At 43.3% G+C, this 71,546-nt stretch overlaps 3 protein-coding genes across 7 annotated transcripts in view; 2 read left to right on the top strand and 1 right to left on the bottom strand.

Moving 5' to 3' along the window:
* The window catches only part of DDX18 (DEAD-box helicase 18), a 21,471-nt gene extending 20,742 nt beyond the window's left edge, over positions 1–729 (top strand). For both annotated transcript variants that reach the window (XM_079993663.1, XM_079993662.1), the window contains exon 14: positions 57–729. In XM_079993663.1, coding sequence (XP_079849789.1) covers positions 57–202 — 146 coding nt within the window. In that variant the 3' untranslated portion in view covers positions 203–729. The remainder of the gene's footprint in view (positions 1–56) is intronic.
* An 11,147-nt stretch (positions 730–11,876) lies between these two features.
* LOC307226119 (5-hydroxytryptamine receptor 5B-like) lies at positions 11,877–26,208 on the top strand. 3 transcript variants are annotated; one of them, XR_013843319.1, is made up of 3 exons: positions 11,877–12,783; positions 20,984–21,816; positions 25,879–26,208. XR_013843319.1 is itself a non-coding variant. In XM_079994601.1 (3 exons), exons 1-3 carry the CDS (start codon positions 12,073–12,075, stop codon positions 25,891–25,893), a joined length of 843 nt encoding a protein of 280 aa, XP_079850727.1. In that variant the 5' UTR covers positions 11,877–12,072; the 3' UTR covers positions 25,894–26,208. The 3 variants fall into 3 exon arrangements, 2 of the variants coding, with proteins under 2 accessions (XP_079850727.1, XP_079850726.1); XM_079994601.1 differs by having other exon boundaries at positions 20,984–21,100; XM_079994600.1 differs by lacking the exon at positions 25,879–26,208 and having other exon boundaries at positions 20,984–23,303.
* Positions 23,453–65,005, bottom strand: CCDC93 (CCC complex scaffolding subunit CCDC93). 2 transcript variants are annotated; one of them, XM_079993681.1, is made up of 24 exons: positions 64,846–65,005; positions 61,736–61,849; positions 61,036–61,130; positions 59,496–59,607; positions 57,340–57,438; positions 54,120–54,176; positions 52,091–52,191; positions 51,202–51,219; positions 49,667–49,703; positions 48,163–48,255; positions 47,286–47,336; positions 45,013–45,099; positions 42,053–42,169; positions 39,004–39,066; positions 38,035–38,108; positions 36,839–36,920; positions 35,450–35,521; positions 33,072–33,143; positions 32,639–32,747; positions 29,775–29,857; positions 27,107–27,144; positions 26,199–26,283; positions 24,431–24,544; positions 23,453–23,771 (listed from the first exon to the last, which is right to left on the bottom strand). In XM_079993681.1, the coding sequence occupies exons 1-24, from the start codon at positions 64,885–64,887 to the stop codon at positions 23,718–23,720; spliced, it is 1,869 nt and encodes a 622-aa protein (XP_079849807.1). In that variant the 5' UTR covers positions 64,888–65,005; the 3' UTR covers positions 23,453–23,717. The 2 variants fall into 2 exon arrangements, with proteins under 2 accessions (XP_079849807.1, XP_079849808.1); XM_079993682.1 differs by lacking the exon at positions 51,202–51,219.
* Positions 65,006–71,546: the final 6,541 nt, after the last annotated feature.

Below are 71,546 nucleotides of genomic sequence, written 5' to 3'. Positions count from 1 at the left end.
TAGCTTAAGCTAATTACATATTTATGAACTTGCATTCCTTGACACCATTTTCTCAGATGTAAACAGCAGCCACGGGAAGAGATTGCAAAAAAGAGGTGGCGGTGGAGGGTTTGGCTATCAGAAATCAAAGAACGTCCAGAAATCCAAGATCTTCAAGCACATTAACAAGAAACAATCAGATAGCAGGCAGTTTTCCCGCTGAGATGCTTGTTCCGTGTTCACAGAAATGGCTTTTGATCCTTCACTTAATTACTCTGTTCTCTGCAAAGCAAGGTGCATTCAGTATAGAATTTGGTATAGACTTTGAAGCACACACTTTTAGGACACAGTCCAGTCCTCTGTGATCATTGTACCTATGCATGGAAGATTCCTTTTAGCTTTTCCCACTTCTTCCAGCCTATGCTCACATGAATTGGCTGCAGTTCTCTTACCCGGGAAAATAGAATGCCTCTTCCTGTGTCCCCTATTCCCCTCTGCAGTGCAGGATATTAGTATTCTTGATATACGTCTTGGCTGACCCTTTGCGGGCCCTCCGGGAGCTAACACTGTGGCTACAATGGATTGGAGCTCAAGTCTCTATCCACTGATACTATGTGGCACTTTTAAAAGGGTGCTCTATTTTCTTCCATGGACTCCCAAGTGATTTGGCATCTCTCGGAATTTTTAGGCTGTATGTACACAGATTTTGCAAGAGGTGATTAATACAATTCTTTTTTATGTACTCTTTAAGTTTTTGTACTCAGAGACTCTTCCTTGTGTTTTCTTACAAAGTAAACGTAGGTTGTCTGCCTGCTATGACACATGGCTGTTCAGAAGCTCTTTAGAGGTTTGACAGCCCACTGAGGCCATGCTTAGAAATTGTAGGTGATTATTCCCCCCACCCCACCCGGTCCCAAGTGGCAATTCCTTTTTCCTCCAAAGCTTCAAAAGCTTTTTTGTAACTTTTGGAAGTATAAAGGATGTTTGAAGAAGAGAGAACCTTTATCCGAGACGTGTATAAAGTGATACCTTACCTTGAATTGAAAGCTTTGAAGAAGTTTAGGGATATTGCGCTCTGTATGAATTTTTGAATTGAGTTTAAATGGTTAGAATTCAAAAGGTCAACCAAAATTATATATCATTGTGTCACACGAATAAACCCCTTTAGAGTTCTGGGCGCATAGTGCACTTCTCAGGCTATTGGTTAGGCTTCAGGCTCCGCAGCCATGTTCCATTAGGGCATCCAGCTTGTGCATTTTAACTGCATGAACTGCCTTTTTCACATGGCAGCAGGAGAGCAACATCAGAAGCAGCGAGGTACTTGTGAATCCCAAGTGGTTGCGTTTGCAGTAACATTGAAAGCCAGGTTTCCTACTGATGAGTTGCTTATATAGTAATATATATTGTGTTGGAACAAGCAAGTGGGAGTTGTCCTAACCACACTCTCGCAACTGGAATGTCAGTTTTGAAGGCTCACCCAAATGCTCTGGAGAGTTGTGGGAACCCCTGATCTGGAGTTGTGATGAACATTCCATTGTGCAAGGAGAAATCCTTGGACCAAGAAGACATTTGCTGTAGAGCTATGTTGAATTCCACCCTTGGGATGGAATTCAACAAAGCGCTAAGTGGAGGAACAAGGTCTTGTCATGCAAGAAGACTTCCACCTTCTCTTTCCCCCTGTGCCCTCAAATCTATTCTGGTGGCTCCCCCAACCCAGTTTTAAGTTGGGATGGGGGGAGAATCCTGCTGAGTAAGTGAATCTCATTCCAGTCACACAACCGTTGAGTCTTCTGAGGGATGCTCAGTTGTTAGAGGTCTAATACAACCATAGCTACCTGTGTGGGAGATGGCCAGAATAGCAACAGAGGGTGTATGGCTGCTCAGAGAGCTTGTTCCAGGTAAGAAAACTTGGAGAGTATCTCCAGGCAAACTAGCAGAGCAGTTCTGCAGAATTAGGGTGTTCCCCCTCTCAACACCTCTTCCTGCCTCAAACAAATAGGCTAGAAATACTCGAGGGTTTAATTTGCAAGGCTGAGCTACTGTAAAAGTGTCTTCCTATTTGGAAGACTTGACTCCATAAATTCACTAGATTCACAGATGCCTCTTGCTTGATTGTGCAGTTGCATTTGACTTCACCTCTGCTTTTTACTTACGGGACGATTTACAAAATTCTGAAAACAGTTTCATGAGTTTCAAGGGACTTTTAGCTTTTATTGAACGGCTTCTTTCCTCGTGCTGCATGGCAAGCTGCTTTTGAAATGGAAACCCTTACATTGAGGGTTTCTGCTGCGATTCAGTTGTTTGAAGAAGAAAAGGAAAGGGGTCCACTGGGCAATTGTAAGTCTTAAGCAGCTCTTTGAATCCCACTTAATGTATACAGTAGCTTGCAGATAGGATAACAGCTTAGTCTGTTGAGCTCTGGCTCTCTTATGAGAGCTCTGGCTCTCACAGGAAGTTGTAAATACTATAAAAATGGACTGGAAATGTAAGGTTTCCTGTGCACTTTTCCCATAATCAATCTTATGGGTATTTAATAGACCTCGGCCATCGCGCACTCAAGGCTTGTCTCATAAAGGTGACTGATGGTTTGCACACTAATACTGTATTTCTTGAGGAATTGCCTCCCACTCAGAAAACCTTGACGAGGAAATTGGACTTTGTACGCCGGTTAAAGGGAGGTTATCAAAATGGCTGTGGGGAGATTTTAAATACAACCCCACTATAGACCCATAAAAGAAAACACAGTTGCTTTGCTGAAGCTTCCCATAATAGGAATTGAATAAGCCAGGCATGATGCAGGCACATCTTATAGAATGCTACAGTCCTGTGCTGCTTTGTGCAGATATAGAATAGCAATTACTTTCAAAATCATTCAAGATGAAGTGATACAGATGGGAGATTAATTGACCATGCAGCCAGAGTTTATCAAGCTGGATACTCTATGCCTCTCTATGGTTTCACAATAGTAACTGGGGGGGAGGGGGGGCTTTAAGGCCATTGCAGATTACCATGACACACAGATTGATAGTTCACTTTTCCAGATGAGCTAAGTTACCATATTGGGAGGTCTGATTATGTCGATGGCTTGCACCATCTGAAACATTTCTTTAACCGCTCCCCACCAAAAAACCCTATTGAAATGTACTTCTTATGGGTGCATCCAAACAAACAAGAATTTGAAAAGATCTACCACTCACTTGTTGGGTTAGTGCAGTTTTCAGCATATTCTGTAATGTGAAATTCGTTCTTAAATTCTACTTGCACGCTCTCATGTGAAAAAAAGGCATGTTATTAGAATGGTAGAGTTGGGAAATTCTATTGAACCATAGAATTGTGAAGTTGGAATGGACCCTGAGGGTCATCTAACCCAATCCTTTGCAATGCAAAAATATCAATATTTGGGCCCCCATCCAATTTGAAACCGTATCAGACCTTGCTTAGCTTTTCAAATGTGCTAGCAGTTTTTATTGCTGTGCCACTAAAGGAATACAAACCTTTGTGACAAATTTGGTTTGAAATGTCAGGCTCATCCCTTTTCCTCCTGTTCTACTTGGTTGTTCCACTTGATTATTGGAGCCTGTTCCCTATTCTCTTCACTGCTATTTTTGTAGCTGCACGTCCACTTATTAAGCAGAGGTGTATTTTTAATGACTTTCAGGGGAAGCTAAACTTCATCCCAGAAGTTAGTTATCCTATGAAGAATTCTTGGGTTTCCTCATCCCTCCAGTTAGAAAAGTTACATCTTGAAATTTCTGTTAGCAATGACTCACAAAAAAATACTTCCCTCTCATGTCACATGTGAGAGTGAGCCATTCACTTGAGTAGTTAGTTGTGACGTGAACTGGAGCTGACTCAAAGAGTGTAAGAACTGGCTCTGTTTTCACAGTGGAATACAAGATATCACAATAACTTGGTGGAAGCGGCCAAGTTCAACAGGCCCTTTATCATGCTGTCTAGCTTATCTGATTGTATTTTGCAGAGGCACTACCAACAGGAGAGATTTCTGGTCATATTCAATGTGCTAAGGAGATGGTTTGGTCAGCAGAAGCATTTCTGCTTGTCCAACAGAAAGGTCTCCCCCCTCCGTCCTCCACCCATTGTGCTGTGGTTTCTCCCAGTGTTTCCCTCTATCGCCTCCTCATGCTTCAGTCACTGGACGACTCCTAACCATAGTGGCAAAACAGCAGGAGTCAGCATTATTCTTCCTACTGATTTGATTACATTTCTGTCATTTTGAATGAAATGTGTTGCAATAGTTTCTATAACCATATACTGCTGCATGTGCTGGTCAGTTACACACCTCTAATACACATATGCACTCTGTGCCGGTTGTAGTTCTTCATTAAGCTGAATTCTGTGATGTATGCAGTGTGCAAATTGGCATAAATGCATTACAGGCTTGTTAATATTTAGAGAGGCAAAAACTCAGAAACCCACCTAAAGCTTTATTGAGCCACCTTTCTGGGATTTCAGCAGCTGTTGCCTAAGTAGATTTTTTTTTTAGCCATAAGAGCTGGTGGCTTTCTGTTGCTTTTTGCCTTAAAAGAAATCTGAGGTTCTCATGAAGCAGAATTATGTGCCTACTACCTCAGTCTTGAGGAATATGCAGCACATACACAGATTCTGACAGTGGGCAAGAGATTCTGACATGAGGCTGAGGAGCTGACAACATGTTGAGATGCTCTGGAAGGCTATGCTTTGAGGATCAGCACAACCTTCAAAGGCAATTTTGGCTAAGAACTCTGCTTAGCAGAAAGTGCTTAGAACACTGTTTCAAGGCTGGAACACAAGGAAACACTTTGCCTGTTGTACAAGTAGGATACTTCCTATTGGCTAATACAGGGGTGGTCAACCTTTTTATAGGTAAAGGTAAAGGTACCCCTGCCCGTACGGGCCAGTCTTGACAGACTCTGGGGTTGTGCGCCCATCTCACTTAAGAGGCCAGGGGCCAGCGCTGTCCGGAGACACTTCCGGGTCACGTGGCCAGCGTGACATCGCTGCTCTGGCGAGCCAGAGCCGCACACGGAAACGCCGTTTACCTTCCCGCTGGTAAGTGGTCCCTATTTATCTACTTGCACCCGGAGGTGCTTTCGAACTGCTAGGTTGGCAGGCGCTGGGACCGAGCAGCGGGAGCGCACCCCGCCGCAGGGATTCGAACCGCCGACCTTTCGATCGGCAAGCCCTAGGCGCTGAGGCTTTAACCCACAGCGCCACCTGCGTCCCACAACCTTTTTATACCCACCACCCAATAATGCATCTTTCTTGATGGTAAAATTCCCTTACCGCCCACCAGTACTCGATGGAAGGAGGATTCAGCTTGTGCCGTAGAACCCCCTACCGCCCACCTAGAATCCTGAAACGTCCACTAGTGGGCGGTAGGGACCAGTTTGACAACCCCTGGGCTAATATGTTACAGACCTCTTTGCCCCTTCAAAGTCCCCATTCCTCAATTGATACTGTGAAAAGTACCAAATAGGAGCCACGTTAGATTGAAAATTAGATCGCAATCTTCTTTGGGCAGGACTATTTGGTTGTTACTCTTAAGTACTGTGTCTCTCTAATGTTGCAGTGTCTCATCCAGTCTGATGATAATAATAATAATAATAATAATAATAATAATAATAATAATAATAATAGCAGCAGTTGGAATTTCCTTATACCAATCTTGAATTAATATCACTGATTTGAAGCCTAAGATGGGCACTATCCTGTCCACATATTTCCATGGCCTGGTCTACTTTGAGGCTTGCTTTCTAATACTGGAGGTTTGTATCTCTGGTGTAGATTTCCACTCCATTCTGGTGTTGCGTGAATAGCTGGGGGCAGTAAACCCAAGCCTTGCACCCCTGGGAGCAATATTGGCTGAGAGAGATTAATCCTTTGGCACATGACGTTTCCGAAGAAGATCCAGTCATGTCCTAATTTTTTTTGCCCCCAACTTGTCTTCATCTGCTGGATCCTCTTCAGCCACACCTTGTAATGCTGCCTCTCTAGATGACAGGGCTGCCATAGTGCTTCCTTCCAAGCTGGCTCTCCCCTGATATAACCAAGTTTGAAATACACTTTGCTCCTCTTGCACCTGCCTTTCCTCCCATTTACCTCTATAGCTCTTTTGCACAACCTGTCTTCAGTGGTGTAGGTTGTTGCTGTTTGGCCTCAGGTTACTTTGTGATTTGTAACCATAAAACAGCTGGGGAAATTTTTTTTCAGCCAAAGATCATTGGTGGGAGAGTCCACATGCCAGTAGCGAGCAGGGCTGGAAGCAAAAGTGGGTGGGACAATGTAATTTCTACCTATGTATGGTAGGCTAGGGACATGGGTGGTGCCATGGGTTAAACCACAGAGCCTAGGACTTGCTGATCAGAAGGTCAGCGGTTCGAATCCCTGTGACGGGGTGAGCTCCCGTTGCTCAGTCCCAGCTCCTGCCAACCTAGCAGTTTGAAAGCATGTCAAGTGCAAATAGATAAATAGGTACCGCTCCGGTGGGAAGGTAAACAGCATTTCCGTGCGCTGCTCTGGTTTGCCAGAAGCGGCTTAGTCATGCTGGCCACATGACCCAGAAGCTGTACGCCGGCTCCCTCGGCCAATAAAGTGAGATGAGCGCCACAACCCTAGAGTCGGTCACGACTGGACCTAACAGTCAGGGGTCCCTTTACCTTTACCTATGGTAGGCTAGTTTCTACACAGTCACATACTTCTCTCTATCCTCCATCCAGGGAAGCAGGAGTCAGTATCACAGTTCTAGGACACCTTTCAAGCAGGCAAAAGTGCCTGAGGTCATGAAGTTAGGCTGGTGAGGGTTCATGGCCTGCAGGAGCCTGTGGCCTGGGGACAATTCCAAGAGATACATTTGGCCCCCAAAGCCTGAGGTTGCAATTGGCAAAGGGATCTATTATGATGCTAACAACATTTAAACAGTACTTGTCACATTAGTCTCATCTTGCATCCCCCAGAACCCATCTATAATGCTGAGGAGTTGGCTACGTACACTCCTGAGATATTTGTTACACGGTTGATAAGCTTGAATGTGCTTTCTCTCCAGAACGATAGTGTTAGCAAAACTTTCTCTGATTAGAAGCAAACAGAGCTCTGCAGAGTCATCAGTTTGATGAGAATAGCCTGTTGTGCACTGATGGCTTTTTAAAGAAAAATCCCAGGGGGGATTTTTTAACACACCCTTGTATCTGGCCTCAACAGCAGTAAATGGGCTGCTTAACCGTATCCTTAAACTATGCCAATTTCCACTTAAGTGAATGGGCACCAAGAGAAAGCCTTAGCTCACGAAGAAAGCTATTCCGCCCTCCCCCAAACTTATATTCGCATTGTCTCAACATGCTGGAAAGTTTTACACTATCTATAAAACGCCTGCCAACCTAGCAGTTCGAAAGCACCTCCGGGTGCAAGTAGATAAATAGGGACCGCTTACCAGCGGGAAGGTAAACGGCGTTTCCGTGTGCGGCTCTGGCTCGCCAGAGCAGCGATGTCACGCTGGCCACGTGACCCGGAAGTGTCTCCGGACAGCGCTGGCCCCTGGCCTCTTAAGTGAGATGGGCGCACAACCCCAGAGTCTGTCAAGACTGGCCCGTACGGGCAGGGGTACCTTTACCTTTTTTAAAAGCCTTGAAGGGTAGTTTTCTGGTTGTATATGCACTATACCTTTAAAGCACATTCCACCCCACAGAATTCTGGGCACTGTAGTTTACCCCTCCCCTCAGAGTTAAGAGTGTCCAGCAACCTTTAACTGAACTGAAGTACCCAGAACTTTTTTGAGTGGGGTGGTGGTGTTTCAAACGTATTTTAAAGGCATAGTGTGCAGGCCCCTGAAGCTACCACCTTGCGGAAGCTGAGCTTGTCACTGCAAGGAACCACATGTGTGCCATTTTGGGCGCCATGGGGGAAGAAAGGCAGGACATGAATAAAAACAAAATATATTTATTACATTTATAAACATTTCCCACCAAGGAGCTCAGGATGGTGTACACCAGGCTTCCTCAACCTCACCCCTCCAGATGCTTTGAGACTACAATCCCTGACCACTGGTCCTGCTAGCTAGGGATCATGGGAGTTGTAGGCCAAAAACATCTGGAGGGCTGAGGTTGAGGAAGCTTGGTGTACATGGTTCGACCCCTCTTCATTTAATCCTCACAAAAATTCCATGAGGTAGGCTACACTGTGAGGTCATGACTGGTCCAAGGTCACCCAGTGAGCTTCATGGGTCACTCTGATGACCAACGCTGACCAACGCTGATGCATGATGGGAGTTGTAATCCAAAGGCACCTGAAGGGCCACAGGTTCCCCATCACAGATTTAATTCATTTCCCATTCTTCCATAGCTGAACTGGAAAATAAACAAGTGACAAGGAGGAAATGTTCATTGGTTTGTTCATTTTGTGTGTCACCCTTCATCTGTAGATCTTGAGGCAGTTCACAACATAGAAATAATAAATAAAAAAGAAAGAAAATGAAATGCATAATAAAAAAGAACAAATGAGACCCACAAACAAGTAACCATCTCTTCTATCTCCCCCCCCCCCCTTATTTGCTATTTGTTAGAGAATTTATAAACTGCTTCTCAAGAAATGTTTCCCAAGTGGTGCATGGCCACTTTTTAATTTAGAAAAATACCCACAAACCTATATAGCAAAAATGAAATAAAGAAAACAATGGGGTGTTAAAATGGGATGCTGTGAAGCGGTATCTTCAGCAGATTTGCTGATCTTGTTCTAGTGCATGAAGGTCAGCGTAATGATCTTCAGAGGGCAGAAATTGGAGATGAAGAAGGCAAAGATAAAACCCCAGTGAAAAATACTGACTTGGTTGATGAACTGCATGATTTTATATGATTTGAAGTATTTCCCCCACAAAGCTTTGCAGGTTGGGTTCTGAAAGTGAGAAAAGAAGAGCAATCCCATAGGTTTTCGAACTATGTGGCAAATAATATGTCAAACCAATGATTCCTTAGTTTAATATTACTTCAGTACCTTTCTCAGAATTTCAATAAACGGTGGAACATCTCATAAGTCGGTTCTCAGCCTTCCCAACATGTTATATGCATTTTGTATCTATGTTACCTTCTTTGCCCTAGCACTACATTTTCACACGCACCAACTCACAAAAGGAGGGGTTTTTTTTATGAAGGTACCCATTTTTCATATATATTTTTCTCATGAACTGATGCTATCTCTGACATGCCTCTCCCCATTATCTAGAGAAACATGGGTTCCGCAGAAGGCATGCTCCTGCTCTTTTGCCTTCACTGTTCATTCTTAACACTTCCCACCTTTCAACAAAAGAAATGATAAACAGTAATGAAAAAGTCGATTGTATCAGCTGCCAAGGCACCAAGCTCCTTTGGACAGACCGGAAATTGAAGTGAGGATGTTCCATAGATTATTGCTTCAGCCACTGCAGAGAAAAAGCGAATTCAAACTGTAATTCTCCTGTGCCTAATAAGAGGCAACATTTTGCATAATAGTAATTGCATATGCAATGCGAACAACTTATTTCCTCCCTTCTTTTTCTTAATTGCTTTGTGGAAGAAGTAGGACCCACCTCTCTGTATTTCCCCCTCCTTCCATTTCCATTAAGTGGGCCAATTTGCTTTTCCATTACTTATAATTTATGAAAATCTGGACCTCATCTAGATCTGTCTTCTCTCTCTCTAAATTACAGCCTTGCTCTTGAGATGCTGAAGCCGGTTGCCATAGCAACTGCAGCATGATTATCTATGACGATAAACGCAACTTTCTCAAAGGACATTAAACAGTTCTTATCAAGAAGAAAATAACAACAGTGTCCTGTGAGATGGCCTCTCGCGTAGAAAACCAATTGGGAGACTGAGGGAGAGGTGACTCTTCCACAGATGCAATTACTTCATCCCACTCACTACAGCTAGTGCTGTTGCTCCTGTCTCAAAAGTCAGCCCTATTAAAACTGTTCTTGCCTTTGTTGTTGTTATCTGTCCCTCTAATAACCAACTCCGGTGGTTGAATGCCAACCAAGTTGGAGTCAAAACGGGGCTACTGAAAAACAAGATGGAGGAATCAGCATCTTGTGAACATGAGGTATGCAGAAGTACAGGACAGCTTTTTTAAAAAAAAAAAAACACCACACACCACCACCAGAAGCAGGAAACTCTTTCCCCATATAATTCCTATTGCCTTGCTGTCTTCACAGCTTTTGATGGCAATGGGTTTTACAAGTTTTGCGTCACCCTGGTGGAACCTCTTCCCGCAAGAAGAAGAAATAAAAGGAAAATAATCTCTCTTCATTGTGTGTGTGTGTGTGTGTGTGTGTGTGTGAGAGAGAGAGAGAGAGAGAGAGAAGGTGCATTGTCTAGCAGGCATTGGGTTGAGAAAAAGACTGCTTCATATGTCTTTAGGGTCTTGCGTTAACATTATGGTGCTAGTTTTGAGAATTATTTCTTTTGTAATGGAACTTTTTCGAAAAGCAGCATAAATATTTAAATGTGAAAAGTGGTGATAGCAGAGTGGCTCTGGCAGTTCAAAAGTGGATTGTTTGGATTATTATGAATTACTAAAAATCAGCTATATTTGTGGAAGTGACTTAACCTAGCCCTGCTTTCACCTATGGTCCTTCCAATGTTGTTGGCCTCCAGTTGTCATTAACCCTCCATTAGTAGTCATTAGGATAGGTAATGACCAGGGTAGGTGGGAATTGTAGTTGGATTCTAATGGGTCATTGAATATTGCTTTATTTTATATGTTGTTTATTTTAAAGTTATTGTAACTTTTTATATTGGGTCAGATTGTTACTATTAAAGCTTGATGCTTTATTATTATTTTTATATGTGTTGGAAGCCACCCAGAATGGCTGGGGCAACCCAGCCAGGTGGGCAGGGTATAAATAAAATTATAAATTTATTTATTTATTTATTTTCCAATGACATTTAAAAGCTCACAGGTTCCCAATTCCTGGATTAAAGACACTCCATGGAGTTCCCACCGTAACAGGTGAAATTACTTCTAATGTTGTTGGCATCTGTCCATCTCAGGAGACAATGGAGGAGTGTGCCTGGGGGGGGGGGGTGAAGTCAAGCTGTTAGAAGGTTGCAGAACCTGCTGCGGCTGTAGAGACTAATATGGGAGAGACATGTTTTATTGCAGCTGGGGCAGATTAAGGCATCCAATTTTTGTAGATCAGCATGGAATTGCACTGCAAATCTCCCTAGGAAGGAAGGAAGCATAGTTATAGCCAGGATTTATGTAGGGGGCGGGACAGGCTTTATGTTGGAGGCAGAACCTCAGTTAGTTTAGTATTTTTTAATGGATTTCCTTGATTTATAATCAAGGAAATTTGGTACCCTGCCTCCCCCCACCCCCGGCTATGGACCCAATGGTCAGGGGTCCCTTTACCTTAAACAAGCTATAGCTTAGGACCCCGAGTGGGGCCCCCAAAACAATTTAAAGGGAAAAAAAACCTGGATGTACATTTCCAAAATATGAGATAAAAAACAAATAAAATAAAACCTACATACAGCAACAGTGTTTGGTGTTGTGTAGGCTCCTATGATGTAAGTAATGGGCCCGCCTGCTAGCCTGCTCCCTCAAATATCACTGGTTTGCTCATTTCTATATCAATTACTCTGATAAAATACATGCTTTGTTATGTGCAAATGGCTTTAGATACCTATTAGGTTCATAAATTACCATACAGCATATATTCAACACACAAAAACAAGCGGCAATTTGTTGCTGACAAACTGGACAGCTAGACATATAAAGGGCCCCATTACCTTCAGTAGCTTAGGGCCTCATCAAACCTAAATCAGACCTAAATCAGAAAGCAAGGCGCGCGCAGCAGCAGCAGCAGCGACAGCACGTGGCGCTGGCAGCGGGAGCGGCCTTTCCGAAGGGGGCGGAGCGAGCAGCTGCTGCGCTTTGCGCGGCTCGGCTGCCGGCCACCTGCCCGCCGGCGGGAGTTTCCCAAGCACTTCGGAGGAGCGAGGTGCGTTGATTGGACCCGCCGCCGCCGCCTCCTTCGCCCGCTAACTTTTCCCTCAGTTTGGCGCGCCGGCGGGAGCTCTATGCGGGTGGCGGCGGCGGGCGGCTGCTCTTCCCGCCAAGCCGGCCATGCCGCTGAACGGCTCCTCCTCAGGCGCCGGAGGAGCCAACCGCACCTCGTCCTCAGACGACGGCGAGCCCCTGTCCCTCTTCCGCCTGCTGGTGCTGAGCCTGCTGGCGCTGCTGACTGTGGCCACGCTGGTGTGGAACCTGCTGGTGCTGGCCACCATCGTGCGCGTGAGGGCTTTCCACCGCGCGCCGCACAACCTGGTGGCGTCCACGGCGGCGGCCGACGCGCTGGTGGCGGCGCTGGTGATGCCTCTCAGCCTGGCCAAGGAGCTGTCGGGGGGCGGGCGGCGCTGGCGCCTGGGCCGGGCGCTGTGCCACGCGTGGGTCTGCCTCGACGTGCTCTGCTGCACGGCCAGCATCTGGAGCGTGGCCGCCATCGCCCTCGACCGCTACTGGTCCGTCTCCAGGCACCTGCGCTACACCCCGCGCGCGCGCCGCCGAGCCTCGGGCGCCCTCATCGGCGTGGCGTGGGCGCTGGGCGCGCTCCTGGCGCTGCTGCCGCTGCTGCTCGGCTGGGGAGGCAGCTCGTACAGCGCCGAGCAGCAAAGCTGCCAGGTCAGCCCCGAGCCCGCCTACGCCGTCTTCTCCACGGGGGGCGCTTTCTACCTGCCCCTGGGCGTCGTGCTCTTCGTCTACTGGAAGATCTACAAGGCGGCCAAGTTCCGCGTCGGAGGCAGGAACGCCATCGGGCCCCTCCCAGAAACGGGCCAGGTAAAGCCTCGTCGTGGGGGGGGGGGGAGGATCGGTGCGCAGGGAGGACGGAGGTGCGACGTGATATGCGAGGCTGCGTTGGAATCCGGCTCCCCCCCCCCCAACGCCTTTTTCTGGTCTGTCAGAGGTTGGGCTAGCCGCTAGACTGTGGTAAGGTAAAGGTAAAGGTACCCCTGCCCATACGGGCCAGTCTTGACAGACTCTGGGGTTGTGCGCCCATCTCACTTAAGAGGCCAGGGGCCAGCGCTGTCCGGAGACACTTCCGGGTCACGTGGCCAGCGTGACATCGCTGCTCTGGCGAGCCAGAGCCGCACACGGAAACGCCGTTTACCTTCCCGCTGGTAAGCGGTCCCTATTTATCTACTTGCACCCGGAGGTGCTTTCGAACTGCTAGGTTGGCAGGCGCTGGGACCGAGCAGCGGGAGCGCACCCCGCCGCAGGGATTCGAACCGCCGACCTTTCGATCGGCAAGCCCTAGGCGCTGAGGCTTTAACCCACAGCGCCACCTGCGTCCTCGCTAGACTGTGGGGTCCCTCCCAAAAGTTGGGAGCGCACAGAGGGTGGGGGAACGTGCTATGCGAGGCTTCGTTGGAATCTGGCTCCCCCGCAACGCCACCCTCGTATCTGTCGGGGGGGGGGGGCTAATGACCCTCCAACTCTAAAGTTCTGTGGGGGGAGCAGGGGGTCGCGCGCAGCATACACAGTAGGGGTGGTTGAGCAATAGGGCGAACGGTGTGTCGGAGAAGTTTAACAAGCATGAATCTCAATCTGCGTTTCACCAGCAGGCATCCAGACAGTTCACGGTCTGATTGTTGAACTTGGCCGTTGAGCAGGTGTAGACAGCAGTTGCTGCAAGCCTGGGTTATTTCCAACCAGCGCAGTTCAGACTTTGATTTCAAAGCTCCGGAATTTTAGATCTTTTCAAAAGCAACTGAAGCTGGGAAGGAGAGGCATTCATTCGCCCTTCAAGCAGCCTGAAACGTCTATGCAGCCTTGAATGAAAACTTCTTTCTTTCTCTTGGAATCAAGTTTTGAAACTTGCATGCTGAAAGATGCAAGCTGTAAATTTGCAGCTGGATGCAGCTGGAAATTCAGGGGGCCACAGTGAAAAGGGGAGGAAGTGCGTTTATGCAGAGCTTTTGCTTAGCTTCTTAAGTGTGAAGTGTAGGTTTTCCAAGCCTGCTTGGAAGTTCTGCGCTCTGCTGAGGGGAGTGTCTACCTCTGGTGTGGGGTCTGGAGAAAGTTACTCAGTGTTATTTATGCTCCGGGGTTAGTGCTAACCCTGGAAAGAGTTTCTAGAACAGCTGTAGGGCCTTCTGGATGTATTAGAAACAGCAAAAGTGAACATCAGGACGGAAAGGTTCAGCTAGGAATAGCTGGAGGATGAGAGTGGAGTGGCACATCTGAGATGGAAAGTAGATAAATGCAGGCATTAGACAGCCAGTGTGGCAGGATAAATGGGGAGGTGCAAAATTACACAGCTGGTTTGAAATCTGTTTTTGTCTTATGCGTTGCTTTTTTATTTTATTTTTTGGTGCAGCCTCAAAAGCTGATGCTCATTGTGTGAAGAAAGAAACCATTGTAAATACTAATATTTGGTGTACAGTGCTTCTAAAGTTTTACAGTGTTTTAAGATGAGGCAAATACGGTAATAAATGGTTTCCACCATTTTATCCTTTAGCACAACCAAAGTGGAAAAGAGCTAATATTTTTATTTATACAGTGCGGCCCAATTATGTACGTGTTTACACAGAAGGAAGCCCACACCATGTTCAATTAAATTGAGTCTGCTGTAGTCTTCATCTGCAATCCTAAACACACTCACAATGCCACTGAGGGCAGTAGGATTAAATTTATGAGTTTAGGATTACGCTGTTAATCCTCAAGAGTCTTTAATAGTGTCTGTCTCCCCTTTTATTTTTTTGAGGGGGTGCTTTTTATTATAAACCGTCTTGGGACTCATTCTTTGGTAGGAAGGGAATTACAGTGGTACTTCAGTTTACGAACTTAATCCATCCCGGAAGTCCATTTTTAAACCGAAACCATTCTTAAACCAAGGCGCGCTTTCCCAAATGAGGCATCCCACCACCGGTGCCCTTCCACCGTTCAGCTTCCGTTCTTAGATCGAGGTAAAGTTTGCAAACCAGGACACTACTTCTGGTTTTGAGGAGTTCGTAAACAGGGCTGTTCTTAAACCAAGGTACCACTGTATCAATATCTCTGGCATGCACGCATCTCCCCCAGCTCTCTGCGCTGTTTTGGTGTTTAACTATGTATTGAATTATTCTGTTGCGCATGCTTGCAGAGTTTGGAAATGAAGTCTTTCTCTTAGAGTCATCCATTTGTCTGTCCATCTATGCATCAGCAGCTACATAACCAAATCCACCTGCGTGCATCTCTTAACTCATAGCCACTCATGCAGAAAGTAAAGATGAATTGCGGGGGAGGTAGAATATGCAGGAATGAACTTTGCATGTCACGTAAAGGAGATAAGAGAGGGGAGTGGGTGGTCAGGCCTGTTTAGTACAGCCTCTTCTTTCCTAGCCAGCCAGGTGCTTCTGGAAGGCCTACAAAGGGAGCTCACTTGCTGCATGGCTCTTTCGCTGCATTCCCTAAGCGTCTGGTATTCAAAGGCATACTGCCTCTGAATAAGGAGGTTCTAGTTAGCTATCATAAGGAATTACTGTTGATAGAATTGTAGAGTTGCAAGGGTGCAATGCAGAAATCTTTCACCCGATGTGAGGCTTGAACTTACGGCTCTGGGATTAAGAATCTCATGTTCTGCCGACTGAGCTATCCATATTAATATGTACTACCATTTCTCATGCTGGTCACAGTCTCCATACCATTGAAGTCAGCAACAAAAGTTTACATTGTCTGGGCTTGATCTTCAGTGCCTGTCGTTTCAGTTCATAAATGATCCCAGTTGATTTCCCTATAGCTTCCTTGCACGGCTTGATGTGAATGATTGTGACAGATTCCAGCTTTAATTCATTCAAGTGTGTCCAAAATCCATGGCAGCAATTTGCAAGTTGGGGGGGAGGGGTTAGCCATGTTAGTTGGTTGCAGCAAAAAGAACAATGATACTTGTAGCAAATTAAAGACTAACAAAATGTATCATTGCATGAAGCTTTTGGTAACTGTAGTCCACTTCATAAGATGCATGAAGTGTTATCTTTAGTTACAGCTATATATATACACACACACACACACACACACACACACATATGTATATATGCGTGCATACACACACACACACACACGGTAGTTTGTGAGGACAAGAAGATGGAATTGTTTCCTTCCCGGGGATGATGACTGTAAAACAGAGAGGATTTTTATCAGATTCTTTTTGTTTTGTTTTGTTTTTTGGCTTACTGGTATAATGATGCAGTTGTTATCAAGAACAATCTTGAGAAACTCCTGCTATTAATTACAAAACTCTCATTGCACTTTTCTGCATTACAGTCCCACCACCACATGGGTAGCCCAGAATAATACTGAATTCATGTGATAACGTGGCTGTAGTCCACAAAAGCTTAACCTTCTGATTTTTTTTGAAATTGCATTTCCTATATTATTGGCTCCATAATTTTCAAGTTTGCAATCGTTGGCTTTTTTTGTAGGCAGAGAAAGAACTTTGATAGATACCATTTTTTGTGATATTAAAAACAAAATTTGTATAATGCTGTGTCTGGAAATAAGATACACAGACACAAGAGAATGTGGGCGCGCACACATTTGAGGGTGCAGTTCTTGAGATTAAGCCCCACTGAAAAGTAGTGGGACTTATTTCTGAGTAAACATGCACCACGTTACTAATGTTTTGGTAAGCTGCAACTTGATGTGTGGGACAAAAATCTTCATTTCTTAAGGCAAGTACTTATTAGTACTTGAAAAATAATTTATTGTTATCATATTAAGCAAGGGCGGAGGGAATTGTGGATTGTAAACCCCAAGGGTCCTTAGATCTTCATCATGTCACCACGTGGGAGGGGAAGGTGCAGCAAAGATAATGGTGCTGCCTTTATTAGATTAGTGTATTATCATGGTAAAGTTGTGTGTTTTGCAACTTTCAATTTATCTGAATGTGTGAATTGGCACCTGAATATGACGGTTACATTTTGGGGAATGCATATACACATCTAGTTGTTGCAAGCAACAGCAGGTTGCTACTCACATTTATGTCAAAGTAACCTCAGTTGAATTAAATGGTCCTTTCTTCTATGTAAACGTGGATAGGATTACAGCATAAGAGTCTCAGCATCCTTGATTAGGAAAGCGCTCCACTACCCCCAGTCCAGTTTCCTTTCTTGATAGGCAAAAGGTCCTTATATACAGTCCCAACCCAAAATGAATTTCTTTATTTTAAGCCTGTCTTTTTATTTCATCGTGTGCACACCATTGTCTTGAAACCTTTTTTTCGTGCTTGGCTTTACAGTGGAGCAGTTTTAACTATAACTAACAATGCCAGCTTGCAGGACGCAGGTGGCGCTGTGGGTTAAAGCCTCAGCGCCTAGGACTTGCCGATCGAAAGGTCGGCGGTTCGAATCCCTGCAGCGGGGTGCGCTCCCGCTGCTCGGTCCCAGCGCCTGCCAACCTAGCAGTTCGAAAGCACCTCCGGGTGCAAGTAGATAAATAGGGACCGCTTACCAGCGGGAAGGTAAACGGCGTTTCCGTGTGCGGCTCTGGCTCGCCAGAGCAGCGATGTCACGCTGGCCACGTGACCCGGAAGTGTCTCCGGACAGCGCTGGCCCCCGGCCTCTTGAGTGAGATGGGCGCACAACCCCAGAGTCTGTCAAGACTGGCCCGTACGGGCAGGGGTACCTTTACCTTTACCTTTAACAATGCCAGCTACTAGTGCTACTGATGCTTCAAGTGAGCAGAGTGACAGTCATTGCATTCTCTTCCAGTGTAATCAAACTTGCCTGGGCAAGGACTGCAAAGTTGGGTTCTTCAACTTCCTGGTATTCTGATATGATCTACGAAGGAGATTGATTAGTCACATTCCAGATAGAAATAGGTTATTGACATTCTGCACATTTTTGCAAATATGTTTGTTGGAGTTCTTTATTCACTGTGTCCTTGTTCCAATATTGAAATAAAACATAGAAGGAATGGACAAGACATAAGAAACATTGAGCCAATGTTATCTTTTTGGGAAAGGAAGAGGTGTTGTGCAGAGTTAACAAGACTTGGGGTACCTGCAAGCTATCGCTATTTCACAGGAGTGGCTCAAGCACACATAGGAACTTTAGGCTTGTACGTTTTAAATGGATTAAGGAGTTCTATTGCCCTAGTGCAACAAATCCACTTAAAAAATAATAATCCCCAGACTTTCTACTGTTAGGAAAGTGACAGGGAAACACAGTGAAAAGTGTTAGATGAACAATTGATTAATGGGGTGAAGTATAAAAAGCCTGCCAGCAAATCAGGAATGCAGGACATATGCTCATTGCAGCAAACAAATCAGAATGAATACTCAATAAAGACAGGATATAATCTCATCTCCTGATTTGTGCAGGCAAATCATGATGAATGCTCAATAAACAAGTTGTCTGGAGGGGCCCCTAATCTTTGCACACAGAAAAACGATTCAGTTTTTTGTTTGTTTGTAACTGTGGCCTCAACCCTATATCTGCTTGGAGGAATGGGGGGGGGAGGCCCCCTTAAATTTAGTAGGACTTGCACATGCAACAGAATTAGGACATAAAATGGACAATATATTTTGTTTTAATGTAGTCCCACTGCCATCAATGGGATCACTACAGGTAAGGTTGCTAGCAGGATAAGGTTTGCTAACATTCCTGGCAGTTAATCATCTGCAGGGCCAAGCCTTTTATGTTAGGTTCAAAGTAGACCACGGTGCTCAGTTCTGGTTGCCAGGACTTTTGATGCAGGTAGAAGCAAATACAAAGGAGAGCAGGCTGCAGAAAAGGGTCCAGGATGACAGGAAACACCTGAAGCAGCAGGAAGGAGAACAAATCAGTGAGGCAGACTATATTTACTGCATGTCCTGGAGGCAGTAAAGTCTGAAGTGAAACTGGCAGGTATACTCCCAGCCCCACTTACCAATTTCTGTTACTATAGCAATTTCGTTTTTTTCCTGTGAAAGTTCAGCAGAGAAGCATTTGCTTAGGCTGCTAATATAGATCCAGGGGAAAGATCTGCAGTCATTGATTCATTGGTTGAGAATCATGAGAATATCAGTGCAGAGGAGCAGAAGGAATAGGCAAATAAATGCCCTTCTATTTCCTAGCATAGGTTTCAGAGTCATAAACGGCTTCGGTCCAGTATATCTGAAGGAGCGTCTTCACCCCCATCATTCTACCCGGACACTGAGGTCCAGCACTGAGGGCCTTCTGGCGGTTCCCAGGGAACCAGGCAGAGGGCCTTCTCGGTAGTGGTGCCCTCCCTGTGGAACGCCCTCCCACCAGATGTCAAAGAGAACAACAACTACTAGACTTTTAGAAGACATCTGAAGGCAGCCCTTTTTAGGGAAGCTTTTAATGTTTGATGTATTACATTATTTTAATATTTTTGGAAGCTGCCCAGAGTGGCTGGGGAAGCCCAGCCGGATGGGCGGGGTATAAATAATAAAGTTGTTGTTGTTGTTGTTATGTCTCTCACCTGTAGGGAAAGACTGCACTATCCACCCTGATGACTGATAAGTGACTTTTTGCTCACAGTTAGCCTTTCTGGGGATGCTACCCTCCTCTCATACTAAAGAGGTTCAAAACAGTCAGGTCCTTACAGATGGAACCCTGAGTTGGGCAAAGCAACATTAAATGCCTATTAATTTCTCACTTCAGTGATAACAATTACGTTTTGTCCATTCCTTTGTAGTTGGCTTACTGAATAAAGCTGAGGACAGACAGACAGACAGAGCATTCTTTAGGCCAGAGCAGTCCCAAAAAGAGCTGTACGTCATGTTGGGTCTCTGCTGTTTGTCAGTAAAGCCTCATACAAAGAGTAAGATCCAACAAAGGCTTCTCCTCCTTACTACCCTGCTGCTTCCCCTACATGGGAGCATCTCCAGCTGATTTGGCGGGGCTGAAGTGGGAGAGAGACTAGAAGTCCCATTGCATGAGTCAATTTCTGTTGCACAAGCAGGTGGAAATCATTGGATGTAACCCGGAAGCCCTTAATTGGAGCTGGGTTCAGCACCAGAGCTTCTCCTCAATACTGTTCATCAACCAGTATCGGGCAAGTCCTGCAGTGCTGCTGCTGGTGGTGGTTGTGGTTGTTTTAGTTTTCCAGTAACATTTTCCAGCAATATTAGCCATTCAAAGAGCAAACAGATGGGGTCATTCCAGTGTTGTGTGTATGATTCATGTCAGAGGGTGCAAGGTTTTGAGGCAGACTGGTGTATTCTTTTTTTGGATGGGGGCCCACAGGGAAGGGTTAATTGATAATAAAAAAATTCTTTCTGCTTTCTTCTGTCGATGTTAGCCTCTGCTAGATCAAACCATCCTGGGCGCTCATGTGATGATGGTCAGTTCAAAGACATCTAGCAGTGGAAGAACTGGATAGAACCCATTTTGTTCATTCTATGTTTTATTCCATTAGTTATTGATGCTGCTGTAGTACCCTGTCTGTGGGGTGTGTGGGTGGGTGTGCTTTGGACAGGGGGATACATTTCTATAGGCTAAAGGAGAGAGGGTCAGTTTTCCTTTGGCTCCATCTAGCCAAATGTTGGATCACTCTAACAAAAGTGCCAAACAGTATGATTAGGATTTTAAAAAGCCCATTTATATGCAGATGTTCACCTGGGGACATTGCCATTTTTGCTTTCCTTGTGCTGCGTCAGATGTTACTTTGCACTGCTTGAGAGCAAGGGGAATAGGTTTAGGGCAGAATGGCTTGAAAGGCAGAAATCCATGCACAAGACCTCACCAGCCTCTGGATTCTGACTTATTTGAGGTAGTGACTTATTTGAGCAGTAGTTTGTGCTGTATGTTGCAGGAGTGAATAACGGGGCAGCGTAGTTATGTCCTGATCTGTGTTTTTATTGCCTCCCTCCACCCCAGCAGAAGTCTTGCAACACACACGCACACACACACACACTGGTTGAAGTCTAGAGTTTGGGCTTGGACACAGCTGGTCTGTCATTTGAAAAGCAGTGAAGGACTGTGTGTGCGTAGAAATCCTTTACTTAAACAAAACTGTCTTGGTAATAATTCCTGTTTGCTTTTATGTCAAGGTGAAAGAAGCTTCTCATCAGCCGCAGATGGTGTTTACAGCTCGTCATGCGACTGTCACTTTCCAGACAGATGGAGAAACATGGAGAGAACAGAAAGAGAAGAAAGCGGCTATGATGGTTGGCATTTTAATTGGTGTGTTTGTACTTTGCTGGATTCCCTTCTTTGTCACAGAACTAATAAGCCCCCTCTGCTCCTGCACCATAGCACCAGTCTGGAAAAGCATCTTCCTCTGGCTTGGTTACTCCAACTCCTTCTTCAATCCTCTGATTTATACAGCTTTTAACAAAAACTACAACAATGCATTCAAGAACCTTTTTGTGAGGCAGAGGTAAAAAGAGCAATGGGGGGGGGGTTTGCATGGCTACCATTCCTATTGGATTATACTAAGCTCATCTACGCAAATTTTGTTTGCTAGGTAATTCCGTTTGCATATTTCGCTTGACTGTGGGAATTAAGCAATAAGAACGGGTGATATATCAGAAACATAGCCCATTACACACCCTCCATTGCAATGCAGTCCAGTTTTCTAGAGAAGAAATCTCTGACCATTACAAAAGTCCTCCTGCCCAGTTGGCTGCAGCTCCCTATATGAAAGGCAGCAAATAATTTTAAAACCCCCACTTCAATCACAATTAAGCCTGTGCAACAAGCTGTCCTGTGTTGCCTTGGTAAAGGCTAGACCGTATTTTTAACGTTGTTCTGCTCATTTGCCAACGGCCAGTTTTAGTGTCATCAATAACTTTTACTATGAAACATTTATGGTGGGCGTAGTAAGGCACCAAAAACAAGAATTCCAAGAGTTACAAGGCACTACAATACACAAAGATTGGAGGTAAGTAAAGGGTCAGCAACTAATAAAATCCCTAACAATATTTGTTTGCTTTAGTAATTCTTCAGATATGAATCAGGACAAAGATCATTGACTGCTAAGATACAAGAATCATTGAACTTGGGTGGCCGTACTTTTAAAACTTTAATTGCAGCAAAACTGAGCAAAAACAATCATGTGAAATGGCTCAAGGAAGTGTTGGGTTAAGTAGAAGATGGAGGCAATTTTCTGAAGACTACAGCAGGGGAGCATTGAAACTAAATTCCCAGATCGCAAGTCCAGAGCCTTCCATTCAAATCAGTTGTTTTGGGGGAAATATAGTTATGTGGAAACTTTCCTTTAGTAGCTGCAAATGACCCTATTAACTGGACTGGATTTGCCTACATGTAGCCAGCATGTGTTTTATGTCTTAGCCCTGTTACCATAGTGCTAAATGCATTTTATGGGGGAAATCAACATTGAATGGTAACTGGGGAGGACAGCGTATCGCTCTGCAAAGAGTGGGAAACATATTGCAACAACTGGTTTCCTTCAGAGTCATTTAGTGGTTACCACCATACTTTGGCAAACTCTTGGTGTTCTTTTCTTCCAGAAAAATACTAATGTGTATTTAATGAAAAATAAGTGCAATCTTTTCTTGCAGCATCACACGTATGTTTTACTATGCTGGGATAAATCTCTTTTACTCAGCTGCATGTTCAGCTATTACCTCAGTTTTAAGATCAATGCAAAGTTGGCATCAGGCTCTTTAAAACGAGTCTGATAGCTTAGTCAGTATAAAATAACTTAATTGTCAAATATATTTTAAACAACAACAGCATGCAATATATACTTTGGTGACATCAATGCAGACCGAATTCTCAAGCTTTAAACTATTGCTTAGAGAGGTTCCAGGCTACCTCAAGATCCTAGTCTCTCCAGGAGTAGAGACGGGGAGGTTTTTGTTTTGTTTGTTTTAAATCAATTTACTGGTACAGGAGGAAACACCTGCATCAGCTTGGTTTGAAAACTATGCCTATATCAAGTTCCCCCCACCATTACCTGCTGCAGACTCTCAATATCCACACGTATTAAGCTGCTTTTTGGTCAGACAACCCTTCAAAAAGGCATATTACGCAATGTAGGGGACTGTAGGCAGGTGTGTCCCTATCGTATGAAGAGTACAAGGAAACACAGAGATTTATTGTGTGACTAGAAGTGCTGTCTGCTTGTTCAGAAGGAATGTCTGATTCCCCTGCTTGTATTATTTGGTACCCCACATACACCACCACCCCACTGCAAAAGGAGCCCTACTGCCAACTTTGGAAGCAGGGGCACTTGGATTCAGTCAAGGCATTTGCACTTTTTTCAGCCCATTTACCTCTGCAGTCTGGGACCCCTTTCAGCCTTCAGCTAGCACACGTGTTGTTTTTAGAGTGAACTCAGCTCTTTTAGAATTTTCTAAATCCTATCAGGTTCTATCATTTGTGCTGAAGGTTTCTATGCTTTGGGCAGAATTTCAGATGCCAATGTTGTAGCTTGTCAGAGAAATGGGCAAAACATCAATATCTGCACTCATCCCTGTTAGTGAAGAAGTTTTTTTGTATCATGAATAGAAGAAGAAAAGCAGCTTAGAAAGCAAGTTAGTCAGCCAAACAAATTTGGAGCTTTTGATTTATACATATTTATTGTTTAACACATAATATATTTTTTCTAGTGCACATGAAATGTTAACTAGTGCAAAGGTAAATCATTTACAAAACAGTGTCACTTTACTTTATATGTGTGTGCATATATAAAAAGACAAATAATATTTCTGAACTGCTATACTGCATTAAATCTCAAAAAGGAATACATCTAGTCATTGGGCTGGATCAGAATGAAAATGAATTCCATCATATAAATGAATTGCTGTCTGAAGTTCTTCAAGAACACTTGTCTTTCAGCTTGGATAAAAGCATTTCATTTTTGCGGCATTCCTGTTGATAAACAAAGAGATGGAAGATTTAAAATATTAAACAAGACATGTCAGTTAAATGATGATACTAACAGTGCAAACCTGCATGGCAATAAAGAAGCAAGGGTAATTAAATTCAATGGGTCTTATTTCCAACTAAACATATAGGATTACAGCCCAAATCAGCTGTCTATCTTTTAACACATGCTGTAGGTAATACAGAAGGCAAGGCAGGTGGAATTTACTGTTAAAGTGAAAAGGTGCTGGTCCATATGAATAATATCTGAAAAAACCAGACTAATGCACCTGATTGTTCTTAGCCTTCTGCTACAAACTATATTACCTAGAATCGTTCACACCAGCCCTTCTGAACCTCATGCCCTCTGTGTTTAGGACTAACTCTTCAGTCCTATGGCTAACAGAGATTATGTGAGTTGTAGCACCAAACATCTGCAGGGTACAGGTTGTGAACAACTAATCTGCATTCTGCCCACAAACGTACAGCGCTAGATGATTGGGCAGTTGGGGTGGGGACAGGACACTGTGGCATCACAAAGTAGTGCCGAATCAGTGTGTGTGTTATTAAGCCACCACGTCATGGTCAGAGCTTTTGAGACAAAGTATCTCTCTGTGTGTGCATGTTCTCTCTCCCTCTCCCCCCCCCACCACTGTCCCATTTACCTCTTTAAATTCTTTGACCGTTTTGAAGTAGAGTCTTTGTTTCTCCAGTAACTCCAGATATTCATCATTGAGCTGGTCCCTTCTCATTTTGTTTTCTTGCTTCTTCTTTTCCATCTGTTGGTAACAAGGGAAAAGTATTATGGTACCTTGAAACGCACAAGACCAAAAACGAAATCCTCCAGCATTTTTTCCCCTCTTGAAACAAAAACAAAACACCAAATAAACAACAAGTGCTCCCTGCATCTGTTCCAACAATAGAAGCATTTGGTAGTGTACAACTAGGAAAGAGCAGAAATATAGCAAAGGATTAAAAAGTGAATCACTATGAAACCTTCATTGCCACAAGTCAGTTATCTTGTGGTGAAGGTTTTCCAACACCCCTTTGCTTAAAATCTATCTCAGAAGTAAGGTAACTCATGAGGCCCCACCTTCATGGTCTGCATTCATAAATGAAAATCAAGACCAAGTGAACCTTTGCCTTTCTGCTCATGGGATGTTTCTTTCCTACACTATCTTGTTCAAGGATTACCTGCACTGTGATTTCAACAGGTGTACTGACTTGAGCCATATTCCCTACTGGACAACCCATGGCCCACACTGGTGCTTTGTGCAAGAAGTGCTTGTCTCACCCAATGGGATGAGTTTAAAAAATGGAAAGCAAGAAGGAAACACCTTCCACTTTGTTGAGTGAGAGTGACTGTAGCAAAGAGGCTTCTTGGTTGTTTTTTTTAAGGTTCAGCATTTTCCACAGGAGAACATCTACAGGGGGTCCTTTCAATGCTGAGATAGCAAGAAGATTACTATGCCATCCACTAGAGAAACTTTATAAGCTTGACTGATTAATTTAAATCCAAGTTTTTATCTTTAGTCACAGATATTCTGTGCTCAGATAAATAATGAACTGCCTCAGGCTTCCCCCGCCCCAGCCCCGCAGCTAAAAAGGAAGCCAAGACAGCGAGTGGGATCCATCCTGCTCGCTGTCTTGGCTTCTGCCAAAGCCGCGCACAGCCTCTCCCGGCTGGAGAGCTTATGCGTGGCTAAAGAGGAAGCCAAGACAGCCAGTGGGATGGATCCCGCTCGCTGTCTTGGCTTCTTTGCTCTTTGGGGCTGGGGGGGGGGGAATAATTTTTTTTCTTTATTCCCCCCCCCCCCAAAAAAAACTAGGTGCGCCCTATGGTCTGGTGCGCCCTATAGAGCAAAAAATACAGTATCAAGTGCAGTAGTACTGCCTACCCTAAATAACAGTGGCTTTCCTACACCTTAGGTTATCCCTTGTTCTATTCAGCACATCTTAGTTACAAATCATTAAATCTAAAAACTGAGAATGGCCATTTATTTGAAGGAAGGATTTCTGTGAATGAAAGAAAAGGGGGTAATTTAAAGAATAATGCAAGGGAATTTTGGCAGATATGTGATCTGGGATAAGAACTGTGCATGTGCTTTAACAGGTGAAGGCTGCATGATGGAGGAACACAACACACACTTGATTATGTTCCAAGGCATTTGCTTTCAGGACCAAGTCTATGAATCCAAATCATTTTCCATTGTGCTTGGTATAGAGATTCATCTTCAACCTCTGGGTTCTATTTCAATTGCTAGAATGTTGCAGTATGCTCACAGGGTAATAATGAGCATATTGTAGCAGCGCAGGAATGAAAGTATATTCCAGATGTTCTGTACGTTTGTATTTCACTGCACAAATCCTAAAGGTTATATTGAGGTCTAAGAAGAAACGCCACCCAAACTTATGTGAAAATAATAAACCAACCTTCATTCGATTCTGTTTAATTCCTTCTACGATTTGTTCCATTTGCCGCAGAAACTGGTCTCGAGCACCAGAAGAAGCCATGGCTCTGAAATGAGAATGTGGTACACATGGCACGAGGGCATTAGACAAAGGAGAATGGGTGCCAAAGTCACTTGTGGAAAGAGTGAGAGTCCACGCAATATGTCTGCAGCCTAAATGGTAAATCATGGAAGTCAAACTTTGCTTGCAGTTAAAACAAAAAAATTCCTTCCAGTAGCACCTTAAAGACCAACTAAGTCAGTTCTTGGTATGAGCTTTTGTGTGCATGCACACTTCTTCAGATACGAAGAAGTGTGCATCTGAAGAATCTGAAGAAGTGTGCATGCACACGAAAGCTCATACCAAGAACTGACTTAGTTGGTCTTTAAGGTGCTACTGGAAGGAATTTTTTTGTTTTGACTATGGCAGACCAACACGGCTACCTATCTGTAACTTTGCTTGCAGTTGACAGAAAAGACAACCTTGGCCTCTTTGGATCCAGTGATGCTTATTCAAGTCCCACGGATTTCGACAGAATTCTTAGGGCTAGCCTATTAAAGTGTGCCTTTGTCTGACAAAAGAAATAATAATTTAGGATTGTTTTCTATATTTCCCCTTCAAAAACAAGAAGCAGCATACTGTCATAGTTTCAGAGAAAAGGCACTGAAACAAGTATTACATGAACTATTTAGGAGCATAATGTGACATGCATAATTTCTTGAATGGGATACATGACTTAATTTTTTTTCTTAAGACCATTGAAACTTCTGGAAAGATTGTAAAGACATGTGACTGTTTCTTTAAATCAAGGGCTGGTCATCGTAAGGGAGGTGAAATGGCCAAGCTGTATTAGTAAAGGCTGTACCCACAAATAAGAAAGGACTACTTACTGCTGGAAGTTGTCATGAATTGAATTCAACAAGTTAACCTGGGAAAGACAAACACAAGGATGCATTTTTATGCAAAGTTTTCCATTTAAAAAAGCAAATGCCTTTTAAACAATAGGGCTGGTTCAGAAAATGATGTGGCTTGGCTAATGCATGATCATACAGGCTTTGCTGCACTAAATTACTTGATTTGCAGTTTAATGTGTGTGAACCAACTCGTTCAAAAACAGTGTATCTGAGGCCTCATTGGGTTACCACAAATTTCTTATTGTATTCACACATACTTTCAGACATGAAGTAATGAACATGCATTTAATAAACCAGTAATATGTTACCCTAAGAACAGTACTTGAAATACAACAGTGTGAGGGTATTCAGAGCATTACACACAAACATGTGTTGGTAGGGAATTTAGATGACTTCAGACAAATTATGTGCCTATTCTTTTATCTTTTCAGGAGCATATATTCAATGTTTTGTGCTCCTCACAGCTAGCATATGTGTTCAAATAAATATTGGACTGCTGCTATCCTATTTATCAAAACATTATCAAAGCCATCTCATAAGAAATTGAAGTACCATGTACAAAGGGATATTCAACCACAGAGTTACAAAACCCCAGTGAATTCTGGGCAGCAATGACTGTACTCTTGATTTTGTGTTTTGCCACACACCCCATGGCATCCGCTATTTGAAAAAGGGTGACAACCCTGGACTAAGCTGTAGACAAAAATTCTCCTTGCCTCACAGGGTGCTATTGCACATTTTTTGCTCCGCTAGCATTTTTCTTGCCTTGCATTAGCTGCTGAAAAGAACACAATTGGTTTCCTATTTGTGCGGTATAACAATGCAAACCACAGCAGGTCTTCCAAGAAACCATGGGTCTCCCCCTCCACCCCGCCCCTTTATAAATAACACTTGACACGAGACAACACACTGCCAAATTCAACAGGGCAATCAATCACATGCTTCACTTTATTCAAAGCAAAACCCTGGAGAACTGCTGCCTGTCAGAAGAATCAAAATCAGGATAGATGGACCAATTGTATCAAGTCAGTTTGAAGGAAGGTTCATAATGTATTGACCTCTTTTTAGCAAAAGCCTTGAAGCAGTTGCATTCTGACACGATTACCTGAGGAGGCCCGCATTAGAATCCACTGCTTGATTTAATCCATGCACTTCAGACCAGCCCCCTATAATCAATCTCTGTGACCTCCATCCCCAATGAATTCTCCTCAGCTCATCCCATGCCATTAATTAGGATCTGCTGGCCTTCTTGGAGGGCTGAAGCAGGAAATGGGAAAATCCTCTTTGGCTAGGAGAATCCCATTCAGGAGTCAACCTGGGATTATTTTTATTTATTTGACAAGATTTATGTACACCACTTAACAAAAAAAATTGTAAGGGGGTTACAGGAATATGGCTTCCTTGTCCATGCATTCACACAAAAGCACACACATTCCTCCAGTTCACTTGTTTTTCTCCATGTTTGCTTTAGCCTTTGAAGACCACAACTTTTTGTGTAATCAGGCGTCAATAAGCAAATTTAGCAGAATCTAGCTGGCCCACAATTCCATGACATCTCAATTCACCATTGGGGACAGAGGAAGCTGCCTTAGAGTCAGACTACTACAGTCAGACAATTGGTCTATCCAGCTCAGTATGGTCACCAACTGGCAGGGGGCTCTCTAGGACTGTAGGCAGGGTTTTCTCTCTGCCCTTCCTGGTGATGTTAGGAGGGACTGAACTGCTGCATTCTGTGATCTTCTGCATGCAGAGCACATGCTCAATACCACTGAGCTCTTGATACACAGTCAGGCAGTATTTATCAATTTAACACTTAGCATTTTAAAAGACGACTTTTAAAATAACTATATTCTCAGCGCTGTCATAATCACGTCAAGGAAAGGAAAAGATAATGAATATTTTAACTGCACATCGGTTATAGAAATAATGCCTCTCATTAAGAGGCATCTCTGAATTTATGTCTGGTTTCACTCTCATCAATGCAGGGAGAGCACAAAATAATTACACCTTGCCATTTAACTTTTTGGCAAGAACTCCTATGTGGAGGAGACAGAGGAGACATTCTACCCACGCTGAGTTACATTAGAACTAATTAACACTATACGGCACACAAAAGCATTGTGCAATTCTTAAAAGATAATAATCCTGTGATGTCCCCCAGTAATAATTTTCCCCCACTAAGAACCTGCTGGGGGAAGAACCTCCAGCCCCAGTCATCATGGCTAATGGTCAGGGGAGATGGGACCTGTAGGCCAGCAACATCAAGGAGCACCATGGGTTCCCCATCCACTCCTGTCTTAAGGAAAACCCTTTTACAGAACAGACAGAAAAAACCAAACAGGAACCCAAATATATTCACCATACAGTGGTGCCTCGCAAGACGAAAAGAATCCGTTCCGCGATTCTCTTCGTCTAGCGGTTTTTTCGTCTTGCAAAGCAAGCCCATTGACGGCTTAGCGGCTTAGCGCTATTAGCGGCTTAGCGGCTTTTAGCGGCTTAGCAGCTTATCGGCTTAGCGGATAAGCGGCTTAGAAAAAGGGGGGGGGGGAGGAAAAAAACCCCGCAGGAACTCGCAAGACATTTTCCGGCTTATACTGCAGGTGACGCTTTGTGGTCAGCTAGAACATCTGATCAAGCAGCTTACCTCTTTTTCCAAATACACCTTTTTATCATCCAGTGTGTTGTAGAGGGTAAAGAACTGCTTTGTTTCTTTGTGTGTTGCCGAAACTGCAAACAAAGGAAAGATTCTTATAGTGTGATCCCAGACATGCCTTCTTAAGTAAGTACAACAGAGTCCAGTAAGACTTAGTCTGGTTAAGTGAGTATACGGTTGCAACCTTAGGCTGCACTCCTAAACACAAGCTTCTGGAGAAGAAGTCCCAGTGTCACCTGCACTCAAAATTGGGTGACTGAGAAAGCTGGCTTTCATGATAATTTTTAACTTAAGTAAGTTAACGGCACACAAAAGGTGTACATCTTAATGGTGCACAACATGAAAGGTGTACCACGTTAAAAGTTAAAATGAACCTGCTGTCATATGTAAAGCTGGTTCTCCACCTATTAAGGAGCAGAATCTCTCCATGGTTCCTATTAGCTCTGTAGGAAGAAATGAAAAGGCCTGAAAGCTAACAGAAGGATAAGATGACTTCAATTTATGCACAGTATCTTTCTCACACCCCTCCCTACACACCATACTCCCCTTCCTGAAAAACCACCCCCAAAACCTAGGGGACCTTTTGAACTGGCATTTTATGGAAAAAAACAACTGTCTCAAACATTCTCCAAGGGTAGGGAAACCCTTTAGGACTCCTCCATGAGCCTATTTGGATCCCAGCCAAAACCTGGAAATACAATTTTGCAAACATTCTTTTCAACTTTTCAACATTGTCATAGAAATCCAAGGAGGGAAAGAACACACTCCCAAGTACTCAGCCAACCTATAAAAGGCTGGCAATATATCTTAACATAAAACCAACATTCTGTGAATTGTAGCTCACATAAATTTATTGGGAGTGACAGTATTTCAGCTTGTAAAGCAAAAAGGGTTATTCTAAATGATTTGCAATGCTCATTTAGCGTAGATCAGGCAGGCAAAAGGTAGAATTCTCCTAAATCATCAATTCACTACATTAAGTGTGGCTGGGACAGTGATACAATGATGGTTCCGGTCTAAGGAGAGGTAATGTACTTTCTGACACAGAACACTCTTTATAGCCATTAATGGTACTGAATAGCCTGAAGAGGCAGAGCGGTAAAACCCATATATTATTTTGCTTTGGCTGCTGATAAAGCTTCAGTGCTCGTGCATGTATGTGACCCCCCCAACAGATGTTTTGGAGAAAAGCCAATGAGAAATGACATTGCAGATGAGTACCCTATTCCGGGAAAAAATCAGAAGTATAATAAGCAGCCATGGAAACCACTTGTTCAATATAAAAGATCACATTGCTAATTTTGATGAGCACAAATTTGACATCCCTGTAACTATAAGAACTAGACATTTGTTTTTACAGAGACAATTAAAAACCCCTCCTCACCATGGTTTGAGCAATTTTGGGGGGAGGTGGGTGGGATACAACAATTACAACATGTTCCATGTGGCGAGAAGTTGCCTACCTCTGGGAGTTAAGAAATTCAAGTCCTTGAATTATCTGGAGTCTACGTCAAAGTGTCAAATGCCCATGTGGGCTTGCTTACCAGTGCATCCCCCTAACCTTAACCTATCTCCCCAAAGAGGGTGCAGCAGGCAGACATTTCCTGCCCTGCAGATTTCACCTAGTGTAAAGGAAAAGTTTCCCCACGATCTCTGGAAATGGCAGACAGCCAGGCATAGAGGATCCAGAGCAGAGGGAGGTATGTGGAAGGGAGGTATGTGGAAAAACTAAGTGAACAACTGGGGCAGACAGAAAATGAGGGCCAAGGACAATAGGAGGAGTTTACCTCTGGGTACCAGAAAACGACAGGTTCCTATGGAACGCAGTACCTCTGATTTTCTTCTTCTGTCACCTTTGTCTTTTCCCCCTCGTTTTTTTGGACAGCCCACCCCATCTCTCCTAGAACAAAGAATTTCACCAGAGGACGAGCATTTGGGAAACAAACAGGCTTTCGTTGGTGGACTCGTAATCTGGTGAACCGGGTTCACTTCCCCGCTCCTCCACATGCATCTGCTGGGTGAACTTGGGCTAGTCACACTTCTCTGAAGTATCTCAGCCTCACTCATCTCACAGTGTTAGTTGTGGGGGAGGAAGGGAAAGGAGATTGTGAGCTGCTTTGAGACTCCTTAGGGTAGTGATAAAGCGGGATATCAAATCCAAACTCCTCCTCCTCCTCCTCCTCCTCCTCCTGCTCTTCTTCCTTAGGCTTACTTAAACCCCTAGCCAGTGCTCCATGAGCAGAAGAGCTGTTGCTGCTGAAGGGGTTTCCACTGAAGTAGTCAGCCACTAACAAGCAGATGAAGACTAGTTTGCAGCAACTGAGTTACAAGTGCACTGGGATCATGGGCCTGGAGAAGGCTTCCTCACCTTGCACTGCATGCGTATGTATGAGCGTGCACCTATTTGTGTGCGTGCACAGGCCCCCCCCCACATTGTTTCTGAAGTGGAAGAACAGCAGGGATTGGAAACAAATATGAATGCTGCACATCACACATATTAACTGGTGTATTAGTGGGGAGGGCAGCCCTGACGTACCCATTGCATGTAGTGGGTTGGTTGTTGCTATTGTTTTCCCCCCTGTCTAGTGTCATAAGGAACAGTGTCTATAGACTGTGGAACTAAGTGGCAGAACCAGAAACAAACATTCAAGAACCTACCCCCAAAGCGCCAAATCTTTGGCCCTGAGGGCATTTTAAAATCCATGTTTTGGAAAAACCCTGCTTGTCTGAGAAGGCATGCGATATGAATGTCAAACAGACAGTGATACAACAACATTAAACAAGAAGTGGTTGCCATGCTCCATAGGTTTATAGTGCTTAGCTGTGAGGAATGCATTTCTGCCTGATATACGTACCCTGCCCGTAAAGTTCAATAAATCTTTTCTGGTACTGTGTTAACTCAGCTCTGCTGGGAACCTCATCAATCTTGCGTTGTAAAATGGCTATTTCTCTGTTTCGTCGGGCCTGAGGAGAGTTGAAAACAATATACAAAACAAAAACAGAAAAAAACCCTGTGACTAGGTGTCTAAAAAACAAACTGACATTTAGAAACAACCTGATAACGGAATCAATTGCTGCCTTGCGGACCCCCTGCCCTCTTGGCTCCACTGCAAAAGGTGATGTTTTCCAAATAATTACCCCCAAACTGGTATTTCCAACTTTTAAAACACCCATTACAGAAGAATCCAGGAGTCTCGCGTGAACCAGAAATTTACATTGCACAGGACAGGAAGACATTTAGCAAATACATCTGCCAACCCAGTGAGACTTACGGTTTGGAAAACTCACCAGAAGCAGTCTGATCTTCTGCAGCTTCTCTCTCTCAGTTTTGTACTGCTGGTCTATAATTTTAGCGGGTTCCTAACATTGGAGACATAAAACAAAACTGATTTTTAGCTGACCAAATTCAGTCGAGACTATGATGACAAAGGGTCACTTGTTCATACCGGGCCCAGGGTTTATAGTGGTTCCGCACCAAAGTTAAAAACATGCCGAGGGGAAGGGGGTTCAAGAAAGCTATGTTCTGCCACATTTTACTGGATCCAACCCAACATGTTAACTTGTGCAACTACATATGTAGCGTATTCACCTAAAAGCAAGCTGCCCAGAGAAGCAGAAGAACATTCCCCACCACAAGTCCATCCTGGGTAAAGGTGAATCTGTTCAGGCTCTGCTTGCTGTACAGATGTTAAAAATACACACTAGCAGGTGGAAGGACAGTGGGGTTTGGGGAAGCACACCAGTCAGAGTATCAGAAGACTATTCAACATAGTTCTCCTTGTGGAGAATACAATCCTGGGTAAGCTACCCTGGAGTTCTGATTTGCTCCAGGAAAGCTCAAAGTATCTTTTTGTTCCTTATTTGGACATTCAGTAATGAGCTGCAGGTTTACAGATGGCTTGCTTTTTCCTATTTAACTAACTAACCCATGGCATCCGAATCGGCAGACTATGGTTAAGGCTTGTACTCCAAGCCGGAAATTAGAAGCCAAGGTCTGAAGTGGGTTTTTCCTGGAGTGCAAACACTCTGCAGTTTGATTTGGACATTACAACCAACTATGATTACTGCAAAACAAAAGAGAAGTTTTCTGGTAGAGAGGATGGACTGCAAGGTTTCAAAAATCATCTGAATTGAGCAATCTTCTTGAAGGTGGAGTCCAAACTCAAGCCTCATGTACTTTTAAATTGGGCAACAATTTAGAAGTCCTCTAATGGAAAACACCTGCATGCCACATCCATTGTTAAATGTCCACCATGTGTTCTGATGTTTCTTTTATTAAAATACACAGGCAAACAGAATCAGATTTGCTATTCAGCATACTTAAAGGAACAAGCTACCCCGCTCCAAAAAATACACACACTTTTGGGAACTGACTGTGTTCCAGTGTTCCAAGTCCCAATTCTTGTGTATAAGATATTGCCTTTGATAAGAAAGACATGAGTTCAAATATATAAAGTTTTGTTAAAGTGAATTGAAGTGTTCATTTTAAGTAACCAGAGAAAGTGAATCACATCAAAAGACACACACACATACACACATTAGCACCTTTAGGTAGCAGACTGGCAAAACAAAAAATTCAGGCAGCATTCCAAATGAGGGCAAACACTTCTAAATGGAGCAAAGGGACTGCAAGCATTTTAAAATTCTTTAAAAAAAATATATGGGAAGAAGATTCCAAAGCTCAGTAAGAATGCTTAAATATTGGGCCCGGTCTTATTCAACATCTTTATCAATGACTTGGATGATGGACTCAAGGGCATCCTGATCAAATTTGCAGATGACACCAAACTGGGAGGGGTGGCTAACACCCCAGAGGACAGGATCACACTTCAAAACGACCTTGACAGATTAGAGAACTGGGCCAAAACAAACAAGATGAATTTTAACAGGGAAAAATGTAAAGTATTGCACTTGGGCAAAAAAAATGAGAGGCACAAATACAAGATGGGTGACACCTGGCTTGAGAGCAGTACATGTGAAAAGGATCTAGGAGTCTTGGTTGACCACAAACTTGACATGAGCCAACAGTGTGACGCGGCAGCTAAAAAAGCCAATGCAATTCTGGGCTGCATCAATAGGAGTATAGCATCTAGATCAAGGGAAGTAATAGTGCCACTGTATTCTGCTCTGGTCAGACCTCACCTGGAGTACTGTGTCCATTTCTGGGCACCACAGTTCAAGAAGGACACTGAGAAACTGGAACGTGTCCAGAGGAGGGCAACCAAAATGGTTAAAGGCCTGGAAACGATGCCTTATGAGGAACGGCTAAGGGAGCTGGGCATGTTTAGCCTGGAGAAGAGGAGGTTAAGGGGTGATATGATAGCCATGTTGAAATATATAAAAAGATGTCACATAGAGGAGGGAGAAAGGTTGTTTTCTGCTGCTCCAGAGAAGTGGACACGGAGCAATGGTTCCAAACTACAAGAAAAAAGATTCCACCTAAACATTAGGAAGAACTTCCTGACAGTAAGAGCTGTTCGACAGTGGAATTTGCTGCCAAGGAGTGTGGTGGAGTCTCCTTCTTTGGAGGTCTTTAAGCAGAGGCTTGATAACCATATGTCAGGAGTGCTCTGATGGTGTTTCCTGCTTGGCAGGGGGTTGGACTTGATGGCCCTTGTGGTCTCTTCCAACTCTATGATTTTATGATTCTATGATTTTCTGTTTACCTTCTCTTCTCCATTTTCAGCTGCTTCTGTTTTCAGACTTTCAATGTTTTGCTGGAGGCGTGCCATCTCTTCCTAGAACAGCAAGAAAATAATAATTGTTTCTTTTCATTAGCAATCAACGTGTGCTCTTTATGGAAACAGAAGCCAGACAGTGTTTTCTTTTCGTAAAATATGCATCAGAAAGAGCCCAAAAACGTATAGACATTCTGTGCTTAGGGCTCCAGAGGAGGTGAATGTTCTTCATTATGTAAAGTAGCACACTCTATTGTCAAGGGGGTGGGGGAGAGAGAGGGGAAAACACACAGTCTGACTCTTATGCAAATGAACCCAAGTCAGAAGGGCAAGGGAATAAGTTTGAGTTTTTTAAAAAAATCAAAATACAAGCACCACCATGACTACAGCATCTTGCACAAGCCCTACTGTCCCTAACCATTTCGAAAGCGCTTTTGCAGAAGCAACACTGAGCACACTGCATCCCATAATGAAAATAGCCACCCCAAAATATTAAGTTATAGGGGTTTAAAATTCAATTTGTATTCTTGCCCCGTTCCATTTCTTTCCTCCTTTCTCATACAATTTACACATTTTATAACTCCTGATATTGATCACTTTTTCAAGGTACCTCGCAACAACCACTGGTTATGGTTTCAGTCCAATTCATACATTACCTTGGCACCTAGGTGGTGGGAGCTCCACACGGCAATCTTAACAGATGTCAGTGTTAAGACACTGCAATGTTCATAGGTTCCCACTGCACAGGTCCACCTGGGAACTGTGGAATGGGAACCAGCCAGGTGACCAAGATAAATGGCATTTTTTTTTTTTTAAAAAAAAGATTATATTCTGCTTTACTACAAGGTACCCAACAGCGGCTTAGCTAGACGTCTGGGGCATCACATGCGCCCTGCACCTGGGGCCTCAGCTGTAGGGCAGCTGAGCCTGAGGGGGAGGCGGTGGGCAGATGCCAGCCCCACGCTGCTGTTTTGGGCAGCAGGGAGCCTGCAGGCACCCGAGCCACTGCGTCACTCCCAGGAGACATGTGGCTCAGGTGCACTGTAGGCCACGCCCCGTGGTAAGTGTGGGCTCCCCTCCCATGATGTGGTGTTTAGTGCGTTGTCGTGGTGTTTAGTGGTGTTTAGTGCGTCCCCACTACCCCTCTGGTCCTCATGTTGACACAGAGCCCCTAACCACATGGAAGTAGTTTTTCCAGTTACTGCGTTGCAAAAGCATTCCTAAGCAACAGGAATTAGTAAACATGGTCCATACATGTATTCTGCTGCATATACAAAGAAGCACAGGAGTACATCTGGATTATGGATCCTCAGTCTGGATCCTTAAAAAGAATTGTGTGCAGGCACTGACTTGGAATGAAGCATCTAAAAAACTTACTCTGCAATGTGCTCTAAATTCTTGCTCTTGGCTTTTAAGGTTCTCATTCATTGCCACCAGTGCCCGAAGCTTCTGCAATACACTAAATTAAAACAACAACAACAACACATTTATTCTCGAGCATTTAGAGACATTTATTCTAAGAAAAATGAAGCATTGGGGAGTGGGGAAAACAAAATATCTTAAAGAAGCAATTTAGGGCAGCAACAGAGCTGAATAAAACAGAAAGGTAGAATCTCACAGAAGAAACGTTCTCCTATATTGCTGCTCACAGTTTGGATGACTCCATTATCAATCGAGTGCACCTGTTTCTCATGGGTTAATTTTGAAGGAAAAAAGAGAGACCGGCAAATCTTAGGGTCTTCCAGTTTGAATATATACCATTTTCATGGAAGGATACAATGGACAGGATTCAATCAAACTTAAACATTTCTTAATACCCACTGATTTAAAAGGCAGAAACATTTTTATACTGCTCATCATAATGAAAAATTCCAGCTCATTACAGAATCTACATAAAAGCCAGTACATTAAAACAATAAAACACACAGGTGGATTTCAGTGTTGCACTAAGGAGATCGTTCTGTCGGTGCAAGCATTGCTACTTGCTCCCCCTTCTAGTACACTGCTGGGAGTAAGGCCTATTGAACCTAATGAGGCTTACTTCCAAGTAGACCTGCACAGGACTGTGCTGCTAAGTCTCCCATCTGGAAGAAAATACGCTGACTTTCCTTAATAGGGTCATTTTAAGGCTCAGTGAGCAAACAGTAATTCTTAAAATAACATTTTTTGATGCTGGGTGTTTTTGAACATTCAAGAAGTGCCAGATGTTTTTCCCAGCCCCTAATCCTTGAAAATCAATGCAAGTCTTAATTTGAAAATGATGTTTAACCATCATTTTGCAGTGACTGCACCATGTCAAGAATTAACGTGAGACTTCAAGCAGCCCTGACTGTTGGTTGGGCTGATCAGAGTTGTAGCCAAAACCATACAGGGTCACCAAGCTGAGGAAGGCTGACAGAGTTTCCAGCATAAAGAACATTCTGCCATGAAAGGAAACATTTGGACACACACACACACACACAATATAAACTATAGATACAAAAACCCCACCACCACCAACAGGGACTACTGCTGAATTAACAAAATTCATTGCAAAGGGGACAGGGAAGGATGGAGAGGAACTAGACACATACTTTGAATCTGCTTGGGATTCCACTGTTTCTAAGGCTGCCAGCTCCTTGTCCAGTTTTTCACTGTGATTCTTAACCTAAAGGATTGGAATTAATAACACATGGTGTGAAAATGTAATAAAAACCATTTTAACCCAAAAACAAAGCTTTAAGCAAAGCCCTCTAAGAATGATAGGGTTCTATTTAAAACTCTGACAAGCTCTACCTATTTTTTCCTCAAATAGCATGACCAGTTGTTCTCATAAAGGCACCAGGAGTAGCTCACAGGGCCCTTGAACGTCACAATTGGATGTAACCCTTGGCATTAGTGTTGAGATGTGAGCCTAAGCTCGGTACAGTTCTGCTGTACCAGCGCTATCTCCTCCAGCTGCCTACAGAGGTGAGTACTGGATTGCACACTTGCCTACCAGGATAGTGCATGGTCCCCTCTCATACCAACTTGTACAGGATTTGTTAAGGTCTCCCCCCCCCCTTTTTTTTTTTGCAAGGGATAAAACACTGGTACATCTTGTGCACAAGTTTCTTTCATCTTTCCTATTTCTTGCTGCAGTATCATTACAAGACAAAAGTCAATATGGCATTATGCTTGTCTGGGACAGATTTGGATAACCAGCAGGAGGCAGCTTTTACTAACATAGCAGAACCTTCCCTAACAAGCAACAATGGAAAATGTGGTATTCCGGGCTGCCTCTTACTCTTATTTGGATAGGTGCGGGTGCACATTGTTACAATTATTACAATTACAATTATTCAAGTTCATTTCGGTCCAGGTGGTCAAATGAAGAAGGTGACAGGGCTCTTATGCAACTGAGCAGAAGAATGAATTTCAGCAGGTGTAGCTTGCATTACATCCCAAAATTCTCTTCTGCACAACAATTAGATGTAGAGGCCTCTTTTGCATCTGGCCAACACAGAGTTGACAGAGACCAGTCTAAGTAGAAGAGGGGAGGACAAAGGGAAGAACGAGCTTACCTCATTCAATTTCTTCTTAGCCTCACTACATCCTGCTTGCAGGTCAGCACATTTTGCCTGCAACTGTTTTCAAAAGAAGAACACAGGGGGAAAGTCAAGTTAAGTGATCACCAATCTGGTATTTTAATCAAAGGCAGCAACATTTCCTAACAATGGCATGCGTATACACACATACACACCAAGAAACATGCTGGAACTATACTTAATGGTTCTTCTAATATCTACAGAAGCATTGCTCAGGCTGGATTGTAAAGAAAATTTATAAAAGTAGCAGTGAGAAACCTCAGAAACGAGGCTTTTGCTTATGAAACACCCCATCTGAGAAATAGGTCTATGCAAACCATATACACTGCATGGTGAACTGTAGCTATTCATAATAAAAAGGACAATATTTTACAACCTCTTTATCAAAAACATTTCATGCCCACTTCCCAGATTCATGTTTTATGTCCCGAGGAATCAATTAGCAATGCAGCAGGTGGATAACATTTGTTTTACAATGCCCCAGGCAAATTCTTTAAACCTAAACATGTTGGGCTGAATCAATCTAATTTTGTGCACCTTTGAGGTTCTTTGCTTGTCCCTGCACTGGCAAATTTATTCCTGTCCTTCTTTCTTCTCTACAGTGCGGTGCTTTGTAAGAGTTTCTGATCACATGGAGGTTTCAAGCAAACATGGGTAGAAGCTCCCTTCAGACTTCCCCCACTCAACACAGGAAAATTTGGAAGAAATAAGGCAGGGCTGGTGTCCACAAGGTGTCAGGGGTCAGTGCTTCCAAGATGGATGAAATGTTTCCTGTTTCAGCATTAAGCGTGAACAGGGCCATAATTTTAACTATTTTCTCTTGCAGTATATTATTGCAAAGTGTCTCTTATAGCTTCCTTCGGTTGCTTATCCATGGACTAAAGAAAAAACAAAGGCACTGATTCTCCTGAGGTCTAAACTTACAGTAAATTTCCACTTTGAGAGTCTGGAAGGTTTTAGAAGCAAGTAATGTGTGAGAGATAAAGTTTACACCCATGTATTTATGTATATATCAACAAAGTTCTCTGGACAGCTATCAGCTGAACAAGAACGGAATGTAGCAGTTCCAGGATACCCTTTTTTATCAAAACATCTGGATTTAGAAGAACAACAACAGATGAATTATACTGTGGGAGGAACTCTATTTACAGAATGCTCCACTGGAGGAAATTTGTGCATGAGAGAGGCCTTTTTTGCTGGCTTTCACTTCCTGCAACAGGCCTGTACCCTCCAAAAACTGTTCTGGGCTTCAGGGGACTCTCGTCAACAATATGGAAGGTAGCACTTGGGACAGTTGGTGGAAATCAAGTGAAAATCATCCCCCCAGCCTTCTTTGGTGGGAGCCTTTACTGGATCGTAGCTGACACCGCAGTTCATCTTTAAATAAAATTCACTGACATGATGCACAAATATTGGAAAAGCATCAGGAAATATAACTCAGGAGAACACGTATATTAGAAAAAACCAGGCTGATTCTAGGAAATTGTATTCCATTTGGCTTCCTTAAAGTACAAAAGTGGGGGGGGGGGGGGAGGAATGACAGATGGAACGGAACAGAAGGCAATTAAATCAGCGAATCCGCAAAGATTTTGACAGGCAAAACAATAATGTTAGCAGCAGCCCAGTGAGCACCAATGTACAGTGGTGCCCCGCATGACGAATGCCTCGCAAGACGGAAAACCCGCTAGACGAAAGGGTTTTCCGTTTTGGAGGTGCTTCGCAAAACGAATTTCCTATGGGCTTGCTTCGCAAGACGAAAATGTCTTGCGAGTTCCTGCCGGGTTTTTCCCCTCCCCCCCCCTTTTCCTAAGCCGCTAAGCCGCTTATCAGCTGATCCGCTAAGCCGCTTAACAGCTGATCCGCTAAGCCGCTTAACAGCTGATCCGCTAAGCCGCTTATCAGCTGATCCACTAAGCCGCTAAACAGCTGATCCGCTAAGCTGCTAAGCCACTTATCAGCTGATCCGCTAAGCCGCTAATAGCGCTAAGCCGCTAATGGGCTTGCTTCGCAAGACGAAAAAACCGCAAGACGAAGAGACTCGCAGAACGGATTCTTTTCGTCTTGCAAGGCACCACTGTAATGTTTACAGGAGCTAAGGACTGGATAGCTCAGTTGGTAAGAGCATGGTGCCACCAAATTCTCAGGTTCAATCCCCACATGGGACAGTTGAATATTCCTGCACTGCAGGGGGTTGGACTAGAGCAGCCTTTCTCAACCTGTGGGTCCCCAGATGTTGTTGAACTACAACTCCCATCACCCCTAGCTAGCAAGGCCAGAGCTCAGGGATAATGGGAGTTGTAGTTCAACAACATCTGGGGACCCACGGGTTGAGAACCACTGGACTAGAGGATCCTGGTGGTCCCCCTTCCAACTCTTTTGATTCTATGATTTGTGGACCTTCCAGCATTTGGAAAAGAAAAAGAAAAAGAATCACAACTCCTTTGAAAGATTCTGTTAACGATGCAATTCTGTGCAGTTTTAAATGCCAACTATTTTTATTTATTTATTTCAGCAATTTATAGTACACTTAATCACGGTTGTCTCTGAGCAGCGTGCAGGAGATCCAGTACAATACAGTAAGTCTAAAATGAGTTAAAACTATAATATCAGAATGTAATTAAAAAAACCTGCTGGGATTAAGAATCCCTAATAGGCACTGGGAGTAGAACAGGGAGGGCACCTGTCTGACCTCAACATTTGATATTCTGACAGTGGAGAATTTAAATGCTGCCTTTGCCTGTACATAAACACAGCTCACAGCTTTAATTCGGAATTGCTGGCAGTCAGTAAGCACCTGTTGCTTCCGTAGAGACAATCAAGGAAAGTGTGCAAACTTATGTACAAACCCTACAACTTATGTGCAAAAAATCCACGTAACCAATGCTTATTAAGACCCAGGTTACTCATATTGTAATTCTCCTAAATGGATGCTGAAGTTATAATCTTCTCCATAAGTGCAGAGTGGCAAAGTGGTTTACAAACCCTCAAAATAAGGGAACAACAACAACAACAAATCCCCACATACTTCATCCAGCTGCTTGGTTTTCTGTAAGATCTGTTTGTTTAAAGATGCCACCTTCCTTCTGTGCTGCTGGGCAGCTCCAAGTCTCTCTGGACGCTCCTCTGCAGAAAGTCCTGATTGCTAGAAAAAGATGGGGCGGGGAGAGGACACAATGAATGGAACACCCCCTCAGCACTTTGTCAGACGCACAGGAATCATTACTTGCCTAATCTGTGCATTTAGACTCTTCCATAAACCACTGGGCAGCCGCATACAAGTGTGCATGGAAGCGCAAGCGCATACAAGATGCTTGCATGTCCTGCATTACAGGGAGTAAGCAAGTATGGAAGTTGGCAGAGCTCTTCTGGAGGCAGAAATGTGAGGGGAACTGGGCATGTTCCACTTTGACCCGCAAGGCTGACTCAACACATTTCCTCCATCCTAGAAAGAGATACGGTGCTGGGAGCAAAGGGCAGGTGGATAATACTGTTAAAATTCAACAGCACATCATTATATGGGTATGGGGTGAGAATTTGCAGCATTACTTTGAATTTCAGCACCAACTTCCCAGGACTGGACTGCAATGTTAAGTGTACTTAAGTCCCATTGAAACCAATGGGGCTGACTCTGTAGTGGGCGCTTACCGACGCCGAGCACCATGCCAAGTTTCCTACCTCTTTGTCTCTCACCCTCTTCGTAACTGGGAGAAATGTTCGCCCGGCACTGGGAATCTCCCCTGCCACTGATTGCCACTAGACTGACTTCAAAGTAAACACAGATAGACTATGCTGCAAGACTAATTCTCCCCACACACATAAATTGACTGGAATTTAATTACTGTATTTAGCTGCTGCCTCATTCTGTGTTTTATGTTCATGGAAAAATACAACAAATGTGGAAGGCAGCAATCAAGATCATTTTGATCATGATTAATATGATTATGATTATTATTTCTGTAATGCTCCTTCAGCCGCAGGAGTCCAGAGCGGTCTGGTATGGTAAAAGGTAAAGGTAAAGGACCCCTGGACGGTTAAGTCCAGTCAGTAAAATACAACAGTTATCCATTTAAAAATAACAACAACTTTTTTGCAGTTTTTGCTGCAAGCCACTGCTCCGTGATTTATTTTTCCTTTGTACTCATAAAAAACATTCTGTTGAAAGAAGGATATAACATCTGACCTGTTAAAACAAAGTTTTGAACAATATCATCTATTTGTGCTATTTACGAACTGAAACATGAGGTATAGCAAGTAGGGCTATGGAAGACATATGTTATAACACAACTGAAGCTTCTTGGCTCTTGCTTGAAATTGAAGTCCAAAAGGTTTCTTTCTACTAAAGTAATTTATTTTCAAAACCACACTAGACGTGTAGCAGTTTTAAGTGAGAGCCGACACATTCTGTTATCTTCAGATCATAAACATTTAGTTGAAAATTCTCTTGCATACTACAAAATTGCATTCACAGATGGATGGCAAAACCCAGGAATTGTTTTTAAATTTGTCAATTAAAACATTCAGCAGTTGCTACGACCACCCACCTAAGTTCCTTTAAACTTGCCATTCATTTGTCAACTGAAGAGAAAAAGTAGCAGATCAATGAGGTGCCAGAAAATAGAAACAAAGTTATCTCTATTTCAGAAAAATAAGCATTTTAATTTTATTTTTTAAACTTATATACCACCCTTCATCTGAAGATCTCAGGGTGGACATTTATTTCGAAAATGGAAAAAAAGACTATTTAATTTTTGTGGGAGCAGGTGGTTCTGCAATTTGTAAGGTACTCTATGTGCCAGGCACTTGACCCCCTGCCCTTTTTTGCTCTCACAACTGTTCAACAACATCCCCATGCATGAAACTCTTTCCATTCCCATAACACTGTTAAAGTTAACACAGTTAACTTATTAGTTAAATACTGTCAAAAAGAATCCCAAAAGGAGTCCCCAAGCAGTTGGTATATTTAAATCAGGGGAAATAGCCAAGATGAGAATGGTAAAGCACTTTGAACATTTAAAAACTGCTACCAAAGTTAGAAACTATATTCTTTTCCCTAAGAGCCTCTCGATTCAGGCACAGATTCCAGATTCTAAGCCTAAACACTGCAACTGCATAATTCCCTCTCAATTCATGCAAGACTATGTGCATCTTTCTCCTTTTCCTCCCAAACACATCACTCATCTCTTTAGACCCAAGTACAACCAGAAAAGCCTGACCTTCCTGAATTTAAGACGTAATTAAGTGACTGCTCTATAGTAACCACTAAACTCAAGGACACACAAACACACACCATTGCTTTAAGCAATCTTCATTGTGCACTGACAGGAAATCTATTATAAAAGCCCAAAATAGCCAAGCCAGATTTTCAAAAAAACCTATAACTAGCAGAAAGGTAAGAGGAATGGGCTGAGGAAATAGATAAAGAGGAAGAAATCAGGATGGGAGGGTTTGTCTTCTTGCAAACAAAACACAGCTTGACTACAACAACTATGGGTGAAATTCAAATAATGCACCCCATCAGTGGAAGCCCAGGCAAGGGCCTCCACCTGAGCAATGGCGTTTATCCTCCTCTGCTCCCTCACAACTGGCCTGGGTGTGCGTGTGTCAGGAGGAACCCCAAAACAGCTCCCTGGTGGGGGGAAGGAGAGGGAGAATTGCTCCATCTGGCCTGACTGAATGATCAACATAGCACAACATCAAATAGCTCCATATATTACAGCTGTAAAACTTCACAAACTGTTTCATGGTGCACAAGGACGTGTTACTTGCTTAGAAGACACAGAGACACAGGAATCTAACTGATTTTTATTGATGACGGCACAGATTTGTATGCCTGCACAAAGAAGCATTGGCACACCAACTAGCATCACTATTGTAGATATTGTTCTAAAGAATATATATTTTAAAACTGAAGCTTCAAAATTTGAAGACTTAATAGGCAATTGCTCAGGTATGGTTTTCTTAAAACAGTTTTAAAAAATCACCTACCTTTTCAGCATATTCTGATACTATCTGCTTGATCTCATCAGACTGAAGTCCAACTATCTGCCCTACAGTGCTTGCGGTCAGTCTGCCCTGAAAGTAGAACACAAGTCTTATGAAGGCACACATGAGACAGCTTTCTGAAAAAGCAGGGCAGTTTGAATTGATGTAAATGCAATGTCTGTTTCCATGAAGCAGTGCCACTGTCCTCTATGAAACCAACAAGGCTTGGATGGAGAATAAGCAAGCAGAGCTGGCCGGGGCAGTGGGGAGATACTTGGAAGAGTGGGCATCAGCTAGCAAGCCTTTTTATCTCATCATAAAATCCATCTACAGAAGTGGGAACAGGACAACATTTGCTACCTTAGCAAGGCTTCCATGGCAATGGCTCAGTTACATTAAGTCAGAGCACAAGAATTGCTGCTACTTTGCTATGAAAGTTCCTTGCTTAAAGTATATTTGAGAGATAAGGAGCATTTTGGACTCATATCCCAAGAATGGAAGAAAGGGCTGTGTATGTAGATGAGGCACCATGCACATGAGTCAGGTGGGAAGAGAATTTGAGTGACATCTGCTGGTCACTGAATGTAGGTAGCAGCAGCAGAAAGTTTGCATGTGTGCATAGAAGTGATAAGCATTACCATGAGTGAACAAAGACCTTTGCTTTGCTGAGGTATGTGTGCTGTGGGGTAGGGGAGCAGAAAAAAAATTGTGTACAGAATGATTGTGGACTCCATTAGAACCTAGCCAAATGAGATGGCTCTTCAAAGGTTCCGCGGTCTTGGGAGACAGAAAAGATGTGCAAGAAATACTTTTCTCTTACTGCTGGTGATCAAACGAATCAGAAAGTCTTCAGCAAAGATATTAAGTTATGTCTTAACAGTCTGGTTTGTTGAGAAGCTGTTAAACCAGGGGTCAGCAAAGTTACTGTGCTTTGGGCAGGTGTCTCCAGCGCCGAACGCGCGGTAGGGTGGAGGAGTGCGTGCCCATACGTGTGTACACACGCTATTTCCAGCGCACTTCCGGGTCGGAGGAGCACCGGAAATAGCTTGTGTGCATGTGCGTGGGCCTCCTCCAACCCGGATGTGCACTGGAAATAATGCTTGTGCATCCGCCCAAGCTATTTCTGGTGCTCCTCCGACCCGGAAGTGGGCAGCCGCGAAGCGCAGCACAGGTAAGTGCAGGTGGCGGCAGCAGGGGTCGCTGTGGGCCGGATAAATGAGTCCCTCTGGCCTTATCCGGCCTGCGGGCCTTAGTTTGGGGACCCCTGCTTTAAACCATAGTTTCATGGTTTGTACAAAAAGGGGAACTGGGAGTTTTGGAAGTTTCATTTGTTTCTTCTTTTCACAAAGCGAGGAGTGAAAAGGCTGTGAGCTGCCGTATCTTTGCTTACTAAGCAGAGATAACTCTCCTTATGCTTTTTGTAGGCAAGGACACAGCCAACAAAGGCTAAACACCTTTTGAAAAAGACCACCTTTCAAGCTTAGTAGTCTTTTCCTTGTGTCAATTTACACTGCAATGTAAGGCCTCAGGCAGCCTGACTCCATTTAACCCTATTTCACGGGTTGTGATAGCTTTCAAGTCAATCTGCAGGTGCAGGAGGAAAGAACAGGGATGTGAATAACTTTAGTTGTATATACTGCAGAGTTTGCTTGATAGGTACAGAGTAAGGTAAAGGTAAAGGTACCCCTGCCCGTACGGGCCAGTCTTGACAGACTCTGGGGTTGTGCACCCATCTCACTTAAGAGGCCAGGGGCCAGCGCTGTCCGGAGACACTTCCAGGTCACGTGGCCAACGTGACATCGCTGCTCTGGCGAGCCAGAGCCGCACACGGAAACGCCGTTTACCTTCCCGCTGGTAAGCGGTCCCTATTTATCTACTTGCACCCGGAGGTGCTTTCGAACTGCTAGGTTGGCAGGCGCTGGGACCGAGCAGCGGGAGCGCACCCCGCCGCAGGGATTCGAACCGCCGACCTTTCGATCGGCAAGTCCTAGGCGCTGAGGCTTTAACCCACAGCGCCACCTGCGTCCAGGTACAGAGTACAGCTAGGCAATAAGAAATATGCATCCTTTCCTTTCTTTCTCTACTGAATTGCAGTTCGCTCCAGTTTCAGTTCACAGCCCCATGAAGAAGGGAACTTTCAGATATCAGAAATCAAGATGGAGTGATATCTGGAAAGAATTTTTTTTGACCTGTGCTACCCTGTTAATAATACCAGAGTAGTGGTTGAAATAATATTTTTCCCAAAAAAACTTTGACTAACAAACAGAACTGCTTACCTCTTCTGTTCCCATTGCAGCCATCTCAGTCATCAATGTTTTAATACGAAGCTGATAAAAAATAAAAGTGCTGAGATCAGAACAGTTGTTTCTAAACATGTAGCACATGCTTTAATTTTTTTTATAGAAAAAAATGTGACAAGGCTTGGAGGTTAGCAAGGAGGTTAACACACTTTCCCTCCCCTTTTCATACAAAACTCCTTCTCAACACTGTGATGGCAGCCTGGAAGCTACTGCAAACATGGCTCCTTAGTACATTGCCTCCACTGAAGAAAACAGCAATGGATATACACACACCCCTCTCCTTTTGCTCACTTGTTTATTCACAAACAAGCATAACACAAAAAGCTGTGTAATAATCTGAAGTCTCTGCTCCTCTACTTTGGGCAAACACAAAGCAAAAGAAAACATTTTCTTTAGGCCCTCACAGCATCATTCTTCTTTGAACAGTCACACTTCACTTTATTTGAAAACAGGTGCATATACCCAAGTTTATATACATGTGGTGCACCAGCTGTCAACAGCACTCACACATTTGAATGGCTGAGTTTCCGTATTCGATGCAGGGTTAATCCCATTTTAAGGCACCATAAGACGTTTAGAGGACAGCGGGACACAAATGCAATACATAAAATAAAGCTATCCTCTGAAAGGCAAGTGCACCACTAAAGCCCTACCACATGCATTTTGTAGCACTGTGTATCTGCACCAAACTCAATTTCAAGTAAGAGTGCATATTGGTTCTGAGAATGCAAAATCTACAGATACAAAAAGGGAAGTGGGGGAAACCTCTATACCACCAGCTTTGTTTCATTTCGTGTAGTAGGAAGTAGCAACCCTGAACTGAGCCTTGTCACAAATTATCAGTTAATTCCACCTCTTCTGCAGCTTGGAGGTCATCTTCAGTGTAGGCATCAGCTTTCCCAGATGATGGAAGGCCAGCAGGCAGCACCATTTTCTTGTCTTCAACCTATTGAAGAAAAGGATGTTGTCTAACATTAAAAGGAAAAGGTGCATCTACAAAATCACAAGGCGGGGGTGGGGAGAATTTAAAAAAAAAAGGAAACGAACAACGTATGCTTTCAGAATATATTAAGGAAAGGCTCCAGAGAGCCTTTCATGGACACATTAAAAACACACTACAGTAATAATTCAGACACAGGCATGTATCCAACACTGCTGCTCTGTTCATGCAGCAGACCTCTGCTTGTACAATTTAACTTCCCACCTCCTCTCCCCTGCAGCCCCTCCAGCACCCCCAAAATCTGCTCCAGGGGGCTGGAGGACATTGAGAGCAGATTTGGGGCATGTGCAGGAGCTGAGAGGATGGAGGAAGTTTTGCCGCATGAGCAGAACTCCTCTTGGATAGCATCGGATGAAACCCAGAAGAAGCACACAGTGTAAACGGTATCCTGAACAGGACCTCCGTTCCATCACAGTGGCTAAATTTTAATGAAAGCATTTGACAGCCTTAGGCTAAAAGCATGCAAGGTCAATAAGATATGATGAAGCGTTGCAGCCATATTTTGTAGAAGTCAACAAAGGGAGTGAGATGCAGCTTTAGGAACAGCATTCTTGCTGTATGGAACTTTGGGGCCTTCCACAACATTGCAATACATGTACATTTCTGCAAGTGGAAAATAAGCTCCATCGGCTTAATTAACTTCACTGGCAACTTTCTTGGGTGAAGTGCTCTTTGTTCTCTAATACTAATTTAGCTCACATCTCCCGCCATCCAGAGTGTACCTTGAAATGTTAGGAAACATTTCTTTCCAACAGCGTGTGCTGAAAGTGTGCCAATCTGAAAGTGCTTTGCAGGGCGCCACTGGGCTACATCATGCTTGCTAGCAGTTCCCAAGAAAATAACAATAACAGAGGGGTTTTCTTTGTTTGTTTTCTGTTGTCTGTGAATTGCTAAACTGCATTATGCTGAGTTACTTTTGTTTTAGTTTTATTGTTACCAATGGTTTTAATGTGTGCCACCCTGGGATCCTTGCATGCAAAGCTAATTACAAACACTGAAAAATAAAAACAAACAAAAAATGAAGACTGCCGAGCCCCTTTGTCTGGAACAGGCAGTGACAAAAGTCAAACTGGCTCTGAATTTAACCCACAGTGAAAAGGATCATGAACAATTCTAGCAATGTTTCCCCACAATGTGCTGAATACAGCAGCAGCAGGATGGTGACCACAACACAGTAAGATTGGGTGGCCTAGAAAGAACAAGCAAACAAGTGGTTTTCAATATTATTAAAAATAATAATCAATTGCTGCATCACACTTATATATATATATATATATATAAACCTGCTTTGGTGTCTAGTATTTTGTCCAACACACATATTTTTTCAGCTGGATTCCAGATGAGGAAACAAGCTTACCTTCTCAATTTTCCCTTGTCTGCTGAAACCATACCTCCTAGAAAAAGTAAAAAGGGAGGGGGAAACAAATCAGAATATGCAGCTGGATTCACTTTCATTGCAGAAGATGTGCTTTTGCAAACATGCCAAGACCAGCTCTCAGTGCTTTTTAGAAAAACAACAGCAGCAGTTTGGGGTTAGTTATATTCACCATTTTATTTTGAGTGTACATTTTGTAATTTATATGCCATTAACAAGTAAACCATTTTTCCTGTTGCAACAGTGCAATTCATCATCAAAGTCTTCCCAGTGCATTCTAAACCTCTGCAGTACAGCAGGTTCCAGGGGGGCTGAAAGGGGGGAAGGAGGGGGGTTGCCTTATCGTTAATGACAGTGGTGCTCCGAGGCTTGTTGCTGAATTGCTAATGAAAGCCCGTTTTAATTCCAAGAACATTTCACTTTTGCCCCCCAAGGCATTAATCTGCCAGCCCTCCCTAGCTTTATTTGCTTTCTCTGTATATGCCCTTTCCACTGAAGTTCTAGTTTAAACATCTCCTTCTGCTGCAGCTGTATTTCACTCTCCCACTAGGGAGTAGTTCCACTGCACTCAGGCAACCAGGTTTTAATATGCTGCTACACAACCTATAAAGCAGAGGATACTGAGGAAGGCACACTGTGCATGCCATAAGGTCCCAGGTTCAGTCCTGGTCATCTCCAGGTAGATCTGGTGCAGGGGACCCAGTCTGAAAACCTGAACAGCCATTCCCAGCACAAGGGAAAGTTGCAGGAAAAGGGGCTGGCTGGAGCAATTTTCTCTCCCATGAGAAAAGTTCACAACATTTGGAGCTTTTTAGATCAGGAAAAAAGCTAAGTAAAGGGCAGGGCAGGGCAGGGCAGGAACTGATATGATATGCACAATGTGGCAAAAGTGGGCATGGTGATAGAGTGGGTGTTCCCCTCTCTCTCATGTAACACTAGACCCCAAGGTTGTCCATTGAAGCTAACTGATGGATGGACTACAGAAAGTCCTTCACAGTGCAGTTATAAACTGTGGCTACCAACTTTGATGGCTTTGAATGGGGATTAGCCTTACGTTCTGTAGACTGTCTAACAATGGTTGCTATATTTGTTGTAACTAACGAAGCCATGTAAAATCACTCTAGGCTCCATGATACTGCTGTGTTTAATCACTGCCGTCTGAGATCAGCTGGGTTCACGTGATAAAGGAGTCCTTTAAAATATTTACATATCAGCGTAAAAGGAGCAGCAGATCAGGGAGGCAACAGCTGGGAACCTATTTTCCCGGGGAATATGTGAAAAGAGTGGAAGTGGGGATTTTTTTCCTATGCACTCTTCTCTCTCACCCCTTAGCCCCTAGAGAAAAGTGTGACTTTTGCGCTGAGAAAAAAAGACAGTCCCCGTGAACATTAATTTAACAATGCTGTTAAATACCAAATGTGGAAGACATGTTAACGAGAAAGATGCAAATTCAAGTGCCAAGAGCCAGCTAGAAGGGGGGGGGCACACCACACGTACACAGGAGGAAAAATACTCACAAGAAATAACCAGTGATACTAAAGAAGGGGGATAGGAAAACAAAAAGATGAAGAACTTGAAAAAGCGATCTGGCTTGCCATAGGGAGGAGAAGTCACACTTAGGCCACAGTTTCAAACACACTTTGGCTTATTGTAGTGTGCAAACCACCTGTATGACTAAAGAACTGCAGTGGAAAAGCTAGTGAATCAAAATGTCAATACATTTTATATTATAACCATTTCACCAGTTATTTGTGGCAAGCAACATATTGCTTTTGTGCTCTGTACACACTTAGATTATTCCAGGAAATCTGCTGTCACTAACCCAGAGTCTTTGACACTTAAATGTGTTGTGGAGCAACATTTCCCCCCAAGAACTTGAGCAGACTGCATTATTAATTACATTACCGTCCTGTCTTTCTTCCAACCTCAAGATGGCATACATGATTAGCACCCCCCACCCCCATCATGAACCTAGCATGGAGCATAGAGGGCTTTAGCCTTTTGCTTCCCAATCAGGATTAGGGCCCCTGCAACTCCATGGCCAATGAAGGCTCCATCTAAACATATGGGGCCTTTGCTGGTGGTGCAAACTGCAGCTAGTGAGAATGGGTGGCAAAAGGTTAAAAGCTCCCCTACCCCTCACTGTACAGTTCCAGAATGGGTCCCCTGGCCTGATAATTTGTAAAAAAAAAGAAAGAAACAACAACAATAGCAAAGCCACACTATTAACATCCCTTCTTAGTTGGCCCCTAGAAGACATTTAAGGTTCTCCTGCATCTGCCTAGAGGGAAGAGAGAGCCACAGCATGCTGTCTTTCAGATCTTTTGTCTGCCATTATTGGAATCCTTCAGATGCCCCCAAGAAATCCTGGGTTCCCTGGAACGCACTTTAACAAAATGAATATACCTGCCATATTCCAGAAGTGTAGCATGAACTTTAGACTCCTCGTCGACTAACTTTTCTGCTCCTGCTCGTCGCTGGTATTTCCTTTGTGGCTTGTAAACTTCCTGAAAGCCAACAAAATGAGCATAAGCATGTGTCAAACTACAAATGTTCAGTAAGCAATCCAATGTCAACATTCTTTCTCCATAGAAACCTCCTACCTGGACCTTCTCAGGGCTTTTGTGGCTCCATAATACAACACAACACAGTCTGTCATAACATAATATCCTTCACTGGCTGCTCATTGACCTAGACTCACCCCTCCCCCTCCCTTTTGCACTTTCCTAGCTTATTATTACTATTATTAAGAACATGGCTACTCCAGAACATATGAATCTATTCAACCTGATCTCAGACATATCTGCAAAACATCTTAAACAAAGTAAGAAAAAAAAAATACTATGCATAATTAAAGAGATGATTAATTCCGAGTCACTGCGGTTAGTGTTCATGCATTCCACTTCTAGCCTCTTATTGAATAATTATGCTTAATTACTACTCTCTTCATTATGGCTACTTTAGCCAGTCACATAGGAAAAGAAAATCGATTTAACATAATTGGGGTGGTGGTAAGAATGTGCAAGAAAAAAAAGTTGCTGAACTAAGTTCAAGGAAATCTCCCCCCCCTTTTTTTTAAAAAAAGCAATGCTTCAGTATAGCCAAGTTGTTCTTGTACACGGCTACAGTTAAAAAGAAAGAAGCATCAATGCCAGACACTCTTTGTTAAGAAGAACTCTCGGAAAAAGCAGTGCCTTCAGATGACATTCCACACTTTCTTCCAGACACAATGACAAAGGCAGTTTACTCTCCCTGAGATACAATGACAAACGAGATCATTGTTTCCACGACTTGGCTTCTCTACTCTGTTGACTCTGCCAGAGGAAGATATGTCAAGAGCTTTTTACCCTCCTTCCTTTTTCCTTTTAAAAATGTTTTGATCAATGTTGGCAGTTTTGCAAGTGGGAAATCTTTTTCAACTATAGCACATCAGTTGAGATGCAACGGAATCCATTCAAACTCCCGCGTTTCCGAATTCACAGCAGCGCAACGTTCTGTTTTGTGTGGCGTTTTAAAAGTGACATTGCACCGGACAAAGAGAGACAAGGGAAGGAATACACAGAGCTGGTATTCAAAAGATGAGCACAATGGGATATCAATCTATCGAGCCTCCAAGAGCCACATGTCAACTCCAACTAAAATTAATATGGTATTATAATGGAGCAATGCAATCTATAGGAACATAGAAATAAAATCCTGACACAGTAAACCCTCTGTAGGGAGGAAAGGAGCTGATTTATTGCACAACACTGTACACATTTTCTTATGCGGTAAAGTTGCAATGTTTAATGGCGTTCCTGATTATTTCAGCAGGGTTTTTTTACATAAATAAACACACCTATTTATACAAAAATATACATATATTCAATGGGGCTTATCCTCTAGTTAATGTGTCCAAGAATGCAGCTTTAAAACATTGTGTTTCTGACTCAACTTGCACCCGACTCAAATACAGACTCTAACCAGGGCTGCCACTTGTACTAACCTAGCAGAGAAAGTCATTTGAGGGCTGTATATGCCAAAGTGCTGGGATTGTTGTTGGCATTCCACAACTTGACCAGAAAATTCTCATTTAGTGTGTTACCAATGATGTGGGATGAAACATTTTCTAGCCCCCTCCCCACCGCCATGAACCCCAGGGGAGATCAATTTCTAAAAATGCATTCTTTTATAAAAACTAACTAGGAATGTAGTGAATGGATACCACAATGGATAAAACTGAGCACCTTTGAAGTTGCAATTCATTTGAAGAAAAGTTACTATCCCCAGGAAGCAGGTATGCAGATATATCATACAAACATGGTCTATGCATCTTTAAAAGGGAAGGGGGAGTAAATTAAAGCCAAAATATATACATAATCAAAACAACGCTAAATCCAATTATTATTTATTTGTAAATTTTCTGAAAACCCACACTGCTGAATGCCACACTTACAGAGATTTCACTAACTGCTTTGACAGACTTTTCTTTTCTTTGCATGAAGTCATCATCCTGCAAAGCAATTTAGATAGCTTTAAATACCAGCATACAAACATATTTAACCTCAACAGTGTCAACAAAGATTGGCCAGTTATTGTGTCAACTTGACCAAAGCTGTGATGTTAAAATGTACCAAAAAATACAACTAATCCTTCAGCAGAATACAAGTAATCAAGGGCCATGTACACACTTCAGAAGGCCCGACAGATTTTTACAAATATGTTTTAAGCTGGTGAAGAAAACTGACTAATGTAGGTTCCAGCCTAATCTCATGTTACACAGCTAGGAGGCTACCAGTGACAAAGTCCTATTCCAAGTTTGGGAACTCAAGGCTTTGTTTGATGACCATACCAAGCTTACCTGGCAGACTTCAGATAACAGGGAGGAATATATCAGGAGGCATACACCTTCAGGTAGCTGGGTATTAATTTGTTTACATATTTACATTATCATCATCATTATTATTTTATTTATACCCTATCCATCTGGCTGGGTTTCCCCAGCCACTCTGGGTGGCTTACAGCATCTCTAAAAACATAACAAAAACATCAAGCATTAAAAGCCTCCCGATACAGGGCTGCCTTCAGATGTCTTCTAAAAGTTGTGTAACTCTTTACCTCCTTGACATCTGAAGGGAGGATGTTCCACGGTGAGGGTGCCACTACTGTGAAGGCCCTCTGCCTGGTTCCCTGTAACTTCGCTTCTTGCAGTGAGGGAACCAGAAGACCCTTGGAGGAGGATGCTCCTTCAGGTATACTGGGGTGAGGCTGTTTAGGGATTTACAGGTCAGCACCAACACTTTGAATTGTGTTCGGAAACGTACTGGGAACCTGTGAAGATCCTTTAGGACTGGTGTTATATGGTCCCGGCAGCATCTCGCAGTCACCAGTCTAGCGGATGCATTCTGGATTAATTGTAGTTTCTGAGTCACCTTCAAAGGTAGACTAACCTAGAGCACATTGCAGTAGTCCAAGCAGGAGATAACCAGGGCATGCACTACTCTGGTGAGACAGTCCATGGGCAGGTAGGGTCTCAGCCCATATACCAGGTGGATCTGGTAGACAGCTGCCCTGGACACAGAACTGACCTGAGCCTCCATGGACAGCACTTTGAATTGGACATGGTAGCAAATAATCAGTGCAGATCTTTCTGTGGCAATCAATACCCAGTTGCCACATTTTGCACCTGCTATAGTCTCTAAACGGTCTTCAAGGACAGCCCCATGTAGAGCATATTTGTTGTTTAGTCGTTTAATCGTGTCCGACTCTTCGTGACCCCATGGACCAGAGCATGCCAGGCACTTCTGTCTTCCACTGCCTCCCGCAGTTTGGTCAAACTCATGTTTGTAGCTTCGAAGACACTATCCAACCATCTCATTCTCTGTCATCCCCTTCTCCTTGTGCCCTCCATCTTTCTCAACATCAGGGTCTTTTCCAGGGAGTCTTCTCTTCTCATCAGGTGGCCAAAGTATTGGAGCCTCAGCTTCACGATCTGTCCTTCCAGTGAGCACTCAGGGCTGATTTCCTTAAGAATGGATACGTTTGATCTTCTTGCAGTCCATGGGACTCTCAAGAGTCTCCTCCAGCACCATAATTCAAAAGCATCAATTCTTCAGCGATCAGCCTTCTTTATGGTCCAGCTCTCACTTCCATACATCACTACTGGGAAAACCATGGCTTTAACTATATGAACCTTTGTTGGTAAGGTGATGTCTCTGCTTTGTAGAGCATATTAAGGTAAAGGTAAAGGTACCCCTGCCCGTACGGGCCAGTCTTGACAGACTCTGGGGTTGTGCGCCCATCTCACTTAAGAGGCCAGGGGCCAGCGCTGTCCAGAGACACTTCCGGGTCACGTGGCCAGCGTGACATCGCTGCTCTGGCCAGAGCCAGAGCCAGAGCCAGAGCCAGAGCCGCACACGGAAACGCCGTTTACCTTCCCGCTGGTAAGCGGTCCCTATTTATCTACTTGCACCCGGAGGTGCTTTCGAACTGCTAGGTTGGCAGGCGCTGGGACCGAGCAGCGGGAGCGCACCCCGCCGCAGGGATTCGAACCGCCGACCTTTCGATCGGCAAGCCCTAGGCGCTGAGGCTTTAACCCACAGCGCCACCTGCGTCCCTGTAGAGCATATTACAAAAGTCTAATTGGGAAATTACTAAAGCATGGATTACTGTGGTCAGATTACTTTAATCCAGGAATGGCTGTGGCTGAAGAACCAACCAGAGCAGGAAACAGGTACTCTGCGCCTCTGCAGCAACTTTTAAAGGTGAGAACCAGGAATAGCCTCAGGCAACATAAACCACACTACTGAAGCTGCAATCCTACCTACTTTACCTAGGACTAAGCTCCACAATGCAATTTACATCTTAGACATATGGTGTTTATAGTAAAACATTAGCAGGAACTTGGCCCATCGGATAGAAAAATTCAGAGTATCTTCCAGCACTGACACATTTAACATCACTTTCCATTTATTGACAAATGAGGCAGAGAAAGATGCTCACTAGTTTGCAGCTGCACAAGTAATGAAAGGCACCAGCATACACAGGGAGATGCAAGAATCGTAAGTTGAACTTTCAACAATGTGAGTGAAAACCCCCAAATCACAGCCTTAAATAAAAAATGAACTATTTTATTTCAGTGGGCAGCTGTCATGTTAAGGTATAGCATTATCAACTGCCAATCACCTTTTAATCATAGAGAAACAATACACCTGGACTTTCCTTCTCAAGGAATGGCTCATTGTGCACTAAGAATAGGTGGGCAACGTATTTTTAAGAATGGGAAACGTTTTGGTGCTTGCACAGTGTAGGTTTGTGTTGCCACTGCACAAACATATTCAAATACAATTTTGTGAAAAAGATCTTACAAGAAAAAAGTGACTTGTGTCAAGAACAGCTTCCCAGAGCATCCGATGAATGCACTTGGATGCACTGCAAATTCATCTACCTTTTTTGATGCGCAACTGGGCATTTAATACTTAAGGAGTTGGACTGAATTACTCTACTCATATTTTCTGCTCCAGTGCCAGCTCATAACGTGTGATCTATCCGCTTATGTCCTAAAACCTATGAGCCAAATCAGCTGGTGCAGGTTTGCATCAATCCTATCCGTTTTAGAGACGGTTAAAAGAATCACTTCTAGTTCTGAATTACAAAAGACGCAGCCAAACATTTACCTCTGGCAGACTGTGTGTCTTCTGAAACTGAGATATAGAATATGAGCGGATGTAATCTCCCATTTCTTCACGGGTTTCTATTGCACGTTTCACAAGCCACTGGGAGAAAAGAAAAAGGGAAACCCTTAAAGCAACACCTTGGATGGATATATATACTCAGGACAGACTTGGATATCAAAAAGGGAATAAAAAATAAGGAAAATCAACACTCTATAAACAAAGGGTTACAGTTATTACAGCTACTTACCTTTCATATTTTGAAACATTTAGACAATGAACATGGGCATCAGTGCATGTTCATCATCTGAACCAAGAAAGAGAAAACTCACTGAGTCTCAGCATGACATAAAAGATTAGTGTGTCTGACTGAGACTAGATTTAGCTAAGCGTTACACAGAATAAAACCACTGAAATTAAAGGACATAGTTATGTTGGGTCCATTAATTTCAATAGGTCTACTTCAAGTAAAACTCAGTTGAATATCAACCCAGGATTTAAATTTCTGACCAGCTGTTGTGGCTGATGTTGACCCAGCCACTCCCTTTCAACTCAGCCTACCTCAAAGGGTTATTAGGAGGCTAAACATGTTGAAAGAACACAAATATGATGGAAGACAGGTTAGGCCCTTGTTTTTCTCACTTGTAGATATTTCTAGCATGTTTCACTCAGCCTTTGCTGTGCTTTTCCTCTGAACAGCGTGAGTTAATCTGTTCTTCATGAGGCCAACTCTGCCTCACAGGGACTAGAGGCAGGAGTGGCCAATATGCCGTCCTTCTGATGCTCCCAACATTGTCAGCCAGTATGGTCAATACTTTGGATGATGTGAGCTATAGTCCAGCAACATCTGGAGACACCTGGACTGGGCTGTATGAAACTCCAATTCCTGCTTTTCCATGACCATATCACAAAGGTGCATAGCAGCAAAACCTGAGTAGTCACAAACGACAATCTGCAGGCCCAGATGGATGTGTCACTTGCTTATCAGGTTGCCCGAAGACTTAGCATGCCAATGGACATAACACAGTACTGGTGCACAGGCACAAGGCTTGAGACGTGTGACCTAAAGGAAAATCTTAACTCATGTTGTCATTGTAGATCAGGAGTCGGCAACTAGAAATCTCAGGCTAAGTTCAGCTCCTATTTGGTGCAACCAGGTCGTTGCTGCACTTAGTTGAAAAATACAGAAACAAACAAGGGCCACGGAAGAGTAGCAGGTGCTGGTCTCATTCTGGCTATCAACCTACTTCTCCCCACTTTGTCAAACTGACAACCAGGCAAAAATAGTTGCTGCCTTGCTCTTACATCTGCAGCTCTCAACTCTGCTTTGGTGTGTGTGTGTGTGGGGGGGGACCCATGCTCTCTATTTAAGCAGCCAGCTTTCCAGGCAAAGAACTCATCCCTGTTCACTTGCAACAGAAACATCTTCCTGGCTTGGTTTGGCTGAAATGTCAATTTTGCAAATGACGTTCCAAGACAGAGAAAAGCAAGCACATATAAAACTATAAAGCAACAGTATTCCCATTTACATGGGCAATAGCAAACCATTTGAACACTCCGAGTCTTGCTAATAATTGACTCAAATTTGGAAATGGGTTAAATGCTTTGAATTATTTTTATTTCACAGAAGATGGTATAGAAACGATTACATAAAAGACTCCGAGATCCCAAGTTAAACACTAGGTTTAGAAGATGCCTCTAACTTGCTCCTTGTTCAGGATCTAATCAGAGATGGAACTATGCTTCCAATACAGTCTCTGCAAGCAACAGCGATGCAGTATCTCTTTCCATACACTTTTTGGTTACAGGAAATGCTGCAAGGCTACAAAAGGGATTAATCAATGGTGCAGGGATGGGGAATGGGTAGCCACCTAGATGTTGCTAGACTCCCATCATTCCTGACCAATGGTAACACTAGCTAGGGCTGAAGGGAGCTTTGAGCCCCACAGCATCTAAAGGGCCTCCTACCCACATTAGTGGAACCAATGTTGTTTATGATTAGGAACACTCATTCTACTTGGTTGTTTCCTGATCAAAACCATGCCCCAGTGGCTATTAGAGTTGCAGGGAAGAGAGAAAGAGGGTTACAATATGGTTTTTCATCAGCAGGCCTACTATACAGAGGTGTTGGGGGCAGCAACTTTTCAAGCAGCACCTACCTGCACAACAGGAAATATGTGGATGAAATCCAATCCCTGTATTTGATGAGGCTCCAAGCGATGAGGGCATTTCATTCTCGGCAAGACGGATACAATTTTCTCAGTCAAGGCACTGGAAAGAAGGTGAAGGATGACAGAGCTTAAGGTGAAACTGGGTGGAAGCAAAGCCTTAACTAGCCTGAAACTGCCCTCTAGTGGCTGAAATCAAATAGTAGATTTTAAAAAGCGAATACACAAAGCAATTTAGAACTGTGCTGATAAATGCTGATCTGTAGGACTGGAGGCACTTCTTTTTAAAAAAAACATCTTTAGACAAGCTTGCAAATTCTTATTAAAAACTGAGAAAAAAAATTCAAGGTTGTTTCTTTTTTAAACCTGTTGTTAAAAGCTTCTTATCAAACAATCAATCTTTACTTCATAAAATGTTTTCAGTTTCAGTCCAGGGAATGGTCTGTGATTTCCTTATTCTAGAATGAAGCTAAGCAAGTGTGAATTCGATCCAGTGCGCCAATGGGATGCACATCTAATCAGTTCCAAGCTTCCCAAGGTAGCACATGGTAAAGTAACAACAGTTTAAGACATTCATGTGTTAATAGAAAAACTCTACAGCCATATCTTGGTTTTGGAACAGCTTAGTTCCAGAACGTTTTGGCTCCCGAACGCTGCAAACCAGGAAGTGACTGTTCCGGTTTGCGAACTATTTTTGGAAGCCGAACATCCGACGGGGCTTCCAATTGGCTGCAGGAGTTTCCTGCAGCCAATCAGAAGTCGCAATTTGGTTTCTGAACATTTTGGAAGTCAAATGGACTTCCGGAACGGATTCCGTTCTACTTCCAAGGTACGACTGTAATGGTCACTGTTTTATTTAAAAGTCCTAACATTTAAATAGTGCAAAAAGAAGGAGGAGGCAGCAGAAAGTAAGTGTGGGCTTCTACATGTTCCTGCTGTACTTAAACATTTCACTTTATTTTCATGGCTGCTTTCAGGTTTAGGATGAGAAGAGATTATATTACTGGGAGGGCACATCAGGGGCAGTAAGACCAAAAAATAGAGAGCACAGCAGATTTGAAGGACCGCCTCTCCCCATATGAACCAAACCAGACCCTGCAAGCATTCTCTGAGGCCCTTCTTCGTGTGGCTCCTTCATAAGATGTCAAGAGAGTGGCAATATGAGAACAGGTCTTTTCTGCAGTGGCTTCGAGCTTGTGGAATGCTCTTTCCAGGGAGCTTGGGCTGGTTCCTTCATTACATATCTTTAGGCACCAGGCAAAAACATTCCTCTTCTCCCAGGCCTTTGGCTAATTAAACAAACGACGGCCTTTTAAATTGCAGTTTATTGTTAGTTATAATGGTATGCAAGTTTTGTGTTTTTATATTGTAAACCACCCTGTGATGAAGGGTGGTATAGAAATTCAATACATAATAATAATTCTTAAGGCTCAGGTGACCACTTATGCAAGCTTCAATTACAAATATGACTGGTACTGAACACATCGCACAACTGGAAAGAAAGATCCCTTTCTGGCAAGCTCCCACTTACATTTTTTGGCCGATGGTAGAGTTTTCCTGAAACAGTAAGTCCACATCAATGTCGAAACTGCATGTTGTGATGCACCACGTCATGCCGCCTACCACCTAGAACAAGGCAAGCACACTCGTTTTATCCCTCGCAGATGTTTGGTGGAAGAACGCAGAAGTTACACGGAAGCATCTTGTGCATTTATTTAAAAATGAAACACAAAAGACAGCCCCCCAATGTCACATTTTCACGATGGCTATGTTCTGCCACCAGTGTCAGTTGGAGGTAGTATTGCGTCTGAATGCCAGTTCCTTGGGCACTGTATAAGGGCTTCCACTCACACTGGGCACTCCTCTCCATCACCCACAGAACCCCACAAAATCGGCCTGGGGTGGTCAGGGGAACTTCCAAAACAGTAAACGTCTGGAGGAGAGGGAGGTTTATACCCTCCAGCAAGCAACAATGCTTATGCTGATTGCACATTCTGTCAGTTTTTGAACAAAAAGCAATAGCTGTTTTTATGGTATCTTTGCAAATTGCATTGAGACACATATAAAAAGAGATTCATTTTTATTAAAAAAAAACCCTTTAAAATTGAACTCTTAATTCACAGCCATCTGGATAACATTTGTACTCATCTGTACAAATTAGCCCTTGCTGATATATATATATATATTTACCAATTAAAGCATGCCTTGTGCATAATTTGTTACACTCTCACCTTGTCAAAGGGGGACAGCCCTTTAATTCTTGCCCTGAAGTATCCAGCTGCCACCAGCAGCTCTAAGATTTCACTCAGCTTAATACTTTGCTCTTCATCTTCACGGGTTTCAACCTAGAAGAGATAATAAACTGATTCTATGTTCAAAAAAACAAAACCATGTTCTTCTAAGTGTACACACTACAAATTTCTTGCAAAATATTTCCTTTTAGTAGACACACTGTTGACTACACTGTAAAACAGTTTTAATACTTTTATAGCCAGTTCCGTCCTGTGGAACTGGCTATAAAAATATCAATGCACATAGCCCCAAAGACTCCTGCAAAAACAAGATGGTGGAAGTCCGGCAAATGAGAACTGTTCAACTATTGCACAGGTTTTCCCTCCAGTAGCATATGCTGAGATTTCTGATTCTGTCAGACACAAGAATAATGAAGTAACCAATGTTCCTCAACTGAAGGAAGACAGGCACATTTGTCACTTATAAAGACAATACAATCAAGTTCCCAAATTCTTTAATAAAACCTTCTAAAACTTCTACAGCTTAGCCCAATCATTACATTTCTAATACCACCATTGCAGTGTGGTGTTACTGATGTTTACAATGTTTTATATCTCTTGAGCTATTTGGTATTTTTTCAGAGTCCTGAATCTTGGCGCTTGAGGGAAAGTTCCAATGAACTAATAAGAGTCCTTGCACTAGCTTCTGCTAGCTCACCAGCTCTAAGAAATGTAAAGTTTGCACCAAAGTTGTTATTATCATGTGTTTTGAGGCACTTCTGACAGAAGCCCTTGCACTAATGAAGATCAGATGAATTTGACTGATAAAACAGCCATGTCATTTGGTAAGAGAGGGAAATACCATCTTAAAACACAAAATTATGTGCAATTTATGAAAGTTTTATTGTGTTTTTAATATTCTGTTGGGAGGCGCTCAGAGTGGCTGGGGCAACCAAGTCAGATTGATGGCATATAAATATTATTATTATTATTAGTGGTAGTAGTAGTAGTCGTAGAGAAAAAATGCATGTAGTAAACATCATATCCACTTTAGATCGGTGCTGATGTTACAAGTTGGTCTATACTTGTGTACAAGCTGGATGCTTGCAAAGGTCACAAAGCCATGTTATTCATACATCATAACAGACAGCCCTCTAGATGTTGTTGAATGACGAGTCCCATCAGTCCCAGCCAGCACAGTCAATGGTCAAGGATGATGGGAACTGTAGTCTTAGAAGAGGAAGAAAATCTGTAGAGCTCCACAGTGACTCCCCCTGTATTACAACACAGAGCTGTACTTTGACAGAGTTAAAAAAAATGTGTATATTGGTAGACATGCAGCTCTATGTATGTGTATGTTGGTACTAAAGCACATTATGGGAGTAAACTGCTAGAGAAAGTGTCTCTCTGCTGCCACTCCCCGCATCACCCAGAACCTGTGAGATGTTCTTCAAAAGGAAGACAAACAACTAGAGTCCTGGGACCAAGTAACTACTGAACATAGTGGGCCTTATTTCTCAGAAACCATGCATAGGGTTGCTCTGTTAGACAAAAAACAGAACTTTACTTCTAACAATGATTTACTGTTTTTAATTAATGTTTTTCTATGTTTTTATCAGTTCTCATTTTATATATAAGCTGCCTCGAGTCGCATCAGAGTATGAATAAATTTGTTATAATAACAACTTTTGCCTTCTAGATGTGGTGCGACATTGTGGACTGTCTGTTCACAGTACGACATATAACAGTTCTATAGAAAATAAACACAGAAAATAAACACAGCTATCCAGTTCTCTGTGACAAACATTTACCATTACTGATTTCTGAACAGCAAAGGAAATGTGGTATTTCATTCCCCCACTCCCACCTCCAAAGGATCCACAGGGTATTTCAAGCGCAAGACATGACACTCAGGGAAATATTCTCTGGAACAGAGAATATGCAACTCCAAGCAGCCTCCTATCTTCTGGGTACACCATGGGAGTTTGGGAGGAGAGTTTTATTTCAGTCTGCACTCACCCAAATAAAGCTGATGTACTGCCTGTCAATACAGTAAGTCTGCAAACCTACATGCATTTAACTTGCTTGCATTCAGCCACTGGTTCCTTCCCAACCTTTTTTTGGCCATACCCCACCTAAGCATCTCTAAAAACCTGATCCACACCCCCCCCCATGGAGCGCTACTCCCCCTGAATGCGCCCAGTGTATTTTCTGTTTAGATAAACTTTTCTGTTTAATAATAATAATGATGATTTTTATTTATACCCCGCCCTCCCCAGCAAAGGTTTAGATAACCTTTCCACTGTCACCAGTTGACCACCGTGTACATTCTGATTTCAATTTTTAAAATGTGTATGTCACAATATATATTTACAGTATATACTATATATGAGGCCCCTAGAACCACAAGAAATGCAAAAAATTCACTGTTAGTAACTCATTATCGAATTGTCCCCTGTGGGATGTGTGCCTAGTTGGGAACCACAGCATTCCTCTTTATGCATGTGGTAAAAAATATATATAAATGAATAAAAATGTGGTAAAAAAATATAAATGAATAAAAATGCACAAAGTGGGCAGGGCGTTCGGGGGGAATTTACTTCGGTAATCCCACTGTCAACTGAACCCATATGCGATTTTGACTTTAGGCGAGATCCCTCGCGTAAATTGAGGGCTTACTGAACTAAGCACCCGCCCAGGAAGACATCTGAGGTAACAGCAATGATGAGCGCCTTGAGCATGTGCAGAGTGTGACACTGGCCCAGCAATTTATCCCCTCGCTGAGTTCTCCTCCCCGTCATACAAACAAACACCGGTCCCAGGACTAACGTTTCCTGGAGAAGCCTGCGCCCCTGGCTGCGCTTATCCTATATACACGCTTCCTTCCCCAGAAGCGAACCTCGACGTGTTCGGGGCGCGTTTCTCGCAAGGCAACAGGACTTGCGGGCTCGCCTTGCAAAGCAAGCGCTGCCCGGAAAGCTCCCGCCCCCAAGAGCGCTATGGGGAACGGCAACCCATAGACAAAAGCGGGGCAGGGAAGCGCCACCCGCAAGGGAAAGGCCAGCCCCGCCGCTTCAGAGGGAGACACAGCCCCGCCGCTTCAGCCTTACCTCCTGAGGAGGCTGGTGCTCCTGCCCTCTGACGGCGCCCATGCCAGGTTCTCGACTCCCAGCTCGCTAATATGCCGCAGCGCGCAAAGGCTATACAAAACGCGTTTCTCCTTCCGCAAACTTGCCCTCTCCCCTTTCCCGCTCATTGGTTTGTTCCGCCAGCAACCCAGCTCCGCCCCTCATCCGTACTACGGCACGCAGCATAACGCGGACCGTTCCATTTTGTAAAAAAAAAGGGGGAATAGGGGGGAGAGTGAGCACAGACCACTCATGTGACTTGCCTGGAACGGAAGACGCGGAGCGGGCGGCGTCGCGGTTCATCCGAGCGGGGCCGGTCTCCGAGCAGGATTCCCGGGAAGTGATCGTCTGCATGGAGCTCTGCGGGTGTCACCGCAGAGCGAGGCGCCCCGTATTTGAGCAAAAAGCATTGCGGCATAATGCTTCCGTGCACTGCAATTTGAAAACGTAAAGCCACGGTGAAGCGGAGATGTGTCCATTGGATAACGTTTGAAGGAATTGGTTTATTAAATTTGTTAGTCGCTTGTCACCCAAAGGTCTCCAAGCCACTTAGAGCAACACACCCACACCCACCCCATATGGGGAAGAGGGAAAGGGGGCTCATCAATATATTGTGTAACCTAACATGAAAAAATAAAAACAACACACAATATAAATAACAAACAACATTGATGATTCTCAAATAATAAACGATTAGCCCGCTAAGTAGCATTCTAATCTCCCCCCCCCCCCCGCAGTCTGGTGTCAAGGCCAGCTGTAGTAAATCAGCGGGTGGGTCTGTTGTCCTCCACATAGCTGTCAACTTTTTTCTTGCTAGGAATCCTATTCGGAATAAGGGAATTTCCCTTTAAAAAATCTCTCCTGTCTCTGGGTGTGGGGGGAGCAATAGCAAGGCAAAGCAGGAAGATTGTAGCAAAAGTTCCAGCTGTTTTGCAGGTGGTCTGGCTACTGCTCCTCTTGTGCTGGTGGGGGTGCAGCAGGAAGAACACATAAAACCAATGTTGTTTTTATTGGGGGATACGTAAGGGTATGCATACCCCTAAACAATTTGTGAATCTTTGTGCTTTTGTCCATTTACTGTATTTTTCCCAATTTGAACTATAAAATGGTGATTTTCTTGAGTCAAAATGAGAGTAGCCCTAACCATTTTTTAAGAAAAAAAAGCACTGCATGAAACATCAGAATTTCTCAAGAAACAACAAGATACCTATAGATTGCAACTAATGTCACCTGTAATTCTGGCTTTAAACACCAGTGGTGAGAGTACATTTGAGCCAGACTAAATGGCAACATGAGGGACGCAGGTGGCGCTGTGGGTTAAAGCCTCAGCGCCTAGGACTTGCCGATCGAAAGGTCGGCGGTTCGAATCCCTGCGGCGGGGTGCGCTCCCGCTGCTCGGTCCCAGCGCCTGCCAACCTAGCAGTTCGAAAGCACCTCCGGGTGCAAGTAGATAAATAGGGACCGCTTACCAGCGGGAAGGTAAACGGCGTTTCCGTGTGCGGCTCTGGCTCGCCAGAGCAGCGATGTCACGCTGGCCACGTGACCCGGAAGTGTCTCCGGACAGCGCTGGCCCCTGGCCTCTTAAGTGAGATGGGCGCACAACCCCAGAGTCTGTCAAGACTGGCCCATACGGGCAGGGGTACCTTTACCTTTACCTTTAAATGGCAACATGTGCACAGTTTTGGTATCCATGGAGCACTTTGAGGGAGCAGTGTTGTTGTTGTTTTTTCAGGGTCAAAAAGCCAGGTTTGATGGTGCCCTTACCCCATGCTGCCTTGCACTCTTAGGCAAGGTGCTGGATGAGGCAGGAGTCACCTATCGTCTTCATTTCTTCAGAATATCTCTGGGTCCATTGTTCATGATGGCAAAAACAGTTTGCAGGCATCAGGCCCATCTGCTGACCCTTTTTTGCAACATTTCCTTTCCAATACAGTACGTGGTGTAAAAGAATGAAAGTATTTTCACTATAAATCCTAAACACATTTGCTAAGGAAACTGAGCTCACAGTTCATGACTGTGATGTCAAGTGGTAACTTTTATGTCTGAAACAGCCATCACATGTAACCGTGCAGAATATCATAAAATGTATATACTGATAGTGGAACGAGCTAGATACGTTTTGGGAGGACGGAGCTTTATTTTCTCTTTTCCCTACAACAGACTGTGCTGCCAAAGAGGCAGACCACTTGAAAGAACACACTTAACTTGAGGCAGTTCATACATCCACTGCAAGTCAATGTATGCTGTGGATTAATCCGGTGGCGAGCCATTGTATGGCAAGCTTGCATTTGTGACTCTGTTCTGAGTCCCACTGATTTCAATGGAACATCATTTTCAAGCGTTGCTGGGAGCACTGCCTTAGGTTTCAGAGGACTTTTCTCTTAATTCATTTACAGATAAACCAAATCTGAAAACATCCTGTGATGCAGTCCCATTCAAACCAGCTTCCATCTCACTTAAAAACCTGTGTACATGTAAGACATCCATCACATTTGTGCAGGTTACAGCTTCTTTGAATAGAAGTTGGGAAGGTTTCAGATGCGGGGAAACAAATCAGGTCATGGGCATTGGGTGAATAATAATAATAATAATAATAATAATAATAATAATATTTATACCCCACCCATCTGGCTGGGTTTCCCCAGCCACTTTGGGTGGCTTCCAAAAAAAGATTAAAAATACATTAAAAGCATCAGACAGTAAACTTCCTAAATATTCTCTCCCCCCCCATGGTGTGTATAGCAATGTAATGATGCAATTTGAAACACAGCTGTGTTTGTGTGTGCAGAAATGACCATGTTGCTGTTTAAGTTGCTGCATAAGCTATGATGCAAATGGTGTATGGGTCATGGCCATGTACACAAAATCACACCTTGTATTAATGCATGCAGAATGGGATTCATTGCCTGGATCCTTAGTCAAGATCACTGGTGAAGATTAGACCCTTCATTTCATCCATATTGAAAGAAGTGGGGTGACAATATGTACCCTTTCCCACATTCTAACCATGCTGGTGGCAATTTCAACAAGAGAAGTAGTGAGCTTCAGGTGTCAGTAAACCTGCATTGTCATATTGAGTGCAAGTTCTTACATACATTATAGAACTGGGAAAGAAAGAAGGAAAGAAAGAAAGAAAGAAAGAAAGAAAGAGATGTTTTATTCTCTGAATTAGTATCAGATTATTAGGCTGCATCTACACAGCTGTAAAAAATGCTCTGGGGAAAAAACTGCTTTTTCACAGAGTTCTGATTTCAGCTCTACAACGCCATCTGGCCTCACAGTGTTATAACGCATTTATAACATTTCATTTTTACTAATGTAGCTAAGTCCTTAATTTGGGTTGCAATCCTACACACTCTTCTCTGGACCTATTGACCACATTGGGATTTATTTTTGAGTAAATATGTAAAAGATTGCACTGTTAGGATGCGAAGGTTGCAATGTTTTTCCTTTGCAAAAGGAAAGTGGGGAAAGGAATCAAACCAAATCAGAATGTTGCTTAGTTTTATCAGTACAGAAATTTCTACTCGGGTACTAGGCTTATCTGAAAGCAACTGAATATCATTTCTGCTTCCCATAGTTATGCTCCATATTCACATTTGCTCATTTTGTAAGATTATTTCTAACGACACCAGAAGCAGAACTCAGCGTGGTATCTGAGAATCGAGCCATGTTCTTGCAGCTTCATGGCTCAGCGCTCGCTATCAGCAGCACCTGTAATTCTGATTTGAAAATCAGCAGCACGATAGCAGTTTCCTTGTTGGTGTATGGAAGAGGCATGATAAAATATCTCCCGCTCTTCTGCAATGATGCTGACTTGTGTTCTCTTTGGTAATAATAATTACTTGTTAGTAAGCCAAGCAGGTAGCACGAACTGTTCTGCCAGATCCACCTAACATCTCTTACACCTGGCAACAGTTGATACCTGACATTTCAAAGGAAAACAGGCAAGCAAAACAACACACATAACAAATGTAAGACTTGTTCACACATGGATTTCCCTTTGAGGGTTGTAACCTCAGGTGCTGTAATCTTGGGTAACAGCAGCATCAGCTAATTTGACTGCAGGTAGAATATCTGGGTGCCTTCACAGATAGATACTCAAATGCAAGTGACTCAAACTTTTAATGTTTGACGTTTTCCTATGTTTTTATATGTACTGTAAGCTGCCCAGAGTGGCTAGGGAAACCCAGACAGATGGGCAGGGTATAAATAATAAAATTATTATTATTACGATTATTATTATTAATGGTAAATTGGTGCGGACTCAAATTATTTTCAAATTATCTTGCTGACATTGAAGTTACATTATTTTTCAATTGCATGTACAGATACCATTTTCCCCCTTTTCATAGAAAGGAAACTTTCATAGAAACATAAACTTTGGCTGTGTAGGGTACGCCACACCTTTAAAGCACATTCAAAGCATATTCTTTCTCTCAAATAATTCTGGGCAGTTTACCCTTCATAGAGTTAGAATTCTCAGCAACCTCTAATTAACTACAGTGCCCAGAATTCTTTGAGGGGTGGAATCTTTACAGCACCTCATGTAGAACTGTCAGCTGGTTGCCAAGCTTCAGAATGTGTTTTGTACTGGCAAGTAAATTTTGGATTTGGAGGGGGAAGTGAAAACACGGACATTTTGGATCTAGAAGGTTTTAATAATGTCTTTGGTTGGCATGCATATTTGTGGTATGACAAGGTCAAAGCACATAAAGCGTTTAAAAACCATATTGTCAGGAAAGCACTGTTTAATGTCTGGATAAGATACAAGGACTTGCTTGAAAATAAAACTCCAAGGTGGTTGTCACCAATGGAAGCTAAGGCTCTGAAAAAACTCAATAGAATGGCAGATGAAGGTGATGGACTTCATGGAATTGGCAGAAATGACTGGCAGAATCCGAGACCAAGGAGAAGAGTCGGTGGAAGAAGATTGGAAGAAATTTAAAGTTTATCTTCAGAAATATTGTAAAATTAAGGAATGTTAGAAAGATGTTGGAATAAAATTATGTGGTTTTAGCAGAAAAGATATAAAGGATTAAGCAAAAATGAATTGGTGAAAGAAGAGAATGCAAAATCACAGTATATTAAAATAAATTATTAAGATAAAAACAAAGCTGGAAAGGATTTGCTGAAATATCTAATTGAACTAGAATACAAAAATGGGAGGTGCGAGGAGGTCAAGGAAGTAAGCGAATGAAAGCAAGTGATGTAAAGGCTTGACTTGGTTTTTTTTCTTGGTTTTTTTTCTGGTTTTGGATGATGTTTGTTTTTTATGTATTGTTCCTTTTTTTCTTTTTTGATTGTTCTGTTTTGATTTATATATATTTTCTATTTTCTGTAACCTTTAAAAAAAAATCCTAATAAAAATTTATTCAAAAAAAAAAAAAAAAACAACAGAATGTGTTTTGTACTGGCAAGTAAATTTTGGATTTGGAGGGGGAAGTGAAGAGGCAAATGGCAGCCAGAGCCCACTGGGATTGGCAGGGCAGAAAGCAGGGAGCCCAAGAGTAGATAGAGCCAGAGAATGACAGCCACTATCCCCAATTTTGTCCCTATCCTGCACCCTGATGAGTTCTTACACTGAGCCTAAGGAGGAAGAATTGACAGGCGGTGCCACCCCCTGGACTGGTAAAAAGGCAGGCAGGTGGAAGCTAGCTGGAGACCGAGGTTGGTGCAGAAGGGCCTTAATGGATCAGCTACCATTGCCCACATGAAGAATAAGAGTTTAAAGAGTTTGGATTTGATATCCCGCTTTATCACTTACCGAAGGAGTCTCAAAGCGGCTAACATTCTCCTTTCCCTTCCTCCCCCACAACAAATACTTGTGAGGTGAGTGGGGCTGAGAGACTTCAGAGAAGTGTGACTAACCCAAGGTCACCCAGCAGCTGCATGTGGAGGAGCGGGGACGCGAACCTGGTTCCCCAGATTACGAGTCCACCGCTCTTAACCACGACACCACACTGGCTTCACATGATGGTGAGTGGCATGAACATTGCACAACGGTTTCCTGAAATTTTTTTTTAAGGGTTGGCATTTTTGCTTATGGACTCTGACCCTGTCTCACGAAGGATAAGGCTATCAGTAGCTACTAGCCATAACGGCTATGTTCTGCTTCCATGGTCAGAAGCAGCAATGCTTCTCTGAATGCTAGTTGCTGAAAACCCCAGGAGGGGAGAGGGCTCTTGTGCTTGGATTCCATTTGCAGGCTTCCCACAGGCATCTGGGTGACCACTGTGGCAACAGGGGGTTGGACTAAGTGGGCCATTGGCTTGATCCAGCAGGATTTTATGATGTTCTTGCGACTTTTTCACTGTAGCCTGGCACACACAAATCAAACTGGTGAAACGCTTCACCTGCCAAATATTTGTGGGTCTGTCCGCTGTTAAAAACACAGCACTGCTTTAAAAAGGTGACAACTCCATTCACTTTAGGAAAGTAGGATGTCGCCTTCAGCCAAGTCTGAGGATTTTTCTATCTAGTTCAGTATTCTCTATACTGACTGGCATCTCCGTCCAGAGTTTCAGCCAGGATTGAACCTGGGACATTCTCATGCAAAGCAGATGTCTTCCCACTTAAGGGAGTTCCTTCACCTCCACTCCCAAGAAACATGGTTTTCTGTGCCACCATTTATGTTCACAACAGAAAGTTAAAATTAATATTTCATTATCTATTGGTGTGGC

This window comes from Podarcis cretensis, assembly GCF_951804945.1.
Source record: "Podarcis cretensis genome assembly, chromosome: 1".
Taxonomy (NCBI): domain Eukaryota; kingdom Metazoa; phylum Chordata; class Lepidosauria; order Squamata; family Lacertidae; genus Podarcis; species Podarcis cretensis.
The sequence above is the reverse complement of the archived record's forward strand: the minus strand, read 5'-3'. Positions and strand labels throughout refer to the sequence as shown.

Excerpts from the sequence above, each read along its gene's own strand:
- LOC307226119 (XM_079994600.1), top strand. The coding sequence starts at position 12,073 with ATGCCGCTGAACGGCTCCTCCTCAGGCGCCGGAGGAGCCAACCGCACC. Across the intron at positions 12,784-20,983 it reads CCCTCCCAGAAACGGGCCAG|GTGAAAGAAGCTTCTCATCA; the intron begins GTAAAGCCTCGT and ends TTTTATGTCAAG.
- CCDC93 (XM_079993681.1), bottom strand. The coding sequence starts at position 64,887 with ATGGGCGCCGTCAGAGGGCAGGAGCACCAGCCTCCTCAGGAG. Across the intron at positions 54,177-57,339 it reads AGACACACAGTCTGCCAGAG|GATGATGACTTCATGCAAAG; the intron begins GTAAATGTTTGG and ends ATTGCTTTGCAG. Across the intron at positions 39,067-42,052 it reads AAACCAAGCAGCTGGATGAA|TTGCAGGCAAAATGTGCTGA; the intron begins GTATGTGGGGAT and ends TTTTGAAAACAG.